We start from the raw sequence: 72,089 nt of genomic DNA on the forward strand, positions 1-72,089 counted from the left end.
ATTTTCTTTGTGCTTTGAGAGCTCTGGGGCCAATCCTGCACCCTGAACAAATCAGTGAAGCCCTGCCAGCCCACCCCAGTGTCTGAGTTTTAACTAAATTAACTGCAAACGTTTCCAGTACAATGCTAGATGTCTTATCTGCACTATCGTGTACATCTCCTTTGTAATGCACTTCTCAGCATAGTTCCTTAACACAACTAAAAGAGCATGGTTAGATAAATACTCCTAAGGTATTGTCAAGTTGGGAATGTTTTCCTGAAAATAATCACATGGGAATGACTATTCCACCTTCTTTTGGAAGACAAAAAAATTTGTTGCTGAGAAGGTGATCAAGTAATGTGTCAACAGGAGAGTTAGAAATGGCCATAAACAAAAGGATTTCTGCTGAAATCTCCACATAAACTCTTTCACACTCTCTGCATTTTCAGAGATATTAGGAAAAAGTAAAATTCAGAGCATGTGGTTTTGCTTACTCCCATTAAATGATGATTTCTCAGTCACAACATTTGCTTCTTCTCAATTTATCAAAACTGAGTTGGAAATAAAATATTGCTTCTTCCATGAGACTTACAATGGTGGGCCCTTACTTTGGTGGATGTAAAACAAAAAAGTCCAGTGTGCTTGGACATGAAAGATACCTTGGCATATTTTTGTCAGATGAGAGACAGTATTTTGGGGATGTAAAGTAATTCCAACTGTCTTCCTAGAATTCCTTGGAGATGGAGAGTAATGATAAATCTCTCCACTTCCTTGCATGGTTTAGGGTTGCTGCATGGTGTTTGAACAGCTGCGTTGTCCCATCCCTGAAGGTGGCTGCAAGTCAGTGGAGGAGGAAGAAATCCAATTATATATCACTCTAAAGTGGAAGACAGGATGAGTTATTGGGGATTTTTTCCACTGATAAATCACTTGTCTCTGATAGTGATACTGAACATGCTATGCTGTCATGACTGGGGAGTTTCAGCAACTTATTGTAGAGCTCAGTATGTCTGTCATGTAACAGAAAGTTTTGTCTCCGTGTCCTGGCTCGAATTTCCCAATATACAAGTCTCTCTAAACTCCCTTTAAATCCTCCAAAAGACACATCTCATGGAGCAAACTTCACTGACCTATAGTTTGGTTAACTTACTAGTTACAGCCATCCTGAAGTTTCCTAATCAGAGAATTCCTGTAAAATTTTTCAGTAAATACATGATATGTAGCCCCTTCTCAGAGGACTTGCATAGAGTAAAAACTGTATATTTGTAATTTCCCCCATATTTAGTAAACTTAAAGGTGTGATGGTCAAAGCCAATTATTTATTGCCAAATTCCCCAATTGATCCAAGAAAATGTGATTTCTTACAAAAGAGGGAAGTGCCTTCAGTCTACTGGTGTGTTGTTACAAAACTGAAGTCTGAGTAATTCCCACACAGTGAGCACACCTCCATGCTGGATACTCTAGCAGAGGAGGCTCTAAAACACACTGCTTATTCACTCTAGGGAACCTTACTGAATGCCAGTGAACATCTCTGTGGAGCTGCATTTGGTTTGATCTGTGACTGGCACGTGACAGTGAATTTAAGCAAGTTTTGTCAGGTCTGTGGTGGTGCAACTGATCTGGTCAATACGTTCATGGCCACATCTCAGTCTGCTCTACTCAGTCTCAACTCATTCCTTACCAGCTTTCAGCTTTGCTATGTCTCACTCAGACTCTTCCTGGGACATGTCATGTACAGATTCCAGGTGGAATCAGCTTCACTTAAATTTCAAGGTGTAAAAGTTGGTTTTAGGTTCTCCCTGCCTTCTGTGGCATCAAAGGAGCACTCTGAGGAGGTCTTTTTCCCATTCAAAGGGAAATGTCAAAGTTAAGTTAAGTAAGAAGAAGAACTTTCCTCCAAATTCCTATTTTATCTCTAGTGACTCTAAAGCATGACCAGAAAAGCAGCTGAGACCTAAGTGATGAAATTTACGTATCTGAAGGGCTGTGAGATCCATCTTCTCTGTTTCTTAGTCCTTCATGGAAAAGAGGCCACAATACAACTTCAACTATCCCTGAGGACACTTACAGCTCCTAGGCAGGACATCTTGATCATTTAAATATGGGGATGTATGGGAAAGGGGGTGAGTTTGTGGAGCCACAGTAAACACCTACGGGAATATGTGGCAAGGTAGCACTTACACACAGAGATAGGCAGGTTTTGTGTGGGGTTTTGTGGCTTTCCATCTTGGAGAATAAAAAAATGAGGTCGGATGGTTTAGGAATCAATAAACTTTATGAATACTGCGCTGTTTCCATCAGCTCATCTTCTGGCGGTCAGTAGACACAACAGTCCCTGATGAGAACAGATCCTGTTGTTCTCTCTCTGCTTCTCCTTGATCCTCCTTGATTAAGGAGATGTCTTTAATCTCCTTGCCAAGAGGCAACAACAGCCCCTTCCCTCCTGTTTCCCCCATAGAAGTTCATACCTAAAGAACTATTTTGCGCCAGGCAGTGAACATCTTTTCTCTCATTGCCCCTTTTGTAACTGCAGAGCATCAGTAATTCTCTATGGTGGGTGCCTCACAGTTCCCCTCCTCCTGGGAATCTAAGGCTCAACCAAAATTGAGGCTAACAAATGGTAAAGCCTCCTCTTCCCTTACATTTATAAAGTGACATTTGTGATGTAAAGGGTTTGTAGACTCCAAGATCATTTCCACCAGCTGAGGGAACAGAGGGAGCTGCACAGACTTCTGAGGGAAAGGGGAGCTAGAGGGGTAGATATCACAGAGGGATAGATATCACATCACAGTGTCTGCTGTCTTCTGAGGGCAGTATAGACTGTTGAATCCTGGGTTTAATACAGTCATCTGAAAACCTGCAGAAAAGTAATTTTTTTTCTGTAAAAACCCCTTTGATTAGATACAAATTGATTTTTCTACATGTACAGTGAACATTGCTTCAGTTTGAAGAAACAGTGAATGTATAGGTTACACAGGAAGATGTGCAGAAGGTTTACTCTAAAAACTTATCTGAAGGTCAGCGAAAAAAAAGTTTTAACATTAAAAAATAATTAAAATAAGATAACAACACAACTTTACAGCCTGGTTTACAGCACATTTCACGTATTTTCAAAGTCCATGTGAACCCAATAAGTCTCCAAAGACTTTAAAGCCGTCTGTGGTGTACCCTATTAAGAACTGACAATGTAAATATTACAGATATTTCATTCCTGTCACATTAGCTTGAGTATAGGATCTTAAATGAATGAAAATTCTAAATCAAAACCCTTAATTCAATCACATCTGCATTTAAAAAATGTTTAAAAATCTGAATTTGGATTCAGATCTGAAGTATACCACCATAGCACCAGAGTGGATTTAGCTCAACTCCCAGCATAAATGCCACATACATTTTGGAATATATTGTGATTTAAATCAGCAACTGGAAAACAAAGCAATGGGTATTTCTCAAATGACTAATGTAGATCAAACTGATGCATTTTGTATGTAAAGATAAATAATTTTAGTATATTTTGCAATATTTATTTAGGAAGTAAAAGGCTATTTTGCATCATAGAAGAAACCCAAAAAGACAAAAGTTACCAAAGCTGACCAAAGCCAAAAAACAGGAAAGCCACTGGGGAGGAGAAAAAAAGATTTCTAGTTATTTTACATAACAGATGGCAGCATAACAGAGAACAGCTGATGCTGGTAGCCTAAGGGAATTTTCCTGTGTCAGAAGAAAAACAAAATTTAGGGTATACAGAGCCCCCCATTAAATGAGTATCATAAAAAGTGTCATACTTAATGTATGACCTTTGGTATCTGTATATCTTGCCTGGGCAATTCATCCTTTTTATGGCTTGCTCTCAGTGACCTTTTTTCCCATGAACAGTGCATGAAATATTCTCAGCAGTGGCATCCCTCTCCCACTCTGCACCTTCCCAACTGGCTTGTCCCGCTATCCCACACACACTCCCATCACAGTAGGCTTAGGATTTGTGACAAGGATAAACCAAACCACTAAGGCAAGCAGCTCAGTTTACCTCACCAGAAGGTCCTATGGAGCTAAATACCATAAAACTTGATTAAGATATCCAGATCTGAATATCTCATCTGAACAAGGTGTACAATGCAGAAAGGAAAAGAAATTGCAATGAGGAAGCCCTGGAAAAGGACAGCAAGGAAGACAGAAAGGAGAATGTGAATAATCTTGTGCAACAGCATGGACTAGTGCTGGTTGGAGGTTGGTGGGCTCAAGTAGTTTTGGGCTACGTGCATGTGAATGCCTGCCTGTCCCTCTGTGCAGGGGATTTTTGGGCTGCCATTTGGAGCACAACAGAAAAATAGCTGCTGATCCAGTGCAATTTGACCTAAAACTGGACTCTGTTATAACTGTGACTGTAATGAGTAGCAATCATTTCTACTGGGTACATCACTGCACCAAGAGTGAAAGATGATTATTATTAATTAGATTCATTAGTCATTGAATGCTGCATGGAGGAATTTTCCATGCACGAGCCTAACTCCACTCATACTGAATAATGTTTTCTTTTTTTTTCCCATGGATTCATCTAGAAGTAAATCAAGGCCTGACATCTTTGGAAATACTCAACCAAAAAAGGAATTTTGCCTTGTTGAGAATAATTTGTTAAGACTTTGAAAAAAGGTGAAGTTTTACCAACTTAGAATCATAGAATATCCTGAATTAGAAGGGACACATAAGGTCCATCAAGGCCCAAATTCCTTACAAGGAAGTACATGAGATCAGTATAAAAATCTTGATGTCAGAACTCCTAAAGGAGTTGTATTTGTTCTATGCAAGTCCTAGGAAGTGGTCTGATGGATGGTGTGCTCAGTGCCATTTTATTCCCAAGGCAGGTTCATCCCACACCTTACCCATTACTGAGCTATGGCACAACACAGGTCAGTGTTGTAGGTGGCTGCTTCCAGGTAGAAATGTTCTGTTGTGACAGTGCTTGTCTGCAGTTCTTTCCCTTTACAATTACAAGGGGACATTGGTTGAAAGCTGACTGAAGGGATCTTATCCTAACCCAGATTTCCCATGTTGTTTTAGGTTATTTCACAGATTCCTGGGGATGGAAGGGACCTCTGGAGACCATTTGTTTCAACATCCCTGCTTAGAGCAGGGTCAGGATTTCCTCACTGGAGCTGCATGTTCAATATTTATTTAATTCAGCTGTTCACCAGTGTCTACAAAAGATCTCTGAGATCCTTGAAAGGAAAGTGCTACGTAAGTTGAACCCCTGTGACAACTATCTGGATATTTATCTATGTAACTTTGGTACCTGCAGGCTCAAGACTGTGCTTGTGTGTGTGTGTAGATATATAAATATATATATATATAGGCATCCTGAGGACGTTGGCACGAATCAACACCCTTGTCCTAGTCACAGCTTCTGGTTGCTGATTTTATTTGTTTGTGCTGTAACAGTAGTGTTATAGGTTATGGAGTTAAGCATTCTGTTTTACTCCTGTCTGGATCCTCAGCAGTTCTCACCCTATATTACCTTTGGGTCTCTCAAGGTCTCTAAGCAAAAGAGCACCTTCTCCTCCTCTTCCCTACTCCACCAGCATCCCCTCACTTACATTTAGTGGGGAATGATGCCATGAGTCCTTGCTGTAGCCTGAGTGAATTAGGTGTAGCCTGAGTACACCAGTGGTTTGAGCAAACAGACAGATGACAGATCTTAATGAAAATGAGCTTAGGTAATAGCACAGTGCCTGTTGTCTCACACCAAGAAGTGGCTGAGCAGATGAAAGACCCTTTGCTCAGGTACCTGGGGGCTGTGGGGCTCTAGCACTGTGTTAGGCTGACTGAGCAACTAAATTGCTCAATAACCCCCAGGAACCATCCTCTGGAATAGAGATAACTAAAGACTTCCTAAGGCTGGACCAGGTTTTGGGGATGTAGCCTAGTACCTGGAGACTATGAGGTCCAGATTTTTGATGCATGCCATTTGGTTTGACCAAAACCTGGAACAAGTACTGAAGCTTGGCCATAGGGTGCATTTATACAAGGCACAGTGATGTTTGGGTCACATTTTTATTTCACTCCTACTTCTAAAAAGATACCAGGGATCTGACTTTTGTATAGGAATGGACCAGATGCCAACCACTTCAACAGCAAACATGTTTGGAAATGACCCCCACAGCCAGATCTGCTGATCTGTACACCTTGGTCTGCCAAAATGAACCCTAACAAAAAGCACAGACGTTTGCAGAATACAGAAATAAGTTGGGATGTACTTTTCTTTTTTCATTTACTTTTTCTCATGAAAAAAATAGATGGAAATATACCCTTATACATCTGATCAGAGTAAATCAGGCCAGCTGAGCAAGTTTAGTCAAGCAAACACCATTTGATGTGGATCCCAAAGAAAGTCTCCTCCACAGTATATCGAAGAGCTGCAGAAATAAACGTTGTACATGCTGCCATCTGGCCACAGTGCCTTTGAATGGGATGGGAGATGAATGAATATTATTTTTCCTGTGTTTCTGCAGCAGGTTTATGACGAACGTTGAGGGTGGACAGGGAGGGGAACTCCAGTCTAGAGGCTTTCCTTTTACCCCTAGTCCTGGAGGGGAAGGTGCCCTTCCCCTCCCCTTCCCACCTCACGGTGCCTCATGGCCCCCAGAGAGACCAGGACGCCAGCAGCAAGCAGGGAGAGCAGGCAGAGAGAGTTTTATTGTTCTGGTAACTGCTTAAATACTTTTGGGGGGATCACAATGTAACCATTAGGAGTCCAGGAGGTCTTACAAACAACCAATGATAACAAAGGGTTAACAACCAATAGATGAGCTTCCAGCTACCTCTTAGACATTCCAAAGGTACAGGTAAGGACTAAAGGGATCTTGGGAAGGAGAAAGGTTTACACAAAGAGTTACACCACCATTTTGGAAGCATGTTCACTTTAAACAGCATTATACTTTTCTATACTGCAACAGGTTTAAACAGAATTTCAGTTCTCACGTTGTGTACTCCAGCTGCCATCACAGCTCTGGTGCAACATCTGTAGCTCTATCAGTCACAAGAAATCACAAGAAATCCCTGAAATGAGGAGCATTGTAAATAAAACCAGCATCAGAAAGCATTCCAAACAAAATAATCCTGCCTGCTCTACACAGATATTAGTGAGCCCTCTTGGGATATCAGTATGTGCAACTGTGGAGAATCTGGTGTCTGTGATACTGCTAGGCATATGGGTGAAAACAGTAAGAATCCAAGGAAAAAGGCAAACAAGTGAGGAAAACCTTCCAACTGGGAAGGTATTTGAGGGTGATGGCTTCCAAATCCAGTGGGCAGATTACTGGCAGTTAACAGAGCTATCACAAGTGGGTTTGATTTCATTTCTAGTGAAAGACTTGATGAGAAGGTAGTTGTGAAATAGCCATCGCTGACTCTGCTAAGTCAATGCAGTACAGCTGGAGCCTGTTTTAGGGGTAATGAGCTAAGAAATGGCAAAGACAAAACCATGTCTGATTCTCTTCTTCTGCTGTATCATCTTCTTCCCGACTTCTCAGTTTCCTTTCCCTTTGCTCAGCCTTAATGAGTGGTGTTGAATTATTTCCACTATGTCACAACTGTCACAGGTGTTGTTTTCCAGTTTGCTTCACGTTTCTGTTATTACACCCACTATTAACATGCATTTTAATGTCTGCTCAGATAAATTTCTTTCAACCTTCTGTATAGATTGGATACTAAAATCCTTGCTTTATTTTACATGTTTAGACATATCATAATATAACATAGTTCCTTAAATATATTTTATCTGCTTCCTGATGAATCACTCTACAACATTTTAATTTCCTAGTAAGAGATCTGTTCCATCAGATTAAGCAAATAGCACTGAAACCACTGACATTTGAGGGAGTGAATTTGTCCTGTGTAGAAAGTGGAGAGGGTGAGCCAACTGCCCTTCACAATTTCTTATTCTAATTTGAAATCTGAATTACTATTTCACATCTCATTTCCAGTGCTCCCCATCTGGGGACCATTCTCAGAAACAGAAGATGCAGTGGCAGAAAAATGGAGGAGACAGAAACCTCTTGATTTCAAAATTCTATAAACAGATTAAAAAAAACCAAAACCAAAACAAACAAACAAAAAAAAAGATGAGCAAAAAATAGGTATTGTTGCCCCTATGACCACAGTTTCTCTACTCTCATACTGTCATAATAGATCCTGGGCATTGACTACTACTAGTGATGCCAGAATCCATCAGAAACGGATAACTCCATCTGGCAGTTTCTCTGCTGTCATTTGGGGTTAGCTACTTGGCCATCTCATGTCGGCCTTCCCTATGGACAGTGACTTAATGCCAAAATCCACAAACTTATAGTTTAAGTCTGTATTTCAGCCTACACTTCAGTCACTTGAGACATCCTGTGGGGTTTAAGCCAGGATGAGTAACTTGAATGTCTCCTCATCCTGCCCCTGCTTTGGCTCAGTGTCTGTGAAAACATCCCTCCTCTCAGAAGACACGGCCCTGGGGCATGTACAGCCTGAGGGCAGCAGCTCTGGCATGCTGGTAGGACAACTGGAGCTCCTCCTTGCTGAGTCACACTCCCCCTCCTCCAAGCAGCATTTGGTTTATTCCCATCCAGGAGGATAAGGCAGGCAGCTACATCTCAGACACGCAGCTTCAACTTTGTATTTGGATGCAAACATATCCTGTCATATTGCTTCCAGGCAGGTAACTTGCACCATGTTTTAGCTTTCCCTAAATCCAGAGATCCTGGATTACCAAATCCCCTCTTCTCAAGGATCAGGATCCCCTTTCCTCTCTGCCCTGCTCCTCCTTGTTTCTCACTTGCTGCTCCACTAAACCTGCGTAGGTCTACTTTTGAGCAGCTGCACTTTGTTACCGGTTTTGTTGCAATAGCACCCAAACCCCCAGCCACAGACAAGGTCTCTGCAATCACAAACTGCTTCTCTTGGTTTTCATTTCCAGGACTCATCTGGGTAGTGGGGGGCTGAATGATCTGTGGGGTTTTGGGAGGAAACACAGTCATAAACTCCAGGACTACACCAACCTTCTCTGTGTTTTACTCAAGCTTCACAAAAGCTGCATCAGACGAAATTATTTATAGTCCTGGGCACTACTCACTTCTGGTTTGGACCCAGTCCTTCCCGTTTCTCTCTGCCATGACATTTTGTGGTTTGAGCACAGTTTAAGAGCCAGACCTTTCTGATCCCAGCTGTGCTACCAACCCCTTGTGTGGCCCTGGGTGAAGCCATGGACCTCTCCTGTGTCAGCCTCCCTCCCCATCTGCAAGAGGAAATGTAGAGCCACTGCTCACCTCCATCCTCTAGAGGTGAAAAACATCAATTAATTTACATTTGTGAGACACTTTTGATGCACAGAGTGCTTCATAGGTGCTAATTGTGACTGGAATGGTTAGGACCATTTATGGACCTTGTCCATGTGGTTGATACTTAAAAGTCTTTGGGAAAGATGGAAAGGTGACAAACGTAGCAAAAAGCAACCTCTTTTTGAAAAAAAAAAAAAAAAAAAAAAAGACTTCTTGAAAAAAAACACAAACAAACCCACAAATATTCACTTTCCTGAGCAAAGGAGAACTTCCCCAGGGCAGCAACTAAGCTGGAAGCGCCATTTTGGGGCTTTTCAGACACACAGCTGCCTGATCCTCATACTCTGGGCACAAACATGAGAGTTCGCACAGGTACAAATTACTCCTGTGTTTTGAGCTCTGAGGAGAACTGAAGAGGCTCTGTGGCTGGCCCAGGAGGTGTCTGAGTACACCTCAAATGGGGTGGACTTCCCCCCTCACCCACGGCAGAGCAGCAGACCCAGACTCCATGCAGGCTATAATTTTGCCTGCTGCCAACGCTGGATCCTAATAACCAAACCGAGAAGGGAATTTTTATGCCATCCGAGGCATTCCTGATCCCCCTCCACATCTAGTGAAAACTTAATAGCGTGAGAAAATGCCTTCCTGTAGCGTATTGTAAACCACATGCAGAACGGGAGCAGATGGAGGGGACCTGTCCTCCACCCAATGGAGGGGCTCCGCCAGGATTCTCCCTGCCAAGGCATGGAAGCAGCAAGAAGTGGCACCTTTGCAGAGTGTGGTATTTAGTCAAAGAGGGTGAAGCCAGCAGAAATTGCAGAGTTTGTGGGGTAATAGCTCTTGGTGCTCAGAGGAATGTAAGTAAAGGGAGAGGAGGAGCTGCTTTTCCAAAGCCTTTCCCCTGTACAGATGGAAGCTGTTAAGATTCCTGCAGGAGCCAGGAGCAGCAAAGTTAACACATCTGGAAGTTTCCTGATGCCTGAAGTCAGGCAGTGGTGAACAATGCTCACTGGGCTGAGCAGGCTCTGCTTGGCTGCTTTTATTGCACTTGGACTCATTTCAAGCTCTGCTCCGTGATTAATTGCACTTTTAAAAATAAAGTTCAAAACCCTTCCCAGGAAGTTTGGGAAAGGCAAAGCGCTTTGGTGGCACCAGAAGCTCAGCATTCAGTGCAGTTTTCATTATGGCAGCCACAGATACAGCTTGGATTAGCAACAGTTTTATTGACACGGGATCTTGTAACCCCATTTCATCATGGAGAGGGTGTCTCTCCTCCCAAGCCTCTCCAACATCTGCCAGACCCAGTAGGGTTGCAGCAGGTGTTGGCCAGGCGCTCCCCCCATCTTGTTGGTGCAGTTAAGCCTGGGACCAGGCTAGGACTGTAACTGTCCTCTGCCCCATGGAAATTACGGAAAGGAAGAGCCTTATCCCTTCCCTGTGTGCTCCCATCCCTTTGTCCCAAGGTTCTCACTAATTTCTCTCTAACTCACAATTAAAAAAATAAAAAAGAGAATCTTTCAGGGAAGGCAGGGTAAGAGCATAGAAAAACACTTTCTTGGGAGGCAAAAGACATTTCAGAGGACTGAAGTTACATTGTAAGAGGTCCTTGTTGCCCTATAATGATGGTGGAGAGGTTGGATGCAAGACTGAGAAAAAAAGAAAAGTGGGTATTTTTCATTTCACACTAGGATGGAAGAAGGCTTGATCTCTTTGCTATGAAAACAAGTGTATGTTTGTAGTATAGAAGTGGCCATGTGCTCCAGATGCTGTTGCTAACCGTGGAGGTGCACAAATTACACTACCTGAGAGGAACTGGTGTGAATTGAATGGAGACCTGGAAGCCAGGGTCATGGTAACTCATTAACACATAAGGAAAGAGTCTGTGAAGGGCTGTTACACATCTCCTACAGCCCCTCCAGGGCGTCTGCATGAGATAGTGTGAACTAAAACTCACACATCCACAAAAAGGTAGTCACAGGCACAAGGGATGCCCAAGGCTGTTTAGCACTCTGTTGGCACCCAAAGCTGCTCCAGGAGCCAGCGAGGTACCTGTCAGCTCTTTGCAAGCATCCTTCACCACGAAAGGCAGAGATTGTTTTTTGGACAAAAATCAGAGGTTGTGTTTTGTACAAAAGTTATCAAGTTAAACAACAGAAGATGTGCTGAACCACTGGAAAATTTCTCAGGCAGGCAGCAAGAAGGGCAGCAGAGAGCTGCAGGCACCACGGGGTTTGCTTTGGCAGTCTCTGCAGGTAAGACAGCCCTCCACACACCGGCTGACAGGTTGGAACACAAAACCCATGGGGCCCTGCCACCACGAGGCATCCCCGCACACCACGCTAGGGGGAACAGAGCTTGCAGATGCGTGTGAACCAGACAGGAGATGGGTCTTCCTGTGGACTTGTGGTGGGCCCTCAGTATTCCCGGGCCTCTGGCATTTACACCCCATACCTGGTAAGTCTGAAGAAAACACTCAGAGTGGTAAGATGGGTGTGCTGTTGGTTTATTTTGCAGCACATCTGGAGTGCTGCTCCCTTTCTCCTCCACCCCCTCTGCTTCCTCTGTTAAACCGTCTTTGCATCTTGTCTCATGTTAGGACCTGATTTGGAAAATGATTTAACTGCTTGCTTAATTTTAATACACTGCAAGTCATTGTGTTGCAATCACAGCTCGGTGCATGTAAAGCTCATCCCGTGTGCCGGCACTGGCAGAAGCGTTGTGTGCTCTGGAATGCTGGGACAGGGGCTGAACCTCCCTTGCAGGAGCTGGGTGAGGGGGTCTCTTCCAGGCTGCTTCCTCCAAGGCTTTTTGGCCATGGACAACACCCAGTGAATGATTTGGCTGAGGGAGCTCTAGGCCGTTGTTTGCAATGCTACTGTAGAATTTCACCTGTTTGTTTGCACCTCTGGTCTCTTTTGTAATCTCAGTTTGGCTCGTCCAGGAGCTCTTTGCTCCGTTGTTACAGGGCACATAGCACCCCAGGGCTGGGCATGGGGTTGATGTCCCAGCAGGTACCTGCATGTCTGAAATACCATTGGGAGCACATGCCTGATCCCAGGATTGAATGGCACAGTGTCTATGGTAGGCTGTGAAGTCACCACTTGCAAACAATACTTTCCTCAGGGGGCTTTTTACCTATTTATCCATCATGCACAGATGCTCTCTGAGGTGAGGTCTAGAGTGTATGGGCCCTTGGACAGGCAACACTCCTTCAGAAATGCTCTCTTGCTGCAAAGAGTCTAGGGGAAGGGACTCATAGAGGAACTTTTAGAAGCACAGAATCACAGCAATGTTTGGGTTGGGAGGGACCACAAAGATCTTTCAGTTCCAACTCCCCTGCCACAGGCAGGGACACGTTCCACTACAGCAGCTTGCTCAAAGCCCCGTCCAACCTGGCCTTGAACGCTTCCAGTTCAAAGACTAACCCTGTTCAGAATCATAAAAAGGTCTGGCTCCAATTACTCTGAAAATCCCTAGGGTGAATTTTTTGTGTTTGTCCAGCATCAGGGATGCACTGCTGAGGGACACCCACTGGCAGGTATCTGCTTCATGTAGGTACAGCACCATGCACTGCTGAGCCTTGGATGCTGCCACAGTGCTGGCAATCATGATAAAAATAACACCAGGGGCTTCTCTGAACCCAGGGTTCTCAGCTATTAGCTTATTTCTCTCTCTGGTTCATTTGTTGTGTACTCTTCCCTTTACCCACAGTCCTGAAGGCATGAGTCTCTGTGGATTGAGGCTATATTGTATACTGTTTTACATATATATCAAATAATAAATTAACAAGAAAGGGATTTTCCTGAGACAGATCAAGCTTCTTACCAGAGGCATATATCAGAAATCACTGTACACATGTAAAATTGCAGGTGGAGCAAGCCCGCACATGGAAATGCCGCTCTTTGCAAGCAAGAAATTACCATGCTGTTTTGTTTTTCTGTTTCACTTTTCCTCCCAGGAATTTCTTTCTGCTTCCATGGTTTATCTTCTGACCAGATTTCATAGTTCATGGAGAGGAGGAATGTGCATGGGAACCACTTGGCTGGCTGGGCTCCTGGTTCCACTGCACACCCTCCACTCCTGCTGCCCAGGCATGAAGCCCTTCCCACCGCTCACCAAAGTCGCTGTCACACGTTTCACCCATGAGTCACTAATATGCCTGATCATGCTGTGGCTTGCAAGCTATTAGTGCTTGTTCACATAGCTTTTTTTTTTTTTCTTTCCCCTGCTCCTTCTGATTCAGCTGATTTAGATGGCCGATGCCTTCCCTGCTTGCTCACGCTGCCATTAGTCACAGCCCTGCTGTTGGTTTGCCAGCCTTCCAGGGGTGGGGAAAGGACAAGAAGGATGGAGGAAAGTGTTTGGTAATCAGGGATGGGCAGGTGATTTCATGTCACCTCAAAAGAAATCTTAAGCCTTGCTGGTACCATCTGCCTAAGCATTTCACACAGGAGGTGCTAAAAAGGGATCCTGGAGCTTTAGGAATAAGTGTGAGTTGGAAGGGAGCACCAACAGACCAGGCAAACAGGCTCTGCTGCCTGTGTTGGCAGGCGAGCAGCTACTGAGGAGATGCTCACGCAGCCCTTTGAGAAACAAAGTTCTGCTGCTTAGGCTGACTGGAGAGAGCTGATGCCTCTGGTTATATTGTGGTCATCAGATGCATGGGGCTGGTGTGGCTCTGGGTCCGTGGCACAGTAATACACCGTTCCAGGTCTGTGTTCTGTGGGATGGTTGCTGCAGGTGAGAGACCACAGGCAGTGGGGATTGTTGGGTCTCTCACTGGGGCTTGTACAGACAGAAGCAGTTATCAAATAGGATAAGGTGGGATCCCCATCTCCAGCAGGAACCAATTCACCCAGTAGGGAGTCCCAGAACAGAGCAAACTGTCAGCACTGCCCTTTGCAATGTTTTGCACCTCTGGGACTCACCATGCCATGGGGATTTTCTCTGTGTTTAACCAAGTTCAGGGCATTTGGGAACCCTGTGTCAGCAGCAGGGACTGCCTGAGTGCATGAAAGGCCATGCTGGGAGGGCACCATATGTACCACTGCTGACCCAAAAAGCCCCCACTGACATCTGCTAAAGTTTTTCTTGTTTTCAGGAAGGTCTGCTGCCTTCTTACCGACAGCAGTGAGAACTCTTCCACCGCAGAGCACAGAAACAAGATACCCTGACCACAAGCTTGCTTTTTTTTTCTCTTGATGTTTACATGGGGTTGCAGCCAGATGGGCACTGGAAACTGCTTTCTGAGACCAGAATTTGGGACAGTGATAATCTAATCTGACCTCCTGTGTAACCCAGGTCAGGGAGTTTAACATGGTTACTCCTGCATGGGAAAGAATCAGTCTTCCTGGCTGTGCTGTGAACCCTGATCAGCCCAGCAATTTGTGGTTGAATTAGGTATATCCAGTTCTGGGTCTGAAGGAACAATGACTTTTCATCTCCCTTGCTGGATAAAGGTCTTGTTCCATTAGATTTTCTTCCCATCCACATTCAAGACATGTTCAACAGTTGAATGAGATTTGAGAAACGAGACCCCACATGATAGAGGTGTAATTCGGATGTGCACAAATATATTATGCCACTAATTGTTTAACCCTGAAAATTATGGAGTAAAAAGGATGATGGTTATAACTGTGGTGATCTCCTGCAGATGACTGTGAGTTATTTGTGCCCACAGTTGTGATTCAGAGGCTGTAGGAGCTGGGTGCAGATAATACATAGGGAAGTTTATTACTTCCTCCTCCACTTCTCCCCTCTGACCCTGCTTCTCTCCTGCCTCCACTTCTGATATTATTTTGGTTATATGAAGACTTCTGAGGGGATTCTAGCTATGTTTCATGGGGAATCCACTAGTGAAAACTGAGTCATGTTCTCCCACGAGAAGAGTTTTATCAGAGTGTCTCATCTCTTGCATAATATGAGAAAGAAAGACAAATAGGTTAGAGAAAGAAGGCTAAATGTTGAAAGCCTCAGAGATACCAATCTGACCCCACCACTTTTTAAATGACCAAAGGGAGATCACTCTCAGCCAGAGTCTTTCCAGCAGGAAGCTGCTCCAGAGACTGCTCCTTGCCTGTCTCTCAGGATGAGTTCATATGGAAATATATCACTTGGAATATGCAGCCATACGTGCATGTTTTGCATATATCTGCACACATACTTACTTGAATAATATATACAAACAGATCCCTGCAAATACCTGAGGTACTTCAGTTTGAACTAAGGGCTGTCAGTGCTCACAGCTTCCAGAAGAGCTGATATATGTGTTTACACACACACACACACATGGATCATCTTTCCCTGCTTTCCTTGCCAAAAGCAGGGATCCCTGTGCCTTTGAGCAGAAGGCAATAGGCATTTCCATCATGTTGGGACTGGATAGACCAGAGAGAATTGCAGGCATAAAACAAAGCTAACCTGATTGGGAAGGAGGAAAAATCTCTAATCAAGCAAATATACACACAGGGCCCAATACTGCCCTTAGTACAGCTGTGCTCCCTTTTTGTGCTACTGGCAGAATTTAGTCCACAGAGTGAGCTGGTTTATTTTCTTCTTGTCTTTTCTATTTGCAGATTCAGTCACTTACCTCCATAAAATTCCCCTCCCTCCCATAAAACCATGGCTGCATTTTACCTAGTGGATTAGCAGTGCCAAGTCTGTGGCCTTCTGCATTTGTATAACCATCTGAGAAAACAAACCTTTTGGCAGTTAGTTTAAGTTAGTAAAGCAGAGCTTTTCCCTCCATAAGGCCAGCAAACTGAAAAAGGCAGAAGCCCTCCAGAGTGGTTTTAAACATATAGGTCAAAGAGCTGGAGAAAGAACCTATACACTGGTCAGATGAGCAGTGAATGGCAAATGCTTTTACATTCATCATCTTGTTCCTTCTTCTAATTCTTCATCTCATTTCCTTTTCCATGGGTAAATTGGTTAAGTGGGTCTCAGGTCGTACTGTGTTTAATGGAGTACAAGGAAATCCTGTTACAATGTGTATCACTTATGGCACAGTTTGGTGGTGTAGGTTTTGAGACATTCAGGGAAGGAAGCATCTTGTTATTGGCATCTGAAACATCCTACATAAAGCTAGGCTGTGCTTTCCCCCTGCAGTCACTGCTTGTGGCTCACTGAATAAGAAGCTCTCCTTAAAAAGATAAGCTCAGCCTGGAGATTAGTGATCTGCTGGAATGGGTGGAAATCAAAACAAGGCCGTTGGTTATGGGTTTTTTTCCTCTTGGCATCTAATGAATTTTCCCCACATAGAATAAATTGGAGCCAAGATTTTTTTCCAGAGCTCCAAGATCGTTACTTTGCCTGTTCATACATTTTCTTTTTCTAACAGGGTTATATTTTTCAAACCAATTTTTCATCAAACCAATAAGTGAGGAGCTTGTGGAGACCTGCTCACACGCTGAACCTGGAGAACGGAGGGGAAAACCCAAACCAGTATTGCTGCCTCGCTAAGGGTGCAGAGGCTCAGATAACAATTATGGCTGCTGGATATTTGGGCTCTGCATTAACTCACCTTTCCTGGCTGCCTTTACTGCTCACGTTTAAACAACAAACACTTTCCCTTTCCCAAGGCTTTTTCTTAATTGGATTTTTGTTGTGCTTTTTTTTCTTCTCATCTGTGGCTTAAGAAACTGTAAAAAAATAGCTTGGAGGAACCAAAAAGAACCAGCACTCTAATTTCAGGCAGGAATTACACAGCTTTCCTAAAAAGCCATTTTGCCTTTTTCTTATGGGACAGGGAGAGAAGGAAGACAGAAGGCCTTTTGTTCTGCAAAAGTTTGTGATGACCCTGAAATGCAAGTTTAATCAGGAATTGGAGCCAATTTCCTTGCTGAAACCAACACCCTAGGACGTGGGTCAATAATGCTGTCCCAGCTTTACATATGGCTGTGTAATAAAACATTTATGATAGAGGGAATGGCTTTGGGAAGGGACTGATTTTTATACACTATTTCCCTGTACTCTTCTTCCAGTGGTCTTGCTGGTCCCACGGGGTAGCAGAGTTGGGACTGGCATGGAGGCTGCTTGACTCCTGTTCCTATTCCCTGTGGCTGAGCCATCCCTGTCCACAATAACTCTAGTACTGTGGGTTAAACTGAGGACTTCACACCAGGCTCTGTAGTGCTTTATCTCATGAACAATCATGTCACTGCAGTTGTGGGCACTGCCTGCTCAGAAGGAGAGAGTGACTAAATGCAGCATCTCTCCTCTTGTCAATCCATACTGTTTCATCACCCAGTCTAGAGGAGGAAAAAAAATGTGAGCATCATTACATGGCGTGTTTCCTTAGCAGCAAACCAGGTGTAGAACTTCCTACCCCACCACCCTTTGGGTCTTGTTTGTTCATCCTTGATATCTCCTCCAGGGGGACAGCCTGACATCAAGGCTGTGCTTACCCACAGCATCAGCAAAAACAGCCCCACTAGAAATAAAAACATCCTCTTCTGCACCAGCACAGCTGAAGAAGTGGTGATCTGCAGCAGAAGGTGAAAGCAAACAGCATAGGATGCCCACCAGGGGCCCTTTGTAAGCCAAACAAGTGGTGCATATGAAACTGCTCACTGCAGTTTCAGTAGATCTCTGCAATAACATTTCAGTCAAGAAAAATGTTTCAAATATTATGATGGGCAACTGGATATTGCTCGTGAGGGAATAGGAAGATATTCTGCATCTCATCACATAGCAAGACTTCTCGGTATGGAGCTATAAACTGCTCACACTGTGCTCTGGACTTACCAGTGTCCATGGCAGTATATCCCACAGAGGTCCTTCAATAAAATTAAGGATTTAACCTTCAGAAGTACTGCCAGGTACTGTGCATATTCTTGACCTTCCAAGATTTTCATGGTCCCGTGTCCCATAGGCTCACAACTGTGCATGTACATTGATCCTCATAGCACAAATCCTTCTGAAAATTCAAGAGCAATGCTTTTTCTGCCAACAAATAGTTTTGCCAGTATTCAAAATGCACTGGGCACCGATTGCCAGCTTTTATGAAGAAGCATTCTCTCATGGGCCTTGAGTCACAAACACTGCAGATTTCCTGATAGAGGGATAGTGAGATTTTTCTTAAGCCACACCAGTCACTGCAATGGCAGCTGGATCCAGGCCTGAACTCCTGGTCTGGGGGATGCAGCAAGACCCCTGTGAATAAATAACAACAGTGACTCTGTAGGCACCCTGAAGTCACTGAGTGCTAGAGAGCTTTCCTCTTCTCTCCAGAAAATTACAGCATCATGTTGTATCAGAGCTGTAGTTGCTGTCATGAGCCAGGGATAGGATAGGACTGCTGCCAAAGATCTGGAGACATGCAGATTTCCACTCAACTTTTCTGGACTTTGTTAACTTTTAAAAGAAGCAATCAGCTTTCACAAGAGCAGGGCTTTGCATTATTGCAGCATTTTCATTTCTACCTCACTTTACAAGCATTAAGTTTTGTGTCCTCACAACACACCTCCAGCAGGCTGTGGGTATGTTTTATCTTAATTTTATAGTTGTATTTAATCAAGCAAACAGGAAACTAGTTTCTTGTCCAATCTTCATTTTCTGGCCCTCAGGCTAGACCCACAGGCACAGTCCTGTCCTCTGTCTGGCTTGAGGTTGGTCTCTAATCAGCCTGGGATAGCATTGCTAGAGAAAAACAGCCCAGAGAATAATCTGAGGGCAAGCTGCCAATGCCAACACCAGGCTCAGAGTGACTGCATGTCATAGTTTTACCTCCAAATGTAAATGTTTAAGCTCTTGGGCATTTGCAACCTTCTCTCATCCTGTCCTACACAGTGAATGGCATTTTGCAACCGCAGCTCATCCTTTCTGACCAAAGGCCTTATTTAAAAGGCATCTATTCCCTCCAGTTTATACCCACATAGGCCAACAGAAAATGACCTGGTGATAAAATGTGGTTGCATAAATCTCTCCCAAAGCATATTTTCGTTATCCATTAACTGTACATAGTCAACAATGAAGAACAAGTAACAGATATCAGGGAAGCATCACCAGGACAGGGGAACCAGCACCCTGACTCTGGAGGAGACCAAAACACCCCATGTGCTGCAGGGAGCCTAGTGCTCCTGTCTCTTCAGCTAGGGCAGATTTCACACTCATAAATAATTTCTAGTGAGCACACTGTGTCCTCTTAGTTTCCCATCCTGCATCAGTGTATTCACATGTCCATAAGGAAAGCTTTTAAAATTTTAATTCTTTTAATTTTAGTGAATAAAATATACATAAAATGTATACAGATTACCCAGAGAAGCTGTGGATGCCCCATCCCTGAAAGGGTTCAAGGCCAGGTTAGATGGAGCTTTGGGTAACCTGGGTTAATGGAAGATATCCTTGCCTGTGGTGGGGGTGTTGGAACTGGATAATCTTTAAGGTTCCTTCCAACCCAAACCATATTAGGATTCTATGATAGCCATCAGACCACTGTCTGAAGCTTCCAAATAACCGTATATTTTATCACTTTTTACATTATGCTGCACCACAATTTTCATTGCAGTTAGAAATCTAAGCGAGTCACAAAGGCTACAGATTTGAGTCCCATCCCTATTGCTCATACCTCCTGGTCAGGATACACCACAGCAATCCATACCAAGCTCATTTTCATACTGCATTTCCCAGAGGCTCCGTGTAAATAAAAAGGCTGCAAAAGCCCCCTGACTGTTCCCAGTGTTTTCATGAGGGCAGACCCCAGGAAGCTGGAGTGCTCGGTCCCTGTGTCTCACACGTCAATAGTCTTTTAACATGAGATTTTTAAAAAGGCCAATGACTCACTTCAAAGGAGAATCCCACCATGGATGATAGTTCCTGAGTGTCAGAGAATCTTTAATCTGAGTATCACGGTGCATATGCTGTGAGGTTAAATCCATGAATACTGTTCAGGTTCCTATTTAACATTCAGAAGTCAAACATCATATCTGAAAACATGACACTGCTGTTGTCCTTGCTCCTGTACCAGCCTCCATAATTAACCCGCCCACATTTGTTTGTAAAGCACGTAAGACAAATAAAGGCTGAATTTCCCAACGGCAGAATCAATGAACCCATAGACATAAGTGGAAAGCTTCTCCACATCAATAGATTTCTTGCTTGTCTGGATCACTTGCATGTCTGTATTTCCTGCTGCTGTTAAGAATTATGGCTGTAATCCTACAGGAATGGCTCTTTAGTTTTTAAAGTACAGCTAACCATCAGATGGGCAAGATGGCGCAAGCCACACGGACTGAGCTCGTCTGTGATCTCACCCCATTACACAATAGTTTGAGGAGCCCCAGTGGTGTCACATTGCACAGAACAAACTCTGAGGAGTTTGGGTGTTATAGACAGTCCAGAGGAATCATTTTGTCATGGGAGAAAGAAACGGGAATGAACGGGAGTTCAAAGTCTGGATTACTGTAAGGCCAGCAAAACACATTCCTATAGCCTGCAAGTATATAAAGACATCATAGTTGGCTCATCTCCTTTTCTCTTGCCTGTAGAAGTCACAGTTCCATCTCTACTTTGTTTGGGTTACATCAATGTGTCAATAAAACTTTACTGTGGGGCCTGATCCTTACCCAGTGGGTGTGAGGTAGCTCTGTGTGAACACCAGTCAGGGCTCAGGCAGGCAGTTCTATCCTGGGCAGGGAAACACTATTTCCATTACATTACCTCTTTTGTTTACTGGCTTTTCCTTTTCCCCCTAAAGGTATTTACATTTAAACCATAAAATATGATCAGATTCAAACTTGTTCTGGACTAGGTCTCCTCCAAAGAGTTTGTATTTGAAGTTTCTTTTCAATTTTCCCATAACGTTGATATGTTTGTAGGGAAGTATAGTGATAGGCAGACTGGGGTAAATCCACCAAATTCAGTTGGGATTTATATTATCACTGACCTCCTGCCAGGGCAGAGGCAATGGCAGGCTGAAGGCTGAGGGAGGAACTGAGGACCTGGGGGAGATGGGGTCACACCAAACAAGCAAGAGAGAAAACAGAGCTCCACAAAATGGGATTCCCACCCTAAAACCAGGAAGGTGTAGAAGGAAAAAGAACTTTTAACCTACCCCCTACTGTCTATCCCTCGCAGGGATTGCTACCCAAGGCATGCAGGAGATGTTTTGCTCTCCAAGCCTTTGCTGGTCCTTGTGTTTCAGAGCTCCTCTGCTTTTTCAGGGCTGACCTGAAAATCAGGCTGGATTTCTCCCTGCTGTGGAGGATGGGGCAGGCTTGGATGCCCTGGCTAATGTCTACACTTACTTCAGCTGCCTTGGTGTATCACGTGCTTCCTCCCTGAAAGGTTTTGGTCAGAATGAGCCAACTTGCAGCTGCCCCATGGTTTAAACTCTGATTGCTATTACCAAAACCCACTGAGGAGCAGCTACTCAAGCAAATGAACAAGCTGACCTTAGAGCACAGGTCCTTAGAAACTGGGGAAAAAAGCCCTTATAAGAAATCACATTATTCTTACAGTTCAGATTTTAGAAAAAAAAATACTAATACCAGATTTACTGTTATCCCCAAAGCACTGGTAGTAATCCACACATGTTTTCTGCTAAACTAGCTGCCTTGGCATTTTAAGCAATTGCCATTTCAGAATCCAATAAGCCACAATCAGAAATTACTTCTATCTACTGTATAATATCTGCATTTTTAATGCCATTTTTCTGGATTTTTGATGATGCCTCATATGTTTGCCAGGCTTTACCCTCAGCTGTGGTGAACACAGTCTTTAAAAGAAACCTCGCACCTCATCTGTGTGCTCGGTGCTTTGCAGAGCTTTCATGATTACCAAAATGCATCCTAATGCCCCTTCTCTTCCTCCCTGGGAGCCTTCATGTAGCAGCCTTCTGTGGTTGTTTTAGTTATCTGGATACTCTGCTCCTTGAATCAGATGATTTCTTCCTTCCTAGACAGATTACACAAAGTGTTCCTTAACCAGACACGATGAGTCTTTCCACCCACAGAAATTGCTACACAGCTCCTTGCTGAGCCTCTCTTTCCAGAAATAATACATGCCCAGATTTCTTAAATTCTTGGTCATCATCCTTGATTCATCTACATGTCAGTGACCTCTGTTATGACAAACAAGTACATCTGCAGCTGGAATCCCATTTAATAAACTTCTTTTTTCTTGTTATATAAATAGAAATATATACTGTAGTCCTCTGTGGGTGGAGCAGTGAAATTACCATGATGGTTTCTGTGCTCCGTTAGGAGCTTTGACCTGATTTAGCATAGGCTGGCTCACATCACCTCTTACTCAACGTTTTCCATGGATGGGATGCAGACAAGCCATGTACGTGGAGCTCATGGGTTTGTGTCATGTGAGGAAACAAGGACGGAGGGAATTCATACCAGCTAACTGAGGGGCTCTAGCTATACTCCTAATTATCCAGTCTCTTCCTCTATCCAGTTGGTTTAACCCAATTCCCTTCTGTCTGTCAGAGTGACATGTTTATTTTTCCCATGTCACTCTCTACAACTCTGGTACAAGAACAGCTTCACTGTAAATGTGACCAGAGCAAAGGACCCATATATGGGATCATCTTCAAGCATGGATCATCTTTATGGGTGTGGTAACAGAAGTGAGATTCCCACGCTCAGCCCAATGAAATCCAGTGGAAACAATGAGATCAGAAGCAGAAGCACATGAGATTCATTCCAGTTTAACCAGTAAAACACCACTTACCAATTTTAGTCTTCAGTTTTCTCCACAGAACAGTTTTCTCCAGTAGAGGATCTTCTTTATGTCTATACTGACTTTGTGTCCAAATTATCTCTCTCCATGTGGCAAGGCAGCCTGTCTCATGCTGTTTGTCATGTCCAATATAAACACATCCTTAGGAAGGGATGGGTGCTTTTCACACCTTCTTTACCCTTACAGGATCTGAGGACCGAGACCTCCTCCCCATGCTATGATGTGTTACATCTGCCAAGCCGTACTGCTGTGTTGATAAGCAGGGGTGCTATTTTCCCAAATTTCTGTCTTCCAGAGTTCTGCTGTTGTCTTATGCCCTGACCTGTTCCCACACGCAAGAGCATCCTCCTTCCCCCACTCTGTCTGTGTGGGTAGCTCATGGTCTTGCCATGTTCCTCTGTTCCTCTTGTGAGGAGACACTCTCCCTCGTCTTTATAGCCACCCTATAACTACTGGAACACTGTGATCAGATTTCCCCTGAGCCTTCTCTTCTCTCCAAGGAGAAGGGACCTAACTCCTTCAGTCTTTTTGTCAAACCCCTGTGTTCAGAGCATGTCCTGCTAGACACACCATGTTTATACAGGATCTCCTTGCACAGCCCATGTTTACTGCCCATGACCCTGCCATTCTCCCATGTTTATGTTCCATGGCCCATATTTACATACTGTGGCATCCCAGGCCCTTCTGCCTGTCCCTGCTTTTGCCTTCCAACATCTGTTGCTCAGTGCACCTCTGCTCTTGGGTTCAAAGTGTAAAATGAAATGCAGTCATAGGCAGAAGATTAAAAAAACACAAGCGAAACAAGACACCTATATCCTTGCGTACTTCTGCTGATGTCCTTGATAGGAATTGATCTTTCAATCCCCCTTGATATGCAGCCAGTGGACCCTTTGTACTGTGTGGGATGCAGAGATCAAAACAAGCACATTTAATGAGCTCATTTCTAACAATATTTTGAAGTTGTCTTTTTCTAGTCTAACTTCTAAATTCTCTCTGGCTATACTTTGCATTTCTTTCATTAGAAACATGCTCTTCCAGTCAGGCTGCTGACATTGCAGAGAAAGCTGCTGCCCTCAATTGGAATCTGAAACATAGTTTGAGGTGCTTAAACTCACATTCACACACACACACAGAGTTAAGACTCTCAAACATCTCTTAAACTTTTTAACCCAAGCAGCTCACTAAAATTCAGAATTTTGTAAAAGAAATCCAGTTACAGGGAGAAAGCTGAAGATGGGTCCAAACACTGTTATACCAGCTGCTTTGCTGAAAGAAAGTACAAAGCCCTACTCCCCTGAAGACAGGAGCAGCAAGTTACTATTCATGCACAACTGGCTTTCTTTGAATCACAGCTCCCAAACTATATGAGCTCTTCCCAGATTTTCTCTCCTGCACTCTCTTCCCAAAAACATGTGGCTGTGATTTCGCAGGCAGCTTCAGAGCTGGGTGTCTCTGCCCCTCAGCCTCAGGCTCGCCCATTGCTCTGTGAACACATCCAGACTCCAAATGATTCCTGGAAAAATGTCTTCACTGGAATCTATCAAATTCCTGTGTTATCAGTGCCTTTCTCTGTGCTTACATTGAGCTTTTGAGACTCCTGGTTTCCTAAAAGGCCATCTCACAGTTAATTTAAACAAAGGCTGGGTAAGACGTGCTGGCCAGGAGCTTTTTTCCAACCTCCATCACAGCTTTCTGGTTTTGCAGCCAAGCTGTGCACTGCCATCCCTTTCCTGTTCTGGGGATTTGCTGGAAAGGCTGCAGCCAAGTGTCCTCCGGCATCCTGGCATCCTGTGGTTGGTGCCAACCCTCCCAGAGCTGCCACAGCAGGCTCTCCTATGCCTGCTTTCCCTGCTACTCCACCTGAAGTTACAGTTCCTATTTAAATGCTCTCATCCTGGCTATCTTGGGGCTGGACAGAGATCACTCACACAAGAAGCAGATCTGACACAAGCCTCCCATAATGGGACTGGGCCAGGATGGGACCAAACAGTTTCTGCTGCCACTGTGGTGGCTGGGAGGGATGCCCACAGCCCCGAACACTCCAGGAGTACAAAATGCCAGATTTCAATTAGCCATGAGCTCTGGCTGTAATGAGGATGTTGGCCCCTGCTTTAAAAACCTTGAATTCATCAACATTTGGAGCGTTGTGCTGTCAGACTCAATTATTACTGTTATGCATTGTCCTGCTGTTTGACCCAACTCACAGATTGTTTCTTTCAATCCCACAATGGTTTGCAGCCAGAAATAAGTCCAATGTCACGAGTGTATGAGGGGTGCATGCTCAGAGGTGTCATGCACACCACAGGTCACGCATATCCCACACCATCCATCAGCAGTCCAGTGAAAGCTCCTGTCCCATTACACAGAGCAGCAATACCCTCCAAACTGCAGTAGGGAATTAGAACTTAATGGAAGTACACACTTAACCTCCTTAGAGCCCTGCAGCTCACGTGTGGCTGCTGAGGTGTGCAGTGCCCACTGGGTGCAGACACCACAGGTTTGGATTTCCAAGACTGCAACACATGTGCTGTTAGAAATAGGCAAAATTCACCAGGTTACGGTGTATACAGTGTGCAGCCATGGCTTTTAGTATCCTTTTTTTTTTTTTTCAGATTCAATTTTGCAAAAAAAATGCATATACTCTAGTCAAACTCCTTTCATTCCTGTTTCTGATAATTTGAGGAGTTTGAGTCCCTATTTCTCTTTGGAAGTGTTTTGCTCAGATAATTCCCATGACACTTTTCTTGACTTCTCCATTTTGCCAGAGTACTTTAAAAAGAACACCAGAACTGCAGAACTTTTTGAAGGATCATCTTTAGGCAATTAGAGAGGCAAAATGTCTTCTCTGCTGCTGCTAAACAACCTTCTTGCTTGCACAGACAAAAACTGCTTTATCCTCTTCTGTCGCTGTGGGAGATCACGTTGTGTCGCTTGTCAGATAGGCCCCCTCAATCCTTACAGTGCTACGACTTTTCAGAGGCATCCTCACTCTGCAGATGGTCAGCTCTCTGATATAAAATCTGTCATTTTCTATCTCTCTAATTGAAGACACAGGTTGTTTGAATCAGCTCAATTTAGCTCTCTCTCCAGATGATTCTGGATGACAGCCTTATCTTCATCATCATTTATCATTCTGTCAAACTTTGTGTCACCTACAGCAAGTAATCTTGCAGTGTGTTTTATATTTGCTCCTAGAACAGTGCACAAACTGCTGAGTAGCACTGAGTATACACTGATCCCTGCAGTTCATCATTAGATGATTCCTCATTGACAGTCACTGTTTGAGACCTATCAATTAGCATGGTTCACATCCAATTAATGTGTGCTTTACTGGCAGTGTATGCTGTTTTTTTTAACTGCAATGCTACAGGATTATCAAGCTCTGAAAAGCCCTGTTTACCATCCCCACTCATCTCTGCAGTCTCCCCAATAATTAAATCAAACTAGTCTGAAAAAGACAGTGAACCATGTGCCAGCCATGAACTATGTTCTTATTTGTGCTTTCTTTGCAAAATGAATCTTGCTAAGGGAATTATTCCCATTACCTTGTCTAAGAATGGCAGGATACCTGGCCTGTAGTTCTTCAAATAATCTTGATTTCCATGTGTGACTGCCTTCATGTATGGGCCCATTTTCAGCCCTCTTGAGTTTTCCAGCTTTTCCAAAATTTATAATCAGTGTGCTAAGTCTTACTCCTCTAACTCCTTTATGGCTCTAGAGTTTAGGTTATCTGGAACCTCTAATTCTGCAGAATGTTCACTGTTGTGCTGTTAGTGGATTGGGAAGCCATAAAAACTCACTGTTCACTTTCTTGCCAGTACAGAAGTACATACTGAATGTTTTCACTTTCTTCTGTGAATCTCCCAAAAGGAGATTTCTGATTGCAATTTTACAAGGAAGTTATGCAGTCTGGTCCCTGTGCCAAGTTCCCTGTTCATGTAGGTTGTTTTTGTCTGGCTCAGCTCTATCTGGGTTTAAGGATGTTGGCAAATAAGACTGGCATAGACTTGCTGTGATATAATCTTGTGGCCTTATGATATAATCCCTTTCACAAAGTGTTTAAGCTTAGAAGTGACTGGATTGTTTGTTTCTCTGGGAAAGGCTCAGAGAATGTCACTCTTCTGGAAGAAACTTACTTCCAATTTCCAACCTAATCTTATTCATTGCTAACTTAGAAATAATTTGCTGCACCAACATTTTCCTATTCCTTAAGCATCTTTTCCATGCCTCGCATGTACTCCTGTGTTGTATAACAGCCATATTATACAAAACAATCTTTGATGTGATCGATTAAGGAACCAAAAGGTTTTGGTTTCTCCATGTCTAATACACTCCCTGTTCTTCCAGCCACTCAAGCTACTGTCCTCTGAGTTTGTTCCAGTTTAAATCCTTCTTTCCTGACCTTAGGATGACCAAATGAGGTCTTATCAAGGCTTTGCATAACATTACTGACATTTATTTTTTCTTTCTTGGAAATGCTTTTCTCAATGTGTCCCACTTCTCTCTCTTAAATGCTCTATTACATGTATTCTTGCTTCTTCTTAAGGGGTGGAGACACTAAGGAAATAGCAAGAAAATTAAAAATACAAATACTTATAAGATAAATCATAGCCCGTGATTTCCAAGTTCCCACAGTGTCTTAGGGGTGTAGTCTGACCTTCATGGGTGTTTCAGTTCTAGTGCAGTTTTCTGTAGTGCTTGGGTGTGTGATGGACATGTGGCCCTTAAATTCAAATTCTGGTAAACCCCTACCTGCACCTTTAGGGCCTTAAAACATCTGACCGTAAGCACATGGAGTACCTCTTAAAAAGGACTTCAGCTTGTAGTTTTAAACAATTCCCTAGAGGTCATACAGTGGGCATGGTGTGCAGCTCTAAGAGCACTGTAAATGGGATGTATCAGCAGTGACTAATCCTGGCTGTATGGAAAGTCTTCAAAGTATTTGGCTAATAAATGAAACAGTAGAATTTTCCTTAAATAGTCTTATACCAGGAAAAAGCTAACAGGAGTTTTCCCTTAAAGTTGAAGGACAACTCACTGACAGACCTTGATACAGAAAAGGATCCCCAGTTTTCTCACTTGCATCTGCTCTGGGAGTTGAGTGACCAATATTTTTACAGTATTGACTTTCCTCTCTTTATGTCCTGCTTATCGCCTTGAAGAATATTTTCCTTTCTCTCAACTCTCAAAGATCCAGGTTCCCCCCCACAGGAAGGGAATACCCAAGAAGGCCAGCAGAGGAGGCAGAGGATGGTCACTACATGAGAAAGACCCATGTGTACCTCGATTCATCTGCCAGGGGAGCCAACTGAGGACCTTGAGATACATGTCTGTAAAATCATGAAGAAGGATAGTTGAGAAGAACTGCCTGCTTTTACTGTCACAACAAGATGAAAACAAAGATAAGAGATGCAAATTCAAATCTCACAGAATGAAATGTTTCTTCACGCTGTGCCTGAGCCCCTAAGCTGTGGGCACGTGTAGGCTGACAGAGTACATGGGGCAAGTGTCATGGTGTGTTTGCATTTTCCTTATGTTTTCCCTGGGTGTCCATTTTTGGTTCCTGTTGGCAACATGACTATAGACTGGCTGAGCCTTGGGTTGGAGCTGGCACGAATGTTTTCTCTTCTTGTGTGGTGTAAGTGCACGTCTGTGCAGCCTTGTCAGTGCTACACCGTCAGACTCAGGCTGGTGACCTGCTTCTGTGTGACACCTCATGGACAGGGAAACCAAAGGGAGGTTTTGGTGGAGCTGTTCTTGTGCCTGGCTCCTGTCCATGGCAAATCTATTTGCAGCAGGTCACTGAGATCAGCTGCGTCTCTGACCACAACCAGGTTGTGTTGCCATTAATTGTTTTCTCTTTGTTTGACTGTAGTGTGCCGTGGTGGCTGCTGACTCACCCTCATCTCCAGCACCACAGCTTTATGTTACAAATAAACCTGTTCTGGAAGTAGCTGGTGCTTAGAGCAGTGTTCCTGCTTTGCTTTCTCCTCCACCCTTGGGTGCACAGTCTCTTGCCACCTCTCCTCTGCCCCTCACCTTACTCCACAGTAAGATGATTCAGGGATTCAGTCCCCCAGAAATTATTCCTCATATTGTGAGATTATTGTTCCTACGGGTTAGCACCACAAAATGGTTCTCAACGAGGTCAGAGTACTGTTACCAGTTCAAGGGAATAGTGGGAAGTGATGGGAAAGGGGAATAGGAGTATGCTTTTTAAGAGGCCCTGTTGTTAGTTTGGCTCTGCAACGTGGACCTTCATCCCAGAAAACTCTGAATCTGTCTGGATGGAGAGTTAACACTTCTGTCCATACAACTTCCCAGTAGAGTGAAGTTAGCATAATATAGTCCTTTGAAAGATGATTTTGAAAAAAAAAGGTGGATCTTTTCCTGTGTTTTCAGCTCAGACATTCATTTCTTAGATACAAAGACCATGTCTTAGATACAAAGATGTTAGTCACATCTGCATGAAAGACATAGAGAAACCAACATTATTTTAACATATGATTATTGTTAATGGGGATAAGGTAATTAACCAGCCCATAATTAAATTTATGGCAATATTTTTCAAGACAGACAATCAAAACTAAACTGTGCTCACATTAAAATATTGATATAAAGCCTCAGCTCTAATAATGTTAGGTATCTAATTGCAATTTCAAGCATTTAATTAGACTAAATTTTCAGGCTAATACATCATCTTGCACTTCAAATTAGCTCTATGCTCTTTACAAACAGCAATTAATTAAGCCTAATGCTACTCCTGCCAAGTCAGTTAATAGTATTATACCAGGGATATGAGGTCCAGAGGGGTTTTACAGTTTCTCCTCACATCATTCTTCCCTAAGGAAGCAAAGGTGGCTGTGCTCCAGCCTTGTGCACCTCTGCCTGGTGCTAAAGTTAGAAGGCAGGGATCTGGGCCCAGGAGGAAAGTGGCCAAATTATACTATAAGAGTCAATAGTGACAAGCTGGGTGTGCTTGGACTCAAGCAAGAAACAGGTATGAACAGTTTATATTTGGGATTTCTGATCACCTGGAGGTGGGCACTGCTGGGACTTGGTGCACTTCAGAAACACTCAGGTATTTATTTTTAGCTGGTATAAGACAGAAAACGGGAGTGGGACCAAAATCAAACATCACAGAACAAGGTCAGGACTGTTGGTGATGGTGTCTCTGGTGGACTTGGACACGAGCAGGGTGTGATGAGCTGGCCGGTGGCTGCCAATGCTACCAGACTGGTACCAACACAGTGATATGCTCCAGGATATACCTGTTCACTTTCCAGCCAGGAAAAGCTTTATATGGGATTATGAACATGGTTACCTAGATGGTCTGTTGTTTCTTATCTTCAGCCATTTCTCTTGCCATGTCCAGGTTTCCTTCATCTTGCTCAGTAGACTCCTCTCAAGCCATGGTCTGCTTAAGGCTGGTCATTTGTCTGCCTCTAACACAAGGCACAAAGGCCAGAGACCATCCAGAGAAGCCACACCACAGCATCAGTGGCTTCCTCAATACTGAAGTGAGTGTGCAAACACCACGGCTTGAGGGGGCTGGTAGCTCTCCCAGCAAGGGGTAAGCAGTCTAGGTCTGACCTTGTCCTCAACATGGGCAGATGGAAACTCATGTCTTCCCTTTGCCAGGAGCATTTTGTGTCATCCCATCATTAGGCAAAACATAAAGCTTGACCAGCAAGGTGAACCCCTGTCTTCTCAGGTGCAGAGGTGTGTCCTGCAGTGTCCAGCGGCTGCTGGCGCATTTCCTCCTCCTCCCAGCTGAACATCTCCTGCCTGACAGCAGTGACTTGCCCTAAGTTTGAGACTCCTCTGAGGAGGACAGGGGAGGGTTGAGCACCAGTCTTCTGGCTTGTTCAAGCCAAACAGCTCTCTCTACCAGTTTGTCCATTACCTACATTATCCCTGTTCTGCTACTCGTCCATGTTCAGGGAAGTGTCCTGCTCTGAAACCTGAATACACAAAGGCTTTTGAAGGTCAAAGCTCAACATCTTCCACTGTCCCAACTCTATGTTGGTTTGGGTTAGGGCTAAAGAGGTCTGAATCATGTAGTTTTGAGCCCTCAAAAATGATCTTCTTGATCTCTTCCAGCCCCTGCAAGCGTTTGACTCTTCTCTGCCAAATCAATTTGGCTGTGACAACGCTGCCAGACCTTGCTGGAGTGGCACAGGATATAATGAATGCTTACCAAAATTACAAAGATGATTTGATGCAGGGCACTTGTGAAGTATAAAGTGATATGTAACCTGCAAAACAAGTTTAATGAAATGGTTTTAATTGCTGTGAGTTATGTAACCACATTAAAACAGTTGCATCAACACTGAAACTTCGAAGATAAGCTAGGATTTTCCAATCAGGGATAGTCCAAAGCTAAGAATTCAACCTCCTTACCCACAATACTGCATACATAGAAGACAATGAATCAATTGCTGATTTTTATGGCAAAACAGTCACTACATTTTCATAATTACTCTGCACGTTGCTATTTACTTCAGCAAGGTGGACTAGACTCCTCAGGGCGTGATTCTCCACTTTCTCTGCATCACAGAAAGGAAGAGGTTGGAGGAAGGTACTGTCCCTCACTCCACCAACCTGTGTGAGCCAGAAATTCTGCTCTTCCTGCAAATGAAGGACTGAATGACCACATATCGTATGACTGACTCTAAACAGCCATCCCAGATGACCTACACTTCTCCCCTAATTAGAAATCCTCCCAACTAGACAAGTCCTTTTGCAATCTGTTCTTCTCAGTGGTACAATTTTTCTGTATTTTTATTTGATCAATTTACATTGATGAGATATGAGATGATGAAGGTTTTTAAAATCTCTTTTTGGGAAGGAACTTCCTCACACAGGTAATAGTCCAAATTATGGTCTCATTGTCTAAATGCACATTCTTTATTTTGATCAAAGCTTAATATTGTGTTGGTTACCTGAACAACTTCTTAGAAAATACTGCTGATTTTTGTCATTGTTACCAAGGGGCAATGGCCACATAACATCAGTTCGCCATCCAGCAAGATGTGGAAGGAGTCCTCATGTGCTGAAGCTGCAGTCAGAGATGAGCCCTTTCTGCCCTGTGACAGTCTAATTTAGAAGCAGGAAATTCCTCAGAATAACCAGCTCCCAGTCCCAGCTGAGAACTGGCTGATAAAAGTGCTGTGAAATATTTAACTGTGCATAGTAGCAGAAGATTAAGAACAGATGTGATCTAGAAAATCAGCTACACCTAGAGCAAGCACAAACCCCTGTGCAGCATTCCTGTCTTCACCAGCATCTGACACACTCTGCCTGGCTGGCAAGGGCTCTGCCTGGCACCTCTGCACTTTGTCGTGCTGGTGCTCCCTCCCTGCTGGCACATGGGAAGAGCTGATAGTCTCCCTTTTCTCAGGAGTTCCCTTTATATCTGATTGAATCATAGGACAGTTTGAATTGAAAGGGACCTTGGAGATCATCTAGTTCCAACCCCCTTGCCATGAGAAGGGACATCTTCCACTGTGGTATATGCTTGTGATATAAATACTCTCAATCAAATCCTTGTGCCTGAGGGCACAGAGAGGTCACAGTGCTGCTGTTCTCACCCAAGGATACAGGAAGGGCATGTGTTACATGCAGCAGGAATACATGTTCTTAGGCAAAATGAGAGAGCTGGAAAAAGCAGATAGATAGATATGCAGTCTCACCTCTCAAGAAACTTCTGAGACCAAAAGTTAGCCTTCCTTCATGAGGAGTTGGACCTAATGATCTTGATGAGTGCCTTCCAACTCAGCATATTCTGTGATTCTATGATTAAAGGGGATTACTTAAAAGGCAGTGGCCACAGAGTGGCTCAGCTGACAGGTACAGGGTGGCATCTTCAAAGAGGCCAAGGTGTGTTTGTGTGTTTGTGCTCCAGATTTAGTTTGGATATTTGCTGTCTATAGCTGAGCACTCAGATTATCCCACTCTCCATATGGGTTACAGCACTGCAAAGCAGAAAGCTCTTTATTGGGCCCATTTTGGTGCTGACTGGGGCTGTTGGGGAACTTCCAGGAATGCATTTCATTTGTGCAGTGGTGACCTGGGCTGCTGCATGCCAGGATGGGTCTGAAGGTTGGGTGTGAGTTGGGGTAGTGGATGGGCAACAGCCCGTGGATGCAGGATGTGGGTGTCTGATCATACTAGACCAGCCTTGGTTAGATGTGAATACAAACTACCTGAAAACTGGGAAATGTTTGGAACTGAAACCCACATTTCAGTTGCCCGAGAGACACAACCCTACTTTCCAAGGTGCCAATTACCAGAGTTTTCCAGGTAGTGACAGCTCAGAGCTTTCAGTGGCTCTATTTGTATTTGTTCACTCCATTTCTGACAGCGTAAGTTGCTTTTATCCAGTTGCCTTGAATAAGGATTCAGGAGTGTAAATTTTGGTCCTGGACTTTGGAGCTTCATCCAGTCACAATATTTCTTTGCTCTCTGGCTCTAATTCCATGGCCTTATGCTTTGTACTTACATTACTTACTTTGTCTACGTTTTGATATATTTTTGTAGTTACCCAGCAGATATATTCACAAGAATTTATTTACTTATAACTGTCCAGTGTTTTCACAAGGAATACAAGGGAAAAAAATGAGAGTTTAATTTCTTCATACAGAGACTACAGTCAGTCAGGCAATTCTTTGTCTCCTTATGACCAAGCAAATGGGAATAGGATTTTTTTGATTGCTATCCAGAGAGGGCTGGCTGGCTCTGACTCACTGTATGCCATTTTACCTACAGCCACTGAAACACTCTGAGTCATAAGGAGAAGCACAACAGCTGACAGTGAGCAGTAATCACACAAAGGATATTACAGTCATGAAGGCATTTTAGGCACCACTCCTGGTGGACAGCAGCAGCAGGGCACAAATACATCTATGTAGTTCTTAATTAACTACAAAAAGTGGCTGAGTCCCTTTCCCCCCACCCCCTCTTATTTCCCAGACCATAAACCAAATCTTCAGCAGGTATAAACTGGCACAGGCTCTCTGACTTCAAAGGATCTGCATCAGTTTGAACCAACAGAAATTCTGGTGCCATATGGCCCTAATTATGTTAATGTGAGGCCCAAAGGATGCAGTGCAATAATAAAAAGGAAATACTGTGTGATCCATCATCACTTTGGCACTCAAGGCAGGACTTTCAAAGGTATTTAGGCACCAAAAGAAGCAGACAGGTGCGCTGGAGATTTTCTGTGTTCCATTTCCCCACGATAAAAATTTATTTCCTTTCTGTCCCAAGCCAGGCTTGGGAGTCCCTGCAAAGGGGTAGAAGCATTTAATTTTTATCGCCATGGTAATCAGAGATATCTTTCCAAGGTGGACCTTTAACTGCTTTGTCTCTAGACTTGCTACCACTCTGAGCCCTTGGCAGGGTACCTGCACTGGCAGCCCGGGGTAGCACCATGCCAGGGCCTGCTGACACCTACAAGGGTACAGGTGAGCCTTTTGCAGAGCATCTCTGGAGAGAAACTAGGGAAGTATCTCAACAAGAAGAATGATACAAACCAGGTTCTCTCACCCCCAAGGAGCATGAAGCCACGCTGCCCCATCAGCACAACTCCTTGCAGTGCTATCTCAGCATGAGAAGCTGCAGGAAGATATCAGGAGAACAAGTGCAACTTATTCCTGTCCTCGGCAGATGGAAGCCTACCACACCCTGAGTTTTCTCAGGCCCACTGGTATGGAATCCTTCAACAACATGGAAACTGCCTTTGATTTTAAATCCAAACAACTAACCGCTGTTATTCTTGGACATTTATATGGCATTTTCCTCATATTTTCCATCTCATGGATGATTAAAAACAAATTATTCCATTAAGAGGTTTGAAGTTAGGATGATCTGTGCAGCAGTTGTTTGTTTCTAAGTCCTTGACAAGAATTTCCAGTTGATCTGGTTTTACATTGTCTTTACCTAAAACAAATTTTTACCTGGGACTGAAATGAGTTTAATAGTTTAAAAAGGGTTCTTCCATCTCAGGCTGTTTTCTAAAGGCCTTGTAATCTTTGTCCTGCCAGTGAATAAAGCAAGACTGATGAAAGCATAATCGGGTTGCTCTAAAGGAGTGGGAAACAGATTGCTTAGTAAGACAAGAGCTATATCCCACACAGTAATTGTCACAGTATTTCATTGTTCTGATGCCTCTACATTGGTGCTCTCTGTAGTGTACTTGGGAATGATGCAACTTCCATGCTGTAATAACCTGATAGGCAGCTGGATAGATTCCCTATAAAAAACAAAAGGTCACCATATCACAAAGAGTTCTGAGCATGTAAAACATGTTTATTGATTCCATTCTGTACAATTTAGTTCTTTAGCTTCGTTACTGTTCAGAGGTGAGGTGCATTCCCAGGGCATGGATGTACCCGCAGTGTGGTGCTGCTGCCCTTCTAAAGAGCTGGCAGAACTGTATGCTTTTGCTGTATTTCCCAACATGTGCTAATGTGCCTGGAGTACACACTACCCTTGGGACTGGCCAGAAAATGCGGAGAGTGAAGAGTAAGGTGAACTGAACAGTTAGGCTGCATATGTGTGAGAATAAGGTGAAAGTCTCTGCTCTGCCTGAGCCAAACCAGTCAATGGAAATAGAGCTCCTGAAAGCTGGCAAAGATGTTTGTCTGCTCTGCTAGTCTGCAATGGATCGCTCTAAATTTAATCAGAACTTTTTTTTTTTTAACTCTTAAAAACAGCTCTCAAAGTGGGTTTGATCAAACCAAACATATTTCTGAAAAAATACTGGATTTTGTGTTTTGACATTTCCTAGTGAAAAGACTTTTGCTGTTGAGATTCCAGATCAGTTCTGGGCAGCTGCAGTGAAACACAAGGGAGACTGAGTCAGATGGGTGATCCTGTATTCCTTCATGTAGAATGTACAAAGAGTCCTGGCACCTGGTTGCAATAGAGCCACTCCAATAAATAAGCATTTAAATTATGGATGGTGCCCTATGAGATAAAATATCCAAAAGACATTGTCAAAATGTATACTGTTAACAAAATTGTGACCTCTTATGATTTTAATTTCAGCAAGTGGAGGTTTACAAGATGAAATCTCAGTCCTGCACATTTTTTGATTGTAACTAATGTCACACATGCAAGCAATGTTTGCCTGTTGAATCAAGTTATCTATTGGCATAAATATTTGCAAGATCAGAACATTAACACCCAACTAGCATATTTTAGCGTAAAAATAGCAACAACTGATATTCAAATCTTGATAGTTTCTGTATATTTCTATTGAATACTTGGAGTTCCTATATACTGTGCAGCAGGGAATTTCACACATCTACCTTTAAAATTCATAGGAGTTGTTGATTTATACTCAACTGAGAAAAAATGCAGAAAAAAAATATTTATAGCAAATTCCTCAAATATTTACCAGGTGAGACATCAGCAGCAAGATATTAACTAGACTCTTAATTCCACAGTGAGGTATTTAAACAGTGTTCTGAATTTCAGACATGCCTGACAACAGCAGTGATTATTGACATCTTTTCTGAAGACCAAACTACAGATTTTGGTTCTTCCTATAGATGAAAAATTTATATTTAGGCATTCATTTGCAAAATCTTCATTGCTACTTCCCTTATGTGACATTTCGTCCTTGTGTTTGGGTAAAGGATGCTCATCTAATTAGCACAAATGCTTTGCAACACCCAGGTATTGTGTTCTCATTAACTCCCAAAGCTTTTTGTGTTTATAAAATGCTCTGAATATTTACTGGGGGCCTGGACAGTGCTAGTTCATTGTTACAGAGCATAAGTATATGCAAAAGTCTCTTTTGCAGTTTCCATATTTTGCAACCATTTTCTTTTCCTCTTCTCATGTCATAATCTCTGCAGAGAGCTCTGTGATGAAATCCTTAGTACAATTAGGATAAAGGATTTATTATGATTCATCCAGAATAGGGATAACTGCATGGACTTCAACTAGAACATGAAGATTTTTCCCCAAAATATACTTTTGTCAAAAATCAGACATTGCCTCCCCACTTCATCAAGGCTACTGAGATTCTTAAGCTGTGTCAGCCAAATTTCAGGTATCTCTAATCTCAGCCAGAGACTGGGGTTGAATCCAGACAAAACACAGGTGTTTCACTTTTGGCCCTGCTCTTGGAAAAAAAAAAACAGATTTGAGCTTTTATTTGATATGATATGATCAGGCCTTCAAATCTAACACTTGGAAAAGGGTAAGGGCTGTGGCTGAACTGAGAAGGAAAGGGGTGGAAGGAGTCTAAAAGATGAGCAAACCCAAGAGGCTGAGCTGTAGTCACCCCATTTTGCAATTTCCCTTACAAATATATTCATTATCATGTAAAATCAGCCAAAGTTTTTTCCCCCACACTCATACTGCACACTACAAGAGAGCACAAGGATGGCTGCACACAACCAGATGGGATCAGACATCCAACCCAGTGTGATGTCCTGTCCCTGTCACTGTCCCATCTGGTCCAGGCAGGCCAGGGAACTGGGGCAAACACGTGGCCAGCCTGCTCACAGTGGTGTCCCATCTCCTGACTCATGGCACAAGGCCTTCTGCACCAGAGGGAGGGATTTGCACTTCATATGCACTTGTGCTTTTGTCTTGTATGAATTGGTTCAGATACTTGCTCGAAATCATGTCAAGGCTTAACACCTATAAGGTCACATGGGAAGGGTTGGGTTTTTTGGCTTAAAGGCACTTTGTTCAACTACCTGCTGAGTGGCCCCTTCCACTTCTACAACATTCTCGGGAAATAGCAGGAGAGCTCCTCTTTTTAGATACCGAACCGGAGCTTTAAAAGCTTCAAGACACCATTTGTACATTGTTGGTCTTCATGGAAAAGGTAAAAATAATCCAAAGAATATTGAAGGGATGCTGCAGAGCACTGTGAGGAGGCCCCTTGATGCTATCACACGGAGCTGCCAGGAGCCAGTGGAAGAGCAGACCCTGCTGAGGTCACTCGCTCCAGGTGAGCTGGTGTGGGTAGAGGTAATGTCCCAGCCCAAATGGCTGCACAGAGAGAGAAAGGTAAGACCTGCTGGGGGACAGCAGCAGCACAGCTTCTCAAACAGAGCAAATCAAAGGCTCGGAGAGGTCAGGAGGAGTTATTTATGCGGAGGGGTAATGTTAACTGGAGTGTAATTGCTTTCAGGCTGCTCTTGGACAATTGGTTTTTCGCTGCTCTTAAACCGTTGCTTTTAGGTTGACCTCTCCCAGTTCATCTGGAGCTGCTCTGCTGCTTTATTAGTTGCTATTAGTAATTGTAGCCTGCAGCTACGGGGCAAAGGAGCATGGGGGAGAAATAAAACACGGGAAGAGGTAGAGATGGGAGGTCTCTGCTCAGGAGGGTCTGCTGCAATGAGGCCTCTGCCAAAATGTGCCTCGTCCCTCTGCAGAGAGGGGTTGATGCAGACTTACCTGAGACTGTGCCCAGAGCTGAGGTTGCCATAATGGTGGGAAGGGTTAAGGTGATGTAGGTTCACCATAAGCCACCAAGCATAAACCCAGGTGGTGGGGAGATAGTTTAGGAGGGTAAATGACAGTATTGGATTGCTCAGAGGACTCAGAGCTGCCGGAGCAGCAGCTTGGAACCTTCTGTGGTTGCTTCTTCTGGGGCCAGGTAGCGGACTGGACATTCTCCAGCAAATTGCATCTTGTTTTCAACCTTCAGGCTCATTGCATGGATATGGGTAAGTGCCAGTTGCCAAGGTGGAGATGTCATTTGGTTTCCCCCATGTCTGCATACTTGTGTGAGGAACCTCTGGCAGCTGAGTCTGACCTGTCTGGATTGGGAAACAGCTATTCCAGGAGGATTTCATCACTCCGAGTTAGTTTGATGTGCTGATGTGCTGATGTGCTGTGTGGCTTCACAGAGAGGCTTGAAACAGAGCTTTCCTGAACAGGCTCAGAAAACTCCTGATTCTGGAGTAGCTGGAGGCTGGGAAAGTACTTGGAGAAGCATTCTATACACTCATCCAGTTTTTGCTCTTCTCTAGGTGTCTGCTTAAGACCACCATTCTTAATTTTTATTTAAGAAAGCAGAAAAGTGAGGAGGGAAGAAGGGAGGGATACACCACCAGTCTGCCCCCATATGCACCCCCAAAATTCTCCATCATGGGTCACACAGTAAGCTGTGGTGGAAAACTGGCAGACAGCCTTGGCTCCAATGCCCTTGGCCAGGGTTCAGTGGTAGAGGCAGGGTGACACCTCCACAGCAAAGGAGGTGCAGAAGTAGCAGTGCTCCCAGCAGCGGTACAAAGTCCTAGTTGGATCTAGAAAACCCCTGTGATCAACTGAAAGGTGATAAGGATGTCTTAGCATGCTCCTTCATCGCTAACTGAAGGCATCAGGTGATTGGGTTGCCTCTGGAAAAAGAAATCCAGTGAAATTTCCAGAAAGGACTCTCTTTTGATTACTTCTGCAAGTTTCTTCAAAACCCCCTAGTCTCTTTAATTCAAGCACTGCCATCATGAATAAACTGACACTGTTCTGCTACAGGAAAATGCCTTGGTACTACATTTCTCCAGCATGCAACTTATATGCTCTTTAACACTTTCCCAAAGTGTTTCCCATATCTCTTAAGCAAAACAGACTCTCCAATTTCAAAGTGTATCTGCCTATAGCTACAGACCATAGCAGCTTAACTGGGATATGTGAACACGTGTGTGCTTCTGTGCATGCACATGTGACTCTCTAATATTTATTTTTAAATCTTCATATTTGAAAGAAAATGTCTTTTGTGCCTGGATGTGGGGGCGAGGGGGAGAAGTCTTTTATTTACTGAACTTTAAAGGGCTCTAGTTCTCAGGGAGAAGAGCACAGACACTTCAGAGGCTTCCCAAATTGAATTGTTAAGCTTTTTTTTTATTATTTTCATGCCTGCTAATTGCTCTGTGCAGCTGTTTTTATTTAAGAGATTAGTATTTTAAAGTTGAAATGAGGACATATTGCAAATTTCACCTCACAGTTCATTGTGCTATGTACTCTGCACAGCAGCTCAGGCTGTTAACCATAGGTGAGGGTTAACAAAGCCAAAGTGATGCAACTGCAGAGAGACGTGAGGATACGGCCAGACAGAGCAGCTTAGAGCTGTAAACAAAGTCACTGTCCCACTGAAGGACACGTATATTGCAAAATATGTTAGCTCAGGGCATCCCTTTGCACTGCAGTGTGAGGAATATGTGCAGAAGTCCTGTTGCAGGTAAGGAAATCCTCCAGCACCATCAGGACCACGTGCCTGACTTATTTACTCTGTCTGGGGAAGATCTGGACAGGCTCTTCAGGAAGGGTCAGGGGGTCTCCACTCACAGGACTGGTTCGATGCTGCAGGGGTGTGAACGGGGCAGACACTGAATGCACAACCCTCCATCTTCTCAAGGCTATTCCCAGGCACTGATCCTGCCCCTGGTCCATGTATGGCATGAGCAGGTGCTCCCTGCAGCACAGAGGTGCCTGACAGGTTGGTGTCAGTGGAACGCTGGTCTGTGCTCCTGGATAGGATGGTAAATGTTCCAAATATAATCCAAACAACACAAATACATACACTTCCTTCAGAGAAAAGTACAGAATCACCTTTCCAGCTTCATCTTACGGATCAGAGAGCACCAAATGCCAGATATTTTGGCTTTTGTTTTCCTATGACTCCTCTAATTTCTGGTAAATACATTCATTGGACAAGTCATTCAGCAGTGGTAAAGTTCAGATACAGCTTTCTCTTCATACGCTCCCTCTTTCCCACCCACTGTTTGAAACTGTGCAAATACATTAACAGATTACAGGGTTAAAACAAAAATAAACAATCTGTCCTTCATCAAGACAGTTCATATTGCACATGACCAAGGTGTGGCGTAATGAGGCTGCTACAAGGCAGCCTGAATCCTAAACAATTTCACCAGTCCAGCCAGTTGTGCTTGCTCAGATTGAAGGTGGCAGTGCTTCCACCACTGGCAAACAGACTCCTTCTCCCTTGGGAAAATGGCAAATTAGGAGGACCAAGGGTGTGGATCAGCATTCCCACTCTGTTTAGCACTGTCCAAGGAATTGGTAATGTAAAAGGAATGAAAGGAATCAGTGTCTTCTGGTAGAATTAAACACTTGAGGATTTGCAGTCTGTAAAACAAGGTCTGGCTGGGCTATATAAGAGGGGAATGCAAATATTTAGCTGGAAGAACTAAAACTTTTCATTTAAAAAAAAAATTCCTTCATTCTGTTTGTTTGCAAACAGACAAAAAAGAGGGGAAAAAGAAAAAAAAAAGGAAAAAAAAAAAGAAAAAAGGGGGGGGGGGGAAGGAAAAAACCCAAACCCAGAGGTTATTTTGGGAATTTAGAAGAGGAGTCAGCTATAAATTGAAGTGTGCTATATTTTTTCCCAAGCCTCAAAGGGCTGAAAGACTAAGTATTTTCAGTATCTAGACCCCATTCACCAAATATGCTTCCATTGTTTTCAGTGAAAATGCAAGGTAGTCAAAATCTGGGTTAAAAAAACCAAAACCCCAACCCAAGAATAACTGAGTTAAAAATACAAATTTCTACCTGAGGGGAAGGGTTTTGAAGGGAAGTTGTTGCTGCTGAACTTGTTAGTAAACTACATTGTCAAAAAAGGTGGTTAACAGCCACTGAGCATGCAGGTTACATACCTTTAACATTTGGCTTGTAAAATAATTGGATATCAAAATTTTCTCTCCTGCCCAAAGCTGTAGGAAGAGAGGAGCTCTGTACAGAGGCTGGTTTTGATGATATTTCTCCCATCTTTCTCATTCTGGATATCCACAAAGACCATTAAGAAAGTGTGATATGTATGGGAGGCTGGCTCCAGACTCCAGGACATGCTTAATATGATTTGTGCTCATGGCCAGTAAAAGCAAAAAAATCCATCCTAGGCGTTACATTTTTTTTCAATAAGATATTTGGGAGTGTAACAGGTGTTAGATCAGCAGCAGGATTGCTCTCTTCCTTCAGTGAAACCTCTTCTAGTAAAACATTAATTCAAGAAATCAAAAGAAAGGGTTAGGCAGTTCAAACACAGCCCACTTCCAGGTTCAAAGCCTGGTTCAGACCTTGATCTATAAACCTCCAGCACTTGTTAAAAGGGAAGATGTAATTTTCTCAGTTATACCTGGATGTTACAGTAAAGAAAATGTTAGTGGAACATTCTGAATAAATGTTGAGCATTTCCAGACAATGAAGGTGTTGGTTGCTGAACAGCAGTGATCTCTCTGACATAAACCAGAAGATTTTCTAATCAAAGTACAATCTTGAGCTAGCAAAATACTGCTTCATTGTAATATATAATTTATCTTGGTGAAGATTAAAAAAAGCCAACAAACCAGCTACAGAATATGACTAGCCAGGGTTAAACTTTCCTCTCAGATAGATCAGTGTAAATCTGATTATAACACTACTTCTGATAGTATTACTCCAAATTTGGACTGGTGCAACTTGAAACTGATGCCTTGAAGTAAACATGCCTCTGATTTCAAATATCCTTTATCACTCACTCAGCTATGCAAACTACCATCAGCAGAACACAAGCATGCTACTTTGGAATGAGAAAAAACCTATTTTTATGATCAAAATAATAAATACAACATATGAGTTAGAGGGAGTTTGGAGGACAGGTATATGTTCTTCATGTTCCCTGAAATCAGCACATGTAAAACTCTTCCTGTACATCAGACTCAGTGTACTCCAAGCTTTCCTCTGAGAAGTGAGGAGAGCTGTCTATAATTATACACACTAGTAGCTATCTTAAAAAAAAAAAGAAAAAAATCCATTTTTTAGATGAAAAGTGTAAGGCACTGAGTTGTATTATGCAATTTCTATCATAAAATCTCCATTAATAGCCTGCTAAGGAAGTACTGTTGATTATCGTAGCCTTGTCTTTGTAGCAGTGAGAGTTAAGACTTTGTGCAGTGAGAACTCCAGGGAGAGGCAATAGCTTTTATTGGAAAAAAACCACATGACTAGTTGGAAAAGAAGAGAGGCTTTCAGGCAACAAGTCTGACCTGAAGCAGGGCTTGTGTGCCTGAAAGCTTGTCAGCTTTTTCCATGTTTATCACCATGTCTTGTGACAGATTACCTCTCCTCACAAAATTTGCCCCAGATATTTTCTAAACAAGTGCTTTTAATGGTGATGACCTTCTGGTTTATGCAGATGTTTAGCAGAAAAAGGCATGTATAATACCATATAATAAATGTAATATAATTGATTATATAATAATAAAAAATACAATAAATATCATTAATATAATATAGAAAGTCCACAAAAGCAAGGTCTGTCCCAACCCCTTTGTTCAATAGTGAAAACCCATCATGCCTGTGTTGCAGGCAAAGGGCTTCTGCAGAAGGGTCAGTGTTTTATTCTGGGTTTTATGGCAAGAAGGCATTTTAAGTTGGCTGAAGAAGTGGATGATATGAGGATAAATGAACTAAGTTATTAGCTTTGTGAAAAAGCTAAGAAGAAAGAGCAAAGTTTTTCCCCTTACTCTGGTGTAAGATGCAAACTTGGCCAGTCGGTGCTTTAAAGCAACAGTAGAGCTCTTTGTCTGGCTTAGCTGAGTCATACAATTATCTCAATAACAGTAAGTACCTAGCAACGGCCTCAATAAACACCCATTTATTTGATTAATCAGCCATTTTGAAACAGGTCTGGTAAACATTACCCTTTCACTTTTGGATTACATTATTAAAAAAGCTGCCCACTGAAGCTGCACCCCACGCTATGAATAACCATAAGAAACCACCACTGGCCTGCCCAGCTCAGGCAGGTGGGCTGAGCTTAACTTGACACTTCTTGAGCATGCAGAAGCACAGAGGGCAGGGAGGGATCTGGGCAGTTATTTATCACGGGTTTTCTAACCATGGGCTCACAATAAAACTGTTGATGTTAATGAGCACTACCAAAAACTGCACAAGAATTTGGTCATCGTGAGACCAAGATAGGAAGAAAGAAAAAGCAGAAAAGTAAGTTTCCACAAATGTAAACATTTGAAAGTGATATTTAAGGATAACTTACAGTGGCTGGAATGTACTCTAAATACTGAAAAGCTTTTGAGTGCTCAGAGATTGTGAGAAGTGTTTGCAGTGGATTAGGATCTGTGAACAAAGGGAATTTTTTGTTATCATGGAAGATATCAAGATTATTTCCAAAGTAACCCTTAGTGGACTTCTGTGAAAGGGTGGCTGTGAAGTCTGGTTACACAGCACACAAATATATATGTAAATACATATTTATATTTATATATGTATGTATATATGGATTAGAGGTGCACTTTTCACGGGAATACTGAGGTGGCAGCAGTTTGCTGCTTTTCCTAAGCTCCCCCAACAATGCTCTGTCTGCCTCTTGTGCAGTGCTGAGGGAATTGTCCCTCTTCGAGGAACAGGGAAACTTATTTCACAGGTAAATGTCTTTGTTCAGCCAAACCTCTATTCTCTTCCCCTCAGGTAAATGCACCGTGATCCTGCATGGTTGGACTTGACCTTCCTTTCACCTTTCTGGCTGAAACTGTTCTCATAACCATGAAATAATTAGGTGTAGATCTCTACTTGATTCAGTATGATAAATAATTACATATCCGCATTCTCACCCAGCATTTCTTTTCATAATGCTGTTGTAATCCCACTTACATATATATTGGTTTTCATCAATATACCTATATTATCCCCAGTGTTAAATTTTCATGTAGCAGCTGAGGTTACTCCCTTGCCTGATAATTTTTAATGCACAGAGAAATAAACTCCTTTTATAACAGTGCTCAGAGCCCAGTGATCATGTCTGTCACTAAAGCAGTACAGAACCTGCATTCAGGGAAAGTCTAAGTCTAACTTTGCTCAGCAGAGGGGAAAGGAAGAAGAAACAGAGATCTGTCCTGCAAAACATCACCCATCTGCTGGGTGGGGGTGAAATTCTCAGGTGCCTCCCATTCTCTCAGCTTATCTCAACCAGTCATCACGCCTCTTCATGTTTTTCATGTGTTTACTCTAATGCAGCATCAACAGAATGAAATTTCTATTAAAAAAACAAACATATGCCAGAAATAATACACCATACACACGAGTTAATTAATTACATATTTTCCCAAATATTTTCCCAAATATTTTTCCGAGATTGAGTTTTTATCTCCAAAACTTACAACCTGGTTAATGGGCAGGTTCTGTGGAGTCTCTATCCTTAGAGATTTTTCAAAACTTCTCTGGAAAAAATCCTGTGAGCAATCTCATCTGGCTCTGAAGCTGGCCCCACCCTGAGTAGGGCTCAGAACTTGTTTCCAAATTGTTTTTTCAATAATTCCCTGAAACTGATTCCAAAATTGACATCATTCATGCTTCAATATACAGTGGCTCTGTTATACCACAAAGAACCTGGAATACTTTTCATTGGTTTATCTCCCCAAAAACGGTGAAAAAGCTTCATGGAATGTGAATTGAGGCCATTACACCTATACCTGTGTAACACTCAATATAACACAAGAGGAAGAACAAGCAGTAGCATTTTACCAGGTGTGACTGCACAGGCAATTTTATTACTTGCAGTCAACTGTACAGGAAGGACAAATGTAATTATTCGCCCATTACAAGGTTACTTTTGCCTTGTGTATTTTCTTGTACATAATGTCTGGCAAGTCGTAAACAGCATCAATTTTCTAGTCTCTTCTATAATGCCAAATTAAGGCTCTTCACCCCTCCGTTCAAAGAGGACTCAAAAGATATTACACAAAACTGACTGCAAGAGAAAGGAAGAGTAAATGCAACAGCTTTCAGAGTTGAACATAGGTAATCCAAGTGCTCTTTTCCCTAAAGAGTGAAAACCTTCCCTTGTGGAAGGTGTTTCTGTGGATGATATACCACTACCTGAATAAACACGCATAGTACCACAGCACACACAGGAAAATAAATGTGGTGGATATACTCTGGATGGGACAAGCCTCTAACCAAAACTGAAGGAATGGACTTGTTTCTTTTGTTCCCTGCCTACAGAGGATGTTTGTAAGCAGGAAGTCAAAGAGACATCTGGAAATAAAATGACAGGGAATGGGTATGTGAGCTGTTTTCCTGAAAGCAGTTGAAGAGATTTATTTTAGGAAATTTAAAATATAGAGAAAGAAAATAAGTTAGATTAAGCCAGCGTTCTCTTAATGGCAATTGAAAATCTTTCCTTTTCTTGCCCACACCTCTCACTACAGAAAACAGTACATTTTAACAGCTCCCTGTTAAAAAGATGGTTGTTCAATGCAAAGTAAGGGTTATGCAAGTCAGGACAGATGTGAAGTGCTGTGCAGCTTTGAGAAGAAACACTTTGGAGTTACACTTTCATTTTGCGATTTCTTCATGAGAAAAACCCAAAATGAAAACTTTACAACATTGAAATAAAAGTCCTGATTTTGTTCTCTGTGAAAAAATTATAATAGAATCCAGATTAAGCCAAAATTTAAATTAAATTCTTCCTGGGAGCTTGGAAATAAAGCATCGAAATTGCGAGGTGAAAAGTTTCTAAAATACAGGAACTAGCCAGAACTTGTTACGTTCCTGACTGATAAACACAAATGTTCAGCTGATCTTTCATGGAAAAAATACAGTAAATTTCCCTTCTGGGGGTTATATTTACCCAGCCTTTTCAGGCTGCATTATCACCCACTGCAATCTATTTAACTTTCATTCATGAGTCACTCTGACACTATACTTCTTTTCAGCTCTGCAAACAATACAAAAACTGAGCCCCCAGCTACAAATAAGGAAAGAATTTTGAACATAATGTTTTTATCAATGAAACACATTGACACATGACTATACTGTTGTCAGTCATGTTTCCAGTGAAGTTAAAAGGAATAAGAGCAGGCCAATATTTGATGATCGTTTCACTAATGCACTTCATGGTCTCTGAAGACCAAGTCCTAAAAGACTCTGAACAAATGGTTCTACAAATAGTGGCAACTACAGATCTGCACATCTTTAATAATTGGTCATGATGCAACTTCCAACAAAAAACGTGTGTATACAGTGAAACATGTTTTAAAGGTGAGTATGTGATATATAGTATATGGGAATGTAATATATACTTTATTAAAAATGCTTCACCATTATTTAAAGTTAGAAATAAAACAGTCATGTAAGGCTCACTGGTGTTACAGAATCAGTATTATTATAAGCAATAAATACTTTATTAAAGTTGAGGCAACAAAGAAGCATAACATATTAAACTGAGAATTAAACTGAGGCACATTTATATACTACAAAGTTGGAATGTACATTTGGGAGCAACGAGCTCCCATCGTTGTGTTCTTACCCCAGTAGGCAGGCAGTAAAGTCTTTTTAAAAGATGTAATTCAGATGCATAGTCCTGGGGTGTGAGATTTCCTGAGAGAAACAAAACTATCCACCAGTAGATTTGATCTGAATTCTGAGCCTGATCTCCAGTATGATCGGAGATGTGGTGTCACCTGTGCTCCTGCAAGAGATCCCAGCCTTTCACTAAAGTGCAGATAAGCTTATGCATGATGTGGCCCTTTCCACACCTGGACTCAGCACAGCTCTTAAATTAACCAAAAGAACCCTGTTTTAACAGAATTCTTAGGGATAGATGAATAGGGGGAATTCAGCTGGTAATAGCTTGTCTGTGTCAGTAACAAACTGACAAATCATGAAAATGTGGTGTTTTTTGGGTTTTGGGTTTTTTTTGCCAAAGGGAAAGGTTTGAGAATGAAACATGAAAATTACACCCAAATGCTATGGTCATAGGAGCACTCAAGCCTATTTTTTGCACCAGAAGAACTCACTCGAGCTTCCTTCCTAGTGCCCAGGCGGGTCCTTGCATGCAATCTGCTGGATTCCTCCTGCAGTTTCCTCTTGCAGGTAAGCAAGATGTTTATTACTTCCTCTCCTGAACTGCTGGGAGCTTGATTATACACTGCTGATGTTTGCTTCTTTGATTCAGAACTTGGCTGCATTTACCAAAGAGGTGCTGTTTCTTAGTGGTCAAAACGATTTGTGATGTCAATCTATATACACAGCTAGAAACAATGCAGCAGTGGGGTAGAGAATTCTTGATTTGAAAATGGGATGGTGACCTTGGAAGTCCTGCCTCAGTCCTGCCTCCACACATACCATAAAATGCAGTATCTTTTACACTGTATATAAAATAATGTTACACAGTATATAAAATAATGCAGACTGTAGATTGACAGAACACCACTGATGATATACTTTGTACCCTTTACTCTCTGAGGTCTTTAAAAAAAATCACTGTGCAAACCTGTACTAACTGAATATCACCGACCAAGTCCATTAGCATTCATTATCTGACTAACCTAGAGAAACAGTTGGTTAGCAATAAATAAATAATAAATAATAAATAATAGGCTGTTCTTTGCTGGTTTGGCAGCAGATATAATTTCTGAGAGATCTTCTTCACCCTATGTCATGTTTAGCATCATGTCAGATGAAAGGAGGAGGAGGACGAGGTGGAGGACAAAGACTTGCTCCCTGCTCTGCCTTGAGCACTGAGACAAGGAGCCCTCCAGGGAGCTGTGAGGCTTCTTCAGGCTACAGGAATGTCTGGACCATATAATAACAGCTCATAGGCCATGAAATTTTATGTATAGGGGTTTTTCTTTTGCATGTGTGATTCACTTTTGGGCATTGGCATACCCTCAGTGAAATCTCACCAGTGACTGCAAAAGGAGCAGGCTCAGGGATGGACATGAACACTTTGTGAAATCCCATGAAGCCTTTAAGAAAGAACTTTGGCTGCCTGAAGACTCGACTGTGTTCCCAAGCAGGTTTTGCAGCTTCCTGGGAACAAAGTTCTGCCAAGGCTGGGTGGTTACTGACATCCACTCTGGAAGCCCTTTGGGCTGTGCTTTTGAAAACTGGCCTGGCTGCAGCACAAGCACCCAGGGGGCTGAACCCCACTAGGATTAGACAAAGATTCATGATTTGGCTCAGAAAATATCACAAGTTATGATCTCAGGTCTCTGATCTCCATCCTTCTGCATGGTAGTTTGGAATCCCAGCCTAGACAGATGCTCTTGTGAATTTATATCCCAGCGTCCCAAGCTCCACAACTTCACATGCAGCAGCCCACAGGGCCTATTTCCTGCTCACACCTCCCTGTTCCTTGCTGCTTGGGCCATAGAAACTCCCTTGGGGAACCAGTTCCCTCCCTCCTGCCCTGGGGCACCACCCATCCTCATGGCTGGGATGCCAGTATGATGAGTGGTGAGCGGTGGTCCCAGAAAACTCTTCCTTGGTGGGACACGCCTCAAACAGATAGAATTAGAATCATAGAATCATAGAATAGACTGATTTGGAAGGGAGACACAAGATCATCTAGTCCAGCTCCTAGCCCTGCACAGGAACAACACAAGAATCACACTCTGTGCCTGAGAGCACTGTCCAAACAGTTCCTGAACTCTGGCAGTTCAGTTCCCTTTGAATTGTGGAGGGATGGAAGAGCATGAAAAAAAACCCAAAAAGAATATTTTCTTTCCTCTTCACTCTCTTACTAAAATTGCCTGGGTGATCATTTCACTCCTCAGGTTTGTTGTCACTGCTTTTCTGATGTTATTAGCCTTCCCACCTGCTAAATACCCAAGCTACCTGCTGGCACATTGAAGACTGAAGGCACATCATTTTGTAGTTGCTTAGATTGAGGAGAAAAACTCAGTTTGTTGAAAGATGCTGAGCTGAAAGATGTCTAACTGAATTTTGTGAAAGAAAATCCTCTTTCAGACAACACTGCTGGAAAGATGAGGTTTGCATTTATTAAAGAAGATCCAAGGGTAGATAAGCAAGCCCAGCATGTGTTTCACAGTCTGACTGCTTTATTAAAGCATGAATTAAAAGTCCTGCAGCAGCCAACACAGAAGCCAGTGGACTGCCTTTTTTAAAAAGGAAAATCTGCCTTTGCTGTAAAAATTACCTCGATACTCCCTTGATCACCATGGCTTCAGGTAGCTGTCATGCACCTGAACTACTGGACTAAGGTGGGTGTGTCCTGGAAATATCCTGGCTTCCAGAGGATGGACAGGGAGTGGGGATTCCAGTGGGAAGCTGTGCCACCATCCAGCTGCTGCCCTATCACCACAGCAGGGGAGAGGACACTGCAGTGCCCCACGACCTGCTCTACCAGGGACTCAGCTTTCATGAATCCAGACTCTAAATGAAAGAACGGCTCTGGGGTTTTGTGTTCTTAACACTTATCCCTACTGTGCTTGTCCTCTGCCAAAATATGGGCACAAGTGTACCCACTCCAGTTCCTTCATCATGTCTATAGGTTGGAAATAATTTACACAATATTTTTTGAATTCCTAATTTCATGGTTTACAAGTTACTTCAATTTTAAAATCACTAAACAGATTGCATCTAGGTTTTGCTTCTCTCTTCAATCTCTATTAATAATTGAAATAGGCCAGGGACCATTTGCTCGCTCCAGGGCAGAGTGGCACAGCACAGCTCCCATCCATATGGCCGAATGCTCTCTCTGCCCCTGTGCACTGTGGCTGAGGGAAAACCAACCACAGGGAACAGTCAGCAGCCTGTGCTGTTCCCCAGCTGGTTCAGGGTGCTGTTGGGACAGTGCTGGTTGGTACAAGGCAGCAATAATGGGGTGCATGTTAACAACTGAGCATGCCTTCCTTGTGTGCCTGTGGCTGAAGTCCCCTCCAGCCTCATTTTCTGTACTAGTATAGATGTACTTGGGGAGAATTAATTCATTCCAGTTTAGTTCTCTAAATCCTGATGCCTTCTAGCTACTTGTAGCATGTGCCTCTAAATAGCATGGATGGAAAAAGTTGACAATTTTATTTAATTTATGTAACAATTTATCTCAATTTTTCAACTCGTGAACTTCATGTCTATGGTCAAGCAGCGTGCCAAGCTGTGCAAACTTGGCCTGGAAAAGCTTAAGAACTGCATCTGCAAAGGTGAGAAAGACAGAAGAAATACATAGGGAGATGGTTCAGAGGATAGAGAACACTCAGAGTACAAGGTGGAGAGAAACCTGACCAAATAAAAGTCGTTCTGAAATGTAAGACCCGGACAGTCATCAATGCTTTCACCTTACACAATCACACACTATTTTCTTTTAATTTTCTGAAGTGATCTTATCAGCATCCTGGAGAACAAGAAAGCTAATCCACATCCTCCAGTGGTCAAGGACCACAAGGTTTTCTTTAAAAGGACTAGATAAGCCTGATACATTTTAAGGAAGCAATAAAGCCACAGAGACCATTATTTTGCTATTTATTCTTCACTAAACACCTTCACGTCTTGGATAGCTTCAGCCACGGTGTGAATGGGGGTGTGGGCAGGTGGTTTTGCAGGCAACCCCACAGCCAAAGCCCAAGGGCAGGTTCCTATGGTGACTGAGCACTGAAGGCTTTTTGCTTGGCTCTTAGAGAGCACTTTGCAAAGCAGGAATGAAACACTACTCTTCTTAAAACCTTTTGCACAGGATTTGTTCACCTGTGGCCTGGCAAGCAATTAACCAGCTGCATTACTCCTGAGGGAAGTGATAGATACTTGAAGCCTTGAGTGTATCTCTATTAGTTCTTGACTGTAACCATTTTTAGGACTCGGGAATTACTAGGGCTGAAAGCTTAGAGATGTATTATCTGGCATTACCTGCATAATTCCCAGTCAAAAAAAATATTGCCTTACTGAACTTACATAGTTATATTAGGGATGGCATTCACACAGCAAATGGATTAAACACTGGTGACAGGAGCAGGTAGTTTATTTAATTAATTGGCAAAAACAATGAAGAGCCAGATTAGACTTCATGTAACTCACAGTCTATGCCATTGAATTCTGAGCATGTCAGAAAAGGCCCTCCCTTTGCCAGTGGAAAAAAAAAGTAGCATCTCTAGCCTGGTCATACTAGTTTGAACTGCAGGACATCAAGATTTTAGTCCCAGAATTTAAATTTTTTCTGTATTAGCTAAAATGGCACCCAGCACATCTTCCAGCTGAGGTGACAGGTAGGCTGCCCCTCTGTTCCCCATGTGGGTTCCCCAGGAATCCCATCCACTGTCAAGCTCCTGCTTTCCTTGCCAGACAGGTGGTCAGGAAATATCTGGAGACTTCAGGAGCTCTATGTGCTGCCAGAGTCTGCCATAACCACAACCACTTACCCAGCTCACTGGTGGTGGAGACCACAACACCTCTGGGCTGCCTTTGAGAAGCACAGCACAGGGCTCCCCTGGGACTGCACACTGGGACTGGCCCCCACCAGGTCTGCAGCAGAGGTGGGTCTGTTGCCGGAGCCCAACCTGCCTGTGGGTTTTATCTGACCTTTACAAATCACTCCTGTCACTCTGTGTTAGGAGTCTTCTGAGCATTGACAGGAAAAACAAGTCACCCTGTGAGCAGCGGGACTAATTGGTCTTTTCCTGTGCTTGAAGCGTTCATTACAAAGCTCTTTCTCTCTCCATTTAGTTATCTAATACGGGCTGAACTCAGACTGCAGCCTCTCTCCCTCAGTTAGGCACTAAGCGAGTCAGCTTTCTCTTCCTAATGCTATGAAACCCATGGGAAAAAAAGACCTTTGCAACTGCTGCTACTACTGTCCTGTCCTTTGAATCCAGGGGTTTGTGTAGGTGTTGTACTTGACTCAGCTTATCAATACTAGGTTTCCATGAAGGTCAGGGTCTCTTTCCTAGAAAGGGAGCATTTCTTAATCATGTTAATTTAAACCATTTTGCTGTACTTCTAATCTTGGTGAGCGTAGGAGAACTTCTGGGCAACCTCTCTGGGAAACCTGTTCTAGTGTCTCACTACCCCCACAGTAATGAATTTCTTCCTAATATCTAATCTAAACCTTCCCTCTGTCAGTATAAAGCCATTTCCCCATGTCCAATCACTCCACACCCCCGTAAAAGTCCCTCTCCAGCTCTCTCATGGCCCCTTTTGGTACTGGAAAGTACTATAAGGTCTCCCCAGAGCCTTCTCTTCTCCAGTTATTTCTACGTGCTTACAGTCCAGCTGGCTCTCCACCCTGGACTACCTTTCCATCAGGAAGGCAGGCACACGAGACTCCATCAGCCATCCTTTGCCTGCAGATGTCTGTTCCCTGGGAAGCTGAAAAAGGCCCAGGTTTCAATAATTAAGATGTTCAGTGCTGGTGTTGTATTTCACTATGACTCTTGCTCCTGAAGGACTTTGGGCAACCTTTTGGCCTTCCTCCCTCGCATAAGCAGAACCGTGCAAGAACAACAGGAACATGAGAACCTGCACAGGACAGGCTCCCTCAGTCTGAGCTCTCCGGACTTCAAAAGCCCCGCGGTACCGTCAACCGCAGGACGGACAGACAGACAGGAAATGCTACCAACCACAGTGGCTGCTGGCATGAGGCTGCTCTCCTGCCCCCTCAGCAGATTCTTTCCTGCCTTCTTCTGATTCATCACCACCAGCTGCTCACATCTTCATGCACTATCCTGCTTGGCAGCCCTGGTTAGCTTATTCCAAAGGAGGAGTTCCGGTCTGATCTTAAATTGTTTTTTTTTCCTGTTCTCTTTTTTTCTAATCAGATACATCTTGTTTTGCAAAGGTTATTGTAAAAATACTTTCTAGCAACTAAGTCAACAAGTGCTGCCAGATGTGTTATACGTGCTGATTGTCTGTGATGTTTCTGGAGAAGTGAGCATTTGCTACATCTGACCTCACACCACAGGTGATGCTCACTGGGTGCATGAAACAGCACAAGATGTCAACCAAACAAGCCGAAAGAAAAGCACTGCAAGCAGTGATCTGAGGTTTTGCATTCCTTCTCTTGGTTATGGCCTATCACAATAGTTATTTGCTAATCTCTCTATCTATCAACTATGTGCATATATAAAACCTTTTGCCGTAAGATGGTAAAAACATTTTAGCCCTGTCCCTACTACATCTGCAACCATTACTGTAAGGCAAAGGGTTTTTTCCCCTTAATAAAGAAAGATCTTAGAAACACAGGTTAAACCTTGGTGGAAAACAGCATTACCACATACAAGATCCAAAATGGATTAGTTGTGTGCCAGAGAACATTAGGTGGAAGGGACCTCAAGAATCACCTGGTCGAACTTTTCTTGACAGAAGTATGGCCTAGAGGAGATAGCCCCGTACCCTGTTCAGCTGAATCTCAAAAGTATCCAGTGTTGAGGAATCCACCACTTCCCTAGGGAGATTATTCCAATGGCTTGTCTAGACTGTAACACATCTCTTTCTCTATGTGGAGGCTGTGGGAAACTGTATCAAAAGCCCTGGAGAAATCCAGGTAAACAATGTCCACTGCTTGCCCCCACATCAACAAAGCAAGTTGCTTTCTTGTAGAAGGCAATCAGGTTTTTCCAGCACAATTTGCCTGTGGTGAATCTGTACTGGCTTTTCCCAATAACGTGTTTTCGTCTGACTTGTGATAGCCCCCAAGGAGGATTCATTCCATAACTTTCCCAGGGACAGAGGCAAGACTGATGTGTATATAATTTCCTGGATCTTTCTTTAAGCCCTTCTTGTAGATGGGGGTGATGTTAACCTTCTTCCAGCCTTCTGGCGTGTCCCTCAATCTCCATGACTTCTCAAAGATTATGGAGAGCGGCCTGAAAATTACATCAGCCAGTTCTCTTAACACCCTCAGCTGGATATTCCCAGAGCCCGTCAATGCTTAGGGGACAAGCTCCTGTAGCAGTTCACAGACCAACTCTTCCTTCACCAATAGTAGGTCTGTGTTTGCATGAGCCTGAACTTTTGTCCACAGGGCCTGAGGTCCAGCAGTGTTGGTAAGGCAGGGGTGGAGAAAGTGCTGAGAACCTCTGCCTTTGCAGTGTTATTTGTGACAAATTCACCTTTCTTGTTGGACAGGAGGCCAATATTTTCCTTTTGTTTCCACTTGTTGTTTACATGCCCGGAGAACCTTTTCTTGTAGGTTTTGACAACTCTGGCTAGTTTCAATTTGATCTGAGCTTTTGCTTTTCTAACTGCTTGTCTGCATGCCCTGACAGTGCCCTTATAGTTCTCAAGAGATGTTCACCTGCTTCCATCTCTGGTATGCCCCTGGTTTGGTTTGAGCAGTCTAAGAAACTCACAGTTAAGCCAAGGGGGTCTCTTGCTCTGCCTACTTCCCTTACCTTTAGAGGGGATGAACAGCTTTTGTGCTTCCAGGATAGCGTTCTGGAAAAATTCCCCACGCTCACTAGCTCCTTTATCCTTTGTGGAAGCTTCCTATGGATTCCCTCCCAGGTGAGCTCTGGGACAGCACATGTGGCTTCTGACACATGTGCTCCCACCAGGTTTGTGCCCCCATGAGAGCAGCCAGATGGGTGGGATCTCAGGGTGGGGCTTGCTCAGGGGGACAGACAGGAACCACCTGAACAGGGTGCCAGTGAGGCCATGGGACAGCACAGTGGCAGCAGCCCTGGGAACAGTTCCTCTTATCCATGGGGAACCTCTCCCCATGCTGCTAGTTGGGAGTGCAAAGACTTGGAACGTGACCATGCTCTTCCTCTTGCAGATGTCCAGGGGCCACAGTGGGTTGTGTGTTTCAGAAACCCTCAGCTCTGCCACCATCCCCAGACCCTGCAGGGACCAACCTTCAGATGCCCCATCTGTACTGTACAGTACAAGGACTTCTAAACATATCTATTCATTCTCTGTAATAAACAAGGGAATATTTGGCTCCAATATTGTCATTAATCTTAAGGGAATGGGGTGGGGAGGAGGCAGGAGGGATAGGGGAAGGTTTAAACACTCATTCCTGAAACTTCAGCATACTTTCTGGCTCCCCAGCTGCGCTACCTTCCTTGTGAGCCAGAAGAAGAACCACAGCACAGAAGGCTGTGTCACTGGCCTCTGGAGGGCCAATGCCAGCAGTGCACTGTGAAGATTGTACCATGGTGTTTCTCATTGCTCATACCTCATTTAACATGGATGAATGAAATGGAAAGGTGCTGGAGGATTGACAGGAAGACGAGGAAATTTCTAAAGAGGAAGCTCTGAAATTACAAGCAAAGTATCCTAGCTGGACAGGGGAATTGTGTTGTGCAGTATTTATTTTCCCATTTATGAAACTGGGGTTCAGTGTAGGAATCCACTGCATGGGATAGTTTCAGATCTCCTTTTTCTCTATGGTGTTTTCTAGATCAATATTAATGTCTCCTTGCTCAAGGCAAAGTTGGAGTTTATGTTGCCTCATGCAGAGAAAACGTGAGGAGCCTGAGGTAACCTTCTATTTCTGCAGGTAGGGAAGAGGAGGGATGGTCTGAAAAGTGCTACTGGGGTAACAGGGAAACAAGCTGGAGCATGAATTAGAGGCAGTGGTTCTTGGTAAGGAGGGAAATTAGCTCAGTGCACAGAAAATATGCACTTTCTCAGAGCAATACAGCTTCTCACATTACAGTATTGCCTAAGTTCCTACCCCAACCTAAATTACCTTTTCCAGGCAAGAGCCAAGGTGAGGACATGGCTTCAGGAAGCAGAATGGAACCAGAGAATCTGGCTGCGGATTCCCAGCTTCAGTTCCCAAACACAGGGACATCACTTTCAGCAAAACCAGAAAGCTGCAGTTCCTTGTTCCCAGTGCTCAGTTCTCCTTGATGTACTCAATAAGCAGCTGGAGTCTAAAGGAGCCTCACTTATTTATGTGAAAGAGACTTTGTTGGTTGCTGACTTGCAATGGGACATGTGACACAGGCCTGAAGCAAATCAGTAAATACAGAAATTTTCTCTTGAGAAGGCAAGGGTGGGGCTGAGGACATGGTAATTACACGTTCTCCATGAGTGCAGCTTTTCTTCCCTTGCCCAAAGCAGCTTTGGAGAAAGCATTCCTAATTATGTATCTCTCATTTGCACTGCCTTCTCTGCCCCCCTCTTCACCCAGTAAATATTCCCATTAAGAAGGTTTGTCACTCTTTCCCTGGAATTCAACAGCACTGGAGGAACAAGAGAATCCATCTTTGGTGGATGATGATCTGGGAGCCTCTCCTGGAAGCCCTGAAGTGTGTAATATGGCACTAGCAGTTTTCAGAGATCAAAGCTTGATGCAGAGTGACCCTAACATGACATGTTCCCAGGGGGTATGCTGCTGTCCTCCTTCTCCTCTAAGCTTCTCTGAGAAGATCTGGAGAGGAGGACTTGTAAACAGAGTACAGGATCAATACTTTGCTGAAACCTATGCAGAATGAGACATGGAGAGAAGGACAACAGTGATGGATGGTGGTTTTCTATTGAGTAAAAGTAAGAGAACTTGCTACAGCCTTTAGCTGTCAACTTGGCAATGAGCAAGGGTGTCCCCACTCCTCACAGGCCTAAAGCTGTCAGCCCTAAATCATCTTCTGGCATCACCTGCTTTGCCTCAAGCAATGAAATCCTGTGGCTAAACACTGTGACAGTGTGAATACCCCTTCCCCTACCATGACCTGCTGTTTTAGAAACACTGGCTGAGTTTAGCTGCAAGACCTCTGCAGACCAATTGTCCATGGAAGTGCAGGAGGTAAAGGAGTGCCAGAGGAAAAGCTACAACACATCTCGAGAGCAAAGTGAACAGGCCGGCTATGTGCTGCACAGTGCAGAAGCAAAATGGAACAGAAACCCACCTCCCCGGTAACAAGCAGCAGACTCAAAGGCTCTCAGTGTTTGGCTGTGATTTTCCCATAGACATGTTTTTACAGCTGTGGTTAATGTGTGACTAATCCTCACTGTAGAGTAACCACACAACCACTCCTTAGAGCCGTGCGGGCGCACGGAGTTGCACTTCTGCAGGAAGGGTTTGGGTTGGAAGCAGAGATGGTAACATCTGAAAAGAATACTTAAAACTGACAACACTTCTGAGCAGGGCTCTAATCATTTATGTCATGCCTCAGACACTTGCAGCCAGGCTCCAGTGTGTATATATATATATATATATTTATATAAAGCAAAAAAGACAAACCACCTCCTGAGAACAATAAACAGTTCTGTTCTCAGGCGGTTGCTATCAAACATTAACAGCACTATTTGAGCAGGAAGAGCAGACTCAACCAGCATTTTCAAGAGCATATGCACACTGTCTTCTCCTGCAGTAGTACATAAATAATGATAATAATAAAGCCACATTTTCAATCTGAATAAAAGACAGGTAATGTAGTTCCAAAATGGCCACATATTCCCTCGTGCTACCCTGAGAACAAATAAAACTCCAAGAAGTCCTTCTTGACCCATTGTTCTGGGTTATAAAGACTGAACACTGAACTGCTGTTTCAAGTTACTCATAAAGGCAACTTCAGGCCTGAATGTACTGAATGCGAAATGACTGATTCTTCCATCATCAGGGCTGTGGGCTGCGTGTAGCTGCACGTACAGTCCTACTCACTCCACATGACAGTCCCTGAAGGCTGCCAAGCCCTGATGTCCATTTGGAGCTGGGCTTTGAAGGCCTCTGACCACAGAAGGTGGATGACTGAGGTGATTTCTGATTGCCAGCAAAGGTAGCTTTTCAGATCTCCTCCAGCTATGGCTGGATAAGCAATTAGATGGGCCATCCACTCCCTTGATTGGATACATGCCAACTTTCTCTTTGTATGCAAAATCTGCTTTATTTTGAGTGGTTCTAGTCTGAGGGGGGGTGTTAAAAGACAATAATGGCCTTTTGAAAGTATTTCGATCTTAATTACAGTTGGCTTGATTTTGTTCTGCACAACGCTTTTAAGCTTTCCTCAGCTAGGGCTGTGTATAAGGCAGTCTGTGCATACCTGTTAGAATAACAAGCTATGTGATTCCTTTTAGTCAGATATTGACTGGTCACACACTGGCTCATACAATGGGGAATGGCACCCAGCATACCACCTGTGCTCTTGCTTAGGAAGTCACAACAGCCTGGAGCATCTCCAGAGGAGCAGCCCCTTGCCCTCAGCATATACTACTTCCAAATCTGATGGGAGTCAGAAAAAGAGATACCTCATTCAGAACCTGCATTTCTAAGCTAGTTGAATTTCTCCTGCCACTCAAACCCTCTCCTTTCAGAAAACGATGCAACCTGGTTTACCACACGAGGAAAACCCCTACCCAGTCAGTTAAGGCAAGACTTCCCAGGTTTTATTTGGAGGGAGAAAGGCACTGGTGGCATCAGCGTAAGTTTCTTCCAGGCTGCCCCTTTGCTCAGTGTCCCTGTCCTCACCTTAATCACCTGCAGCAGCCCTAGCTCTGTGGACAGAAGGCTCCTGCCTGTGACTCCCAGAGGGAAGGGGGGTGTGATAGGTTTCAGTGGTGGATTTTTTGAGGTTTGGGGTTTTGTGATTGATTGTTTTTCTCCACACATTTGGAAATAAACTGCATATCACAGAGGTACCACAATCTGGGGGACCCCCGGACTGGTGGCACATCTTAAGCATACCTCTCTCTCCCTCGCAGGTTATCGGGGGTCAGGAATGCTTTGATGGTTGGCTCAGACAAGTAGGGGTTCATGCTGAGGACATTTTTATACAAGGTCACATGGCTTTGGTTAAACCAGAACAGCTGTGCTTTGAGACCCATGATCTATCCAAATGCTAATCTTTACTTTTAAATCATGCCTATTTATTCTTTGCCTTGTGCCACTTTAAAGAAGGATTTTCTGCTTTTAAAAGCACTTAATATTCTCTGACTTTTTTTAAATTTAGTGGTTGCCCTTCCCTAGTTCCTGTTTTGGTTTCTCATTAGCACATGCTCATGTGTCCATGCAGATGCATACACTTAAGCACAGGTACATACCTGTGTGTGTGCACGAAGCAAAGGACATTGGTCCCAATTCTCAGCTCAAACAATGGCCCAGAAGGCTGCCCATCTGCTTTTCCATGCTAAAGCACACTAGGGGAAGGAGAGTAAGCTAGAGCACATAAAATTAAAACCAGTATAAGAAAGAGAGGAAGGGTTTTTAACTAGTCTCTGTGTTCCTTGTGTAGACTATTGGCTGAAAGACATCCCAGTGGCTCAGGAACATTTTATACCATAATCTTCCTGAACATCAAACTCTCTATTCAGTACATTTTGATATTTCATTCCCCCCCACCGAGAATTCTCAAGGTTTTGAATTACTTTAATGGTTATATTTGCCAATTTATTATTTTCTCCCCTGTTCCCATAAGATTCTTTAGCCTAAACTGCTCATCCCTGTCCTTTGTACTGTTCTGTACCACGACAAGCAATGCAGACAGCAACTGCAGGACCTGTCAGGCTGTGTTTTCCTGGGCTGAACAAACCAAACACTGTTAGTTTACTGTGGGAAGAGACACTGTACTCCCCCCTCATTTTAATTGTTTTTCTGTTCCGTCCCAGCTTTAATTAATCCTAGAGTATGTAGGTGATTGTAAGCAAAGGGCTCACCAGTTCTTAGTAAAGCAATATCCACGATGCCAACAATTCCCCCTACTTGCTGGAAATACTTGATGGTTACTACATCCTGTATTTACTTTTTTTTTCTTTTCTTACAGCTACATCAACCATAATTATTCTAAAATTGACTAATTCACCTAGCCCTTCCTTCCTTTCTTATTCCCAGGGTAGAGCAAAAATTTGTTTTGTTACCCCCTCCGAGCCTGACCTTGTCCTATTGAAGTTAGGATTAATTCTTATTTCTCAGAACATTATTCTTCTCCAAGATATCAAGGGTGCCCAAATTCCCAATGGCTAATGTAATTCTGTGTATTGCCTTCCATTTCAGACAGTATTTAGAAAGATGTCCCCAAAATGAGGTCTCCCTAACTCTGTGCCTTGCAGAGCCTGCTGCTCTTCCACTAATCACCAGCTTCCTCCTTTGGATTATTCATTTTCTGTGTGGCAGTGATAACTTTCATTAATGAAGTTCAATTAGAAAAGATTGCCTTTGACTGAAAAAACTGCTATCAAAAAACAAGAGATCTGATTAGTCTGGCATAATCCACTTTTGGTGAATCTATTTCATATTTTGTCTTGTATATCAGCATCCTTTTAATTCCTCTATCCATCAGATCCTTTTGAAAGACCCTGCATACTGCAGAGGCCACATCTTTTCTCTCCTCTTTCCTTAGAGAAGACAGTACACTTAATTTTCTGCGATAAAATTACTGTCTTCTAATTTTATAAGCTTATTAAAAATTCTGTCCATCAGGCTTCCAGTTTTATGAGCTAAACATCACCCCAGAATGCCAAGTAAATACTTGGTTTTGAGTCTCTATCTCATCTCCTGCATATTTAAAAGGTTGGGTTTGTTGGTTTGTTTTTTTTTTTTTTTTTTTTTTTTTTTTTTTTTTTAGTTTTGTGGCTATCACAAATTTCACCCTACCCCTTTATTCCACTACTCCTTTTCATCAATATACATGCTAGGCCTGATGAAGACTCAGATGAGGCATTTACGAAATGCCTGAAATAGTTTTTCTTCTCAGTACCCCTGTAGAGTGGCCCTCTTTTTTTTCTTGTTCTCTATTCCAATTACAAGATTATACAGCCTTTTAGATTTGCTTTAGCTTCCTTTATAGGCTCTAATACAACTTGACAACGTGAGAATTGTGTAAAGTCCCCCTTCTCTCATAGTTTGCCTTTCTCTGACATTCGGTGCATTTACACCCTCCAGCTCATTTTTCCAGAACAAAGAAGGGGTCAAGTTTTTCTGCCAGCCACATTCTTTGCATCTCACTTGTGAACAAGAGCAAATGTGATAATTGCTCCAGCATGGATGAAGAAGGAAGTCAGGAAGCACAGTGAACAGAAATGTGACTCAGGAAAACCCAGGCTAACCTGTGCCAGAGTACAGAGGCAGACCAGCCCTCCTGTAAATTATTCACTCTTGGTACAACAAAGTTTCTCTCAAGTGCACAACAAGGATGAGGCAAGTGTTGCACTTGTAAGGGTTTTCACACAGAAACTTCCCACTTCCCTCAGCAATTCATTTTATTCCCTCCCTGCCACCTTAATTTCCCGCAGTATCACTGATTAGAAAAGTGGAAGCAAAAGTCTTGGTAAACCCCCAAGGAAGAGAATTCATAGCTGGTAAGGCACTTCAACACAAAACGGCCAACTCTTATCCTACACAAGCCTTTTACCCAGTTTAAGGGACTAGTAAAGTTGGAATGAAGTTAGAAAACACTTTCCAGCTTTGTTTGGCTAACAAAGCAAGTCTTCTAAACTCAGTCCTTCCATCTCCACCACAGCCCATGTATTCCACACTCTGCACCCGGACAGAGCAGCTCAGTGCAACCTGGACACCCAAGGCAAGGTGAGAGGGAAAGAGGCCACACTCTTACCTGTCAAATGCTGAGCTGAATCTCCATATCTTTAGCCCAAAAATTCACACTTCTGGAATTCAAATTCCTTAAAGACCTAGGCAGTCTTAAAAACCACATCTATTTTTTAAAGTATTACACAGATCAATGTTCACCAGTCAGACACATTCTTGCCAAAATGCCATTTATTGCAGTATACCCTTACATGGCATATAGATAACCAAATGCTGCATCTTCTGTTAGAATTCGTATCTCATTTGTACCACTTAAATAACACAGAATGTCATGTTTGTTTCACAAACTGTCAGTTAAGACTACCAAAATATACAGTTTTTTTCCTTTTTCCCTAACAAGGTTGTGAGGTACAACTGAAGTTTACTACTTTATCTTCCTGTGCTTTACAAGAACCTTTCCATAGATAGACCTATCAAACAACATTTCTACATTCCTATACAAAGCAAAGAATTACAGCTGAAATTAACACCATCTGGTCATTGCATTTAACCTATAAAAATTCATTCAGTAAAAAAAAAAAAAAAAAAAAAAAAAAAAAAAAAAAAAAACCAACCAAAAAAAAAAAACCATAATGGTTGTTGCAGCTTTACTTAAGAACAGTCAGCTACACATATGCACAAGCTCTCTGTGTGCATAAGGAAGAGTTTAGAATCAAGAAGTTTTGGGTTCTTTTCTCGAGTTTGCAGAGAAGGCACCAATTTTAGCTGCAGAGCAGCTCAGGAGTGTTTTATACTTCATTTAAATTACACAGGTTTTTGGGTCTGACTGTTAACGTGCAACACTTATATCAACTGTTGCAGTATTTTCCAATGTTCTCCGATCATTCCCTCTGGCTCAACGGTACAAATATTTACATCAGTTGTAAACACTCCTCCACCCACCCCATACCTTCTGCACTGAGCGATGAGGAACTGAACTGGCAAGAAGCTACTCAAAGGCAGAGCAGAAGTAAGGCTTTGTACAGAACACCACACTTGTCTTCTCACTCGGTTTGAGATACTCTGGAGAGCTCCAGCCCCTCAGTGAGGCCTCAGTGTCTGGCATCTGGCACACACAGACCATACACAGCTTCAGGCACCCGGACTTTTCTCAGAAGGTGCTTTTTGGCCCTTACTAGTCTGACATCCCTGGAGCTGCTTCTCTCCAAAGTGCAGGGACTGCTTCTGAAGAGCTGTTCCGGAGCAGCGAGAGCCAAGCACACAAACTGTTGTGTCTGTTTAAGGCTATCTACACTCAGCCTTCCCCAGGCTCATTTCAGAGGCTTCTCTGCTCCTCAGCTGCAAAGTCATGACATGCTGCTTTCCATCTCCCACCCCGCGTGCCAAGGCATTCCATGGCACAGATGGCAGACCACGTTCCAAGATAACCATGGGGAACACTTGTGGAGAGGAAGGTGCCACAAAACGCCATCGGTCACCTGCCGACTACACGGTAGCGCGGGGTGAGATCGTCAACAGCACGACAGCCCAGCCTCGATTCTGCACCTAACAAAGGGAATGTCTGAGATGAGACTGCTTAGAAAAATCTACTTACCTAAGTCTTGAAAGAGCAAGAGGGTAGTGGGACAGTCCAACGCTATTGGTAAAATTTCTTTCTACATAGTTTGGGGGTCTTTGGGGTTTGGTTTTTTGCTAGTCTGTGTACCAACTGCTTAGGAGCTGGTTCTGAGTATGGGATAATGCTTCCAAAATATAAGTTATTTTAAACCACGTGACAGTCATTTGTTTACTCTGCCCCTCACACCAACTCTCACTAGAAATCGTGTTCAGCTTGATGTTTAATAGGCATTAAGTGCTCCAAATACAGCGACCATAAAGAGCTAGAGGATTGCAGTGTACCAAATGTCTGCCCAGCACAGCCACTTGTTACGCTCAGAACACATCTATGAGTTAAATAGGAAGGATCCCTGCTCTACAGAATTCGAGCACTGATAATTGTTTATTCTTGCTAGCCCTTTCCCTAAATATCAATAGTTCTATACATACAGTGCTCCCTTGTCTTCTCCCCACCGCCTGCCCCAGCAGTCTCTAGATAAACCAAAGTGAGTTTAGGAACTTGCAGTCCCAATTCTGTTAAAAAAAAAAAAAAAATTGTGCAAGAAAGCGGGGAATGTTCAATGAATCCAGATCTACTTTGTAGTTATAAGATTTCCAATGGCAAAGTGGTAAGGGCAAATAACCCAATGATCATATGGCTTAAGTTTAATGCAAAGCACACTAGGAGGTCCACGTGCAGGGAGAGAAGAATCCAAGAAAGATGGAATAAGAAGTGTCCTGAAGATCAGTGTTTATGCATAGAATTCTTCTTGTTTGTGTGGTTTTTGGTATCCTCCATTAGACTGTTTTGGTTCATCCAGTGAATAGCTGCCTTCGTCTTTTTTTTTCATTCTGTACAGCATAAACGCAACTAGAAGCACTGCAAACACCAAGCCTACCAGTCCTCCAGCAATAACACCTAGAAGGGGAGAAAAAGACACAAATTACTCCAGATGCCACGTCAGATAACGCTACTATGATTTTAAGTTCCAGATTGTTACAGAAATTAATTTGCCCTACTGCCCCCTCCCAAACAGACACCCTGCCATTACCAAGCACCCACTTAGCTACACTAGCCAACCCTAGAGACAGATCTCCAACCAGGCTATGCTACAAAGCACACAAGGCTCTGGTGTTCAACCCTAGTAATTTGATCCAGGCAGCAATAGAGCAATTTTACTGTAATTTTTGAGAGAAGTGAAGGAATAGGATTAAACGTAAAGTTGCAGATAAAGCAACCACTGCTGGCTGGCATTAGCAGATCAGTATTTGCCCCTGTTATGCTTTTGAGAACACAGAATTGTGAATCACCACCCTCATTTCAGAGGTCTAATGTAAAGGGTTGGCTTCCGAGATGCCAACAGAGATGTACTTGCAGAACTGCAGCTTCTGCTGCCTGAAGACTCCTATGGGAATCTGCTTTTACCAACTAGAAATCCAGAATATCTGGTACCTCCAAGAACTTCTTTTCTGTCCATAATTCCTGAGGCTCCTGCTGCTTTGGCATTCCTCCCAGAGTCGGCCAGTACTTCTGAGTTCTGGGTGGGGACCAAATCCTCATCTTTAGTCAAGATGAAGTCTCCCTGTTGGGACATAAAAGGCAGGTTATTCATGTTTCTCATCATATCTGTTACTAGATACTTTCCACAGCTTTGGTTTTATTCCATCTAAAACCCTCCACCAATATAACCTATTAAATCAATCATTGTTTTTGATAAATTACCATCCTTTTCTCTCAAATCAACTGATTGCATAGTACTAAAGCCATCTGCCTAGAGAAGGTGTCAAAACTGTCAGTCCTCACCGGGTCTCCAGAGCCATCTTCAGAAACCTCCTCTTGTGTAGGAACAACATCCTTTGGAGTTGTCGTCGTGGGGATGGCAGTGCTGTCTCCCTCATGATGGACAGTGGAGTGGGGCTCAGGGACATCTTTAGTGTCTGGCACATCAGAGCTGGGGATTTTTGGTTCAAGCTCATGGACCACACCTGAGGCTTCTGAAGGAGTTACATGAACCACTGAAGGAGAGTGAGTAGTGGGGCTTCTCACTGTTGTTGTGACCATGTCACTTGTTGGTTTCCCATCAGGTGAGCCCAGGACAGCTACTTCATCCTTCACAGCTACAACTGGTTCCTCTGTCACTAGATTACTAGTTGCAGAAGGAGATATTGCTTCCTTTTCAGTTCGGCTCTCAATCCCAGGAAATAGCTGCTCATTGAAATCCACTGGAGTTGCCAGTACTGAGGAATTAGTTGGTTCTCCTGGGATTCTCCAGGTGTGAGACTGGTCAGTCAGGGGACCTGCAAAAGCAAAAAAAAGTATTATTCTTGGCCAGTTTAGAGACCTGTTAATAGTATCTTCAGGACACTGGTCTAAGGAGGATGCCTAACCAGCATAGCAAATTTTCATAATAACAGCAGTTCAGTTTGTAATTCCTCATCCTTTTCTCTGGAATAAGGAAGGGACAGACCAACATGCTATCAGCAGTACTTTGTTAGTCATCTGCTTCTCCCCAAAGCAAAGCGCCAGTCTCTTTGCGGTGAGGTTGACAAGAGGGAAGTCTGCTTTCAGTACGCTGGTTCCTCAGGGTGGTTATCTGACTATTTTCACATTAACAGTTTTGTTTGATTCAGAGCAGTCACACCTTTTGTCACTAACACATTTGGCACCAATTTCAGCGTGTTATTCCTGCAGAATTTAATCTGAAATACAAGCCTGTGGCCAGAAGGAAGCTTCAGCTTTCAAAATCTTGCTCTTTTCTAGTAGCATCTCCTCAACTTCAGCATTGAACACCAAAGATCTCTCTCATGTAGTTTAGTAACCATTTTAATAGATTTTTTCCTGCCCTAAACCCCCTTCATTCGGCTCATAAAAAATTATGGCCCATTGGAACATGCACATCTGATGACAGATAACATTTTCCTCTTGATGTACGTTGGCAGGTTGGGGTTTACACACCCTCAAATGTGTATAATACCAGCTCATTAAGGCCCTTCTTATGGTCTCTTTTCCCCACGAGTAAAGAACCACTAGAGTTTCATAACATTCTTCATACATCTCACATTAGCAGTCACAAGGAGTCTACCTACTTCTGCTCCCTTTCAAGTCTCCTACAACTCATTTTCTGCTAATTGTTGATATCTCAAGCAATACAAGATTAATAGATTAGGCTCCTTCTCTGTTCCCAGCTCTCATATTCTGGGACAGGGTTGTGTGTGTCTGTGATTCCTCCCACCACCCCCCCTTCACTTGGATGTTCATCACGATCTCAATTGCCTCATTCTAGAAGATCAAGCACTAACAGCACAGGTGCTAATAACTCACCTGCACCTGAACCTGAGAATGCATCATCTTCATCACCAGATGAATCAAGGTCTTCAGGGGGAAGATTCAGATTTGTAGTTTGCTTTAAAGAGAAGGAGAAAAAAGGTGTGTCAGTGATGAGATAAAAGTTATCATGTTGCTTGCACCAAGTCCTCTAAGGGCTCCTAGAGGTTACACAAACTTTCTTTGTACAGATTGCATTTTTTTAATCTTCCTTTGTTCCAGCCCACTTCCCGAAAAGAGTAGTTTTGGTTACTCTGTTTGGTGTTGGAAAGGTCAGTCTTGCTGTCTCCTTTCTCTGCGCTGCTTCCAGGCTACACTTGCTTTGGGAAAGAAGAAAGCAAGGAATCCATTCAGAGCTGCATCCTGGTAGTGACACTCAGTCCTTACACAACATAACTAGTCTGTGTCAAGAGCTGACTGCTCGTGTCTTCCCTATCTACCAACCTCTTCACCTGCAAATCACTGCATTAGTTCTAAGAAGCAGAAAGGAAGGGGAGACAAAGTAGCTTGCCTTCTGTCCCTTCCTGAGCCCCTCAAACACTGTTCACATATCTGAAACTACAGCATCTAACCAGATGCAGAATGACAGTCCCTTTCTAAGCATGGGCACTCAAACTAAGTCCAGCAGCCAGCCTTCCCTGCAGGAGAATACAGCCCTGAGCTTTCTCCATTTACACTCCAAGGAGTACACTAACCAGCATGGAAGTTCAGTTGTTGAAACAAGAGACCAACCCCCTGTTCTGTGGCACTTGTTTGTCATAGCACACAACGTTCAAAGCTGCTCAGGATCTCTAAAGAAGACAACACTATTTCAGTGTTTACTAATTACTTCAGAGTGATTACTTCATGCATCTTGTTAGCTTGTGCTGTATACACTTACTGTTCCTATCAGTACAACATGCCTCTCAGCTCATGACTAGCCCCCAGGTTTATTTCTGTAGGGCTACCGTTATCTAACAAGTCATTCACCCTTCTCAGACTTCAAACCAAAGCCCTACAAGTCACTTTTCCTGAATTTTGTCTTTTCCTATCCAACTACATTCCCTGTTTCCCAAATTTTGACTTCTATCCCATCCACAAGATGCCCTTGTCACCCCTTTCCAGTACTGACCCATCTTCAAGTTTAGATGTTGCATTGCATCATCCAAGCTGTGGGATCCCTGGCATCCCATGGAGGGGGAAATCTTATTTTATTATGTAAAAAAGACCATGCATTCTTCACAGCTTTGCAACCAGACCCACAGTATTCCTCTAAGTGTCACTTAAAAATGAATATAACACTCATCTTCATTCTAAGAAGTTAGCCAGCACTAGTACGTACTGTCAAAGCAATCCAGCTCTCTGTTGTCACTTTATTACCAACAATGGATATGTTTATTTGCCTTATCTCCTTTTCATTCTTTTTATGACACAGGTTTATCCAGTTTTCTATCCTTAATATCTTATCCATTCCCCACATTTCCATGGAACAACTAGTTTCCAAGGTGGTTAACTAGCTCATTAGATTTGACCTCTCTGAAGACAAGTATCCAAGTTGCCACCAACCTAATCAGGCCCAAGATCTTACTCCTTCTAGGTAATCACTGTAGTTAGAAGACTTTTTTTTTCTTTAATAACAAGAAAGTAGGAACAAAATCCTCACATATAGACATTAAACTTTTTAGCACTTTCCTTCCCTACTGAAAACAAAACCACAAAACACTATTCCTGAAGCTTCTGCAAGCATATTTCTAGAGTAAATTGCCCTTCGATCTCTTGCTTAACTGCCTGTCATGAGGTAATTTGGAATTTTAGATTTGTCCCTGCTTGTTTGCACTGGGCCTTTGCAGTCTTCCACAGAAAGTAGGTCAGATAAGTACTTCCCCTATGTTTTCCTTCTCGTGTTGAAGGGTGGTGACTCACACAAGCTGAGCTCACTACACTTCAAATATTAAAGAGTACGAACTGTTGGTGCATAAGGAATAAGAACTGCCAGGCTTCCCAAACTGTCTCACTCACCCTTTCCAGTACGTTCAGAAGCTAAGTCAGGCTTCAGAGTGCACCATTTTTGTTGATGGGGGGTTGGGGACCATTTTTCTCCCTCATTTCTTGCACTAGCAGAGGCAAGCACAACCCTTTGTTCTTCCACTCAGCCTGGCTGAGTGCAAAAGGGGACGCATTGCAAAAAGGGAAAAGGGGGGAGTGTGTGCATCCTCCTCCCAATGAGAAAACTCTACATTGAAGCAGCTAGAATAGAATCTCTCCAGCTTTTCATTGAAGAAAGGGACTGCCAATCCAGTTTATGCCACCATACACCTTTAGCTAGGATAGAGACTAACTTCCCCTCAGATCTGAGTCTGCCAGGGATAGTTTATACAGGGTTTCCAAGAACACCTGTACAGGCTGATGGTCTGCAGACCTTAACAAAGCCTCCTGAAAGGATCACAGACTGTCAAGATATGAAATAGCAACTCTTGATCTTGTCTACTGAGCCTGCACCCCTTGCCCTTGAGGGACTAACGGGTGAGGTGGCTTGTGAGTCATGCTGTGCTTCCTCTCCTGTTATCGAGCATGTCCAGCCACACTTCCCCTCACACCTGAGCTCTGAGCCTCTTCCCAGGCTGCTGCATGTTCTGCTTCCCCATAACCTTTGTTATGTACTTGTTTGAATCCTAGTTTGATTTCTGTATCTATCAGGGATAGCCAGGTCCTTCTCAGAAGACACAAGGCCAGTGCAGCCCAGTTAAACCAATGGAGAACTGCTTTTCACAGTTTTATATGAGAACTTAGTGAAGTTCCACTATGTGTGTCCTTCTACTTAGTTGGCTCTTGTCCTCTGTTCCTCTGTTGTTGTGGCATCTCCCCTTGACCAGGCATTTTGAGGCTTGGTACCTGAGAGAGACTTTCTTTGTCCCAAAGACTCAAGGGACAGTATAAGATTATGCACACGTGGATAGCAGTTAGAATACCCACAAGGTGATGTAACTTCATGAGATCATCTAGTTTCATGACAGATGAGTATTAAGGAGCATTTCTCTAATTTATGTAACTGTATGGTTATATAAAGACTACATTTTTTGCTCCATAGATTACACATTCAATGGGCATGAGAGGCAGTAACCTCTCCTTATGGCACCACAAAATACAAGACTGCAGAAAGGTCATGCTTCTATAATGATCTGCTGCTGAAGGATTTCAGACACAGCAAGGTTAACATAAAACACTCAGGACAGCATCGGAAGGGATTGAACTAATTTGGGTTTGCATCAGGAAGATGGACTGTGCTGTTCAAACAAAAAACAACTCATGGTCAAGGCTTTGCCATGACCTTTTACTGCAGCTGAGTTACACCAATGGGAAAGGTTTTGATTAGCCAAGAGGATTAGGGGCACAGAATCCAGGTTGAGTCACCAGGTTGTGCTTATCATACAAAAGAGCTGAAAATAAATTCCATCTTAAAAAAAGCTTACTGTACCAACAACTTTGCATTGCTTTAGCTCAAAATTTTATTATCAGATTGTTCAATATAATCAAACATGGGCATGCTTTTAGAAATTACGTCCATCATAATCCAGTTTGTTTTTCAGCCCACCAAGACTATTTGTGGATCATTCACACAGTAACTGATGACAGAGAGGTTGGATAAACACATCTAAATTCAGGCAGTGGATCCTTTGAAGGATTTCTGGTGGTATTTCATGTATTCTAGTAAAAAAACTTTGAATTCTTACAGTGCACCTATAACATGTTGCTTTTTTACCAAGCTCATATGTTTTTGTTGGTTTTTTTTCAGCCATTGAGACGACTGGTTAGAAATACTTGCCCAGTTCTTTTGATTTGCTGTTACTGAATTCAGCTGCATGTGAGGGGTGAAATTTTTAACAGTATTTTTGACATGTACTAACCAGTAGAAGACCCCCTTCCCCAAGGATCAAAGCAGTCTGTTTAGGGGAAACCCTGGGGTGACTGGTAGCTTCTGCTCTTGCTGAGCACTGTATTGTTGCAGAACAATAGTTATTCAGCTCTGCTGGGACAACCAGAAAGCTGCTTAGTGGCATCTTCAATTTAATCAACAATGGGCCAGGCTTTCACAACTAATTAGCAATATTATTGGCTCCAGAAGTCTGACATACTCTAGATTTTTTTTTTAAGCATCATATTTAACTATTCTTCAGTCCTCATTTTGGTCAGTCTGAACACATGAGTCTTTCTTTACTTATTCCATCAGTTGCTACAGAGCTCCCTCCTGCTACAGCACAGATCTGAAGTACTCTCTCATGATGAAGAGGAGATTTATTAGCTGAATCTCACCCTGCCCAAACTGGGAACCACATTTATTTAATTTGATACATGCAAAAGGAAACAGCTTTTCTCAAATTGCTCTTTGAGGTAAGCAAAAACACTGGGCTTTGCCACAAGCTGCTACAGTCCCTAAACTAGATTAAGGATGATTTGTATCCCACTATTATTAATTCTAGTTAGTGATCAGCAGTGTGAAAAACACTTGAAATCCTACATTATCTGAATAAAGCTGTTAATTTGCACATTTTTTTCTCCTAATAAATCCTCCTCACTCAGCTGAAAAGGAAGGAGCTGAGCTCTCCCACCTCAAACACCTCCTTAAGCATTCTGTGAGATTATTCCAACTTTACGGAAGGCAAAACCAATGGTTTGGTCTTGTTTGAGAGGTATATATAAGAGCAAGACAAGCATTTGCTCTGTAATTTGGCTACCAAATAGGACACTAGACCAACTAGAAAAATACTTTCACAAGGATTTGAACAGCTCTAAAATGAACTCAAACAGAAGGGTTTGTCTTTCCTATATATTGAATAGCAGAGCTAGTTCCACTAACAGAAATGCTATCTGAGGCAGACCAGCCTGAAGAGCTTCTAACCTCAAAATAATCTTGATGTTAGTGTGGGGGAAGGGAAAGATAAAACCCCCTGCTGGAGGAAACTTTAGCTTTGTTAGACCTTGATATTCTGCAGTTAATAGCCCATATACGATACACTCCAATCTCAGGTGTTTATGGTCTGAAGACAGCTTATTGGTTAAGGGAATT

General features: G+C 43.1%; 1 protein-coding gene and 1 long non-coding RNA gene across 2 annotated transcripts in view; both read right to left on the reverse strand.

Annotated features, from left to right (window-relative positions):
• Positions 1-38,969: 38,969 nt before the first annotated feature.
• LOC126640352 (uncharacterized) lies at positions 38,970-41,941 on the reverse strand. Its single transcript, XR_007629007.1, has 2 exons — positions 41,627-41,941; positions 38,970-39,355 (listed from the first exon to the last, which is right to left on the reverse strand). It is a non-coding gene; the product is annotated as an uncharacterized LOC126640352 (long non-coding RNA).
• A 20,396-nt stretch (positions 41,942-62,337) lies between these two features.
• Positions 62,338-72,089, reverse strand: part of SDC1 (syndecan 1) — a 25,185-nt gene continuing 15,433 nt past the window's right edge. Inside the window, exons 2-5 of the mRNA XM_050316116.1 lie at positions 67,043-67,124; positions 65,525-66,018; positions 65,174-65,303; positions 62,338-64,639 (exon numbers count right to left, since the gene is read on the reverse strand). Coding sequence (XP_050172073.1) covers positions 64,473-64,639; positions 65,174-65,303; positions 65,525-66,018; positions 67,043-67,124 — 873 coding nt within the window. The 3' untranslated portion in view covers positions 62,338-64,472. The remainder of the gene's footprint in view (positions 64,640-65,173; positions 65,304-65,524; positions 66,019-67,042; positions 67,125-72,089) is intronic.

Source organism: Myiozetetes cayanensis, unplaced genomic scaffold, assembly GCF_022539395.1.
Source record: "Myiozetetes cayanensis isolate MyiCay16 unplaced genomic scaffold, myiCay2020 scf2-11, whole genome shotgun sequence".
In the NCBI taxonomy this organism is placed as follows: Eukaryota; Metazoa; Chordata; class Aves; order Passeriformes; family Tyrannidae; genus Myiozetetes; species Myiozetetes cayanensis.